Source organism: Xenopus laevis, chromosome 9_10L, assembly GCF_017654675.1.
Source record: "Xenopus laevis strain J_2021 chromosome 9_10L, Xenopus_laevis_v10.1, whole genome shotgun sequence".
Taxonomy (NCBI): Eukaryota; Metazoa; Chordata; class Amphibia; order Anura; family Pipidae; genus Xenopus; species Xenopus laevis.
This window is the reverse complement of record NC_054387.1, coordinates 126,942,181-127,003,843: the sequence shown is the minus strand read 5'-3', so window position 1 is coordinate 127,003,843 and position 61,663 is coordinate 126,942,181. Positions and strand designations below refer to the sequence as shown.

General features: G+C 40.2%; 1 protein-coding gene across 1 annotated transcript; it reads right to left on the bottom strand.

Moving 5' to 3' along the window:
- Positions 1-972: 972 nt before the first annotated feature.
- On the bottom strand, positions 973-37,714 carry LOC108701957. The gene is made up of 7 exons (XM_041577016.1): positions 37,503-37,714; positions 34,521-34,819; positions 33,290-33,565; positions 7,947-8,222; positions 4,149-4,174; positions 2,637-2,705; positions 973-2,220 (listed from the first exon to the last, which is right to left on the bottom strand). The coding sequence occupies exons 2-7, from the start codon at positions 34,795-34,797 to the stop codon at positions 2,143-2,145; spliced, it is 1,002 nt and encodes a 333-aa protein (XP_041432950.1). The 5' UTR covers positions 34,798-34,819; positions 37,503-37,714; the 3' UTR covers positions 973-2,142.
- Between the last annotated feature and the right edge of the window lie 23,949 nt (positions 37,715-61,663).

The following is a 61,663-nucleotide window of genomic DNA, read 5'->3' as shown; positions in this document are numbered from 1 at the left end:
AACATCATTCTATTTGTCATTTAGACAGAAAAACCATATGACAGATGTGTTTCCATCTAATGCAAGGGCCATTATAGCCTTTATTCTTTTCTCCGGCAATATTTGCCATTTGTTCTCAACCCCTATCGGGGTAAGCTAGATAAGGAATATGTCATTTGAACTTGAACTTAAAATTAAACGTTGCAATATGAAAATGTAAGTCGGGTACCCAGATGTAAGTTTCAAAATTTCAATGTCGGATATACACAAATTTCACAAACACATTTTTAGGGGCCAATTCACTAACTTCGAGTGAAGGATTCGAAGGTAAAAAACTTCTAATTTCGACGTTTTTTTTGGGCTACTTTGACCATCGAATGGGCTACTTCGTCTACGACTACGACTTCGAATCGAAGGATTCAACGTAAAAATCGTTCGACTATTCGACCATTCGATAGTCGAAGTACTGTCTCTTTAAAAAAAACTTCGACCCCCTAGTTCGCCATCTAAAAGCTACCGAACTCAATGTTAGCCTATGGGGAAGGTCCCCATAGGCTTGGCTAACTTTTTTTGATCGAAGAATATTCCTTCGATCGTTGGATTAAAATCCTTCGAAACGTTCGATTCGAAGGATTTTATTGTTCGATCGAAGGAATTATCCTTTGATCGTTAGATCGAACTATCTGCGCTAAATCCTTCGACTTCGATATTCGAAGGATTTTAATTCCTAGTCGAATATCGAGGGTTAATTAACCCTCGATATTCGACCCATAGTGAATCGGCCCCTAAATATAGTTACTTAATTCACAATTTTTTCGTAATTAAGGGGTAAATTTATTAAGTCAAGTTCTGCCACTAGAGTGAAATTCCGCAGCTCACAATTCATTTCTATGGGATTTTGAAAGGCAAATTTATCAATGGGTGTAAGTGAAAGTTCACCCTTTGATAAATACGCCTTTAAAAATCCCATAGAAATGAATGGAAGTGGCGGAATTTCACTCTAGTGGCGGAACTTCACTATTAACTTCACTCTTTGATAAATATACCCCTAAGTCTAAAAATCATACAATCTACTAATACAAAAGTACAGCAAGTAAAAGCTGTTGAGGTCATGTAGGAGTCAATGGAAGTTCCCCTTCTTTTCTTGCAAAGATCATCCTTTCGTTCATGTTTTTGGAGATCAAAACATTCATTTTCGTTTGATTTTTTTTGTTTAATCACAAAAAAATGTGTGGTTAACAAATTTTGACAGCTATGTTTGTTCATACTATTTGTATCTTTTAATAAATTACAAGGCAATCATGATTTTAGAGAAGTAAATTTTAAATGCGATTTCGAAAACCTCGAATACCACTAGAATTTGACCTAAGAAATGGGCCTCTACATAAACTTAATTGAGATTTTTTTTTTTTACCAATTTTTTCCATAGATCATGAACACATTTACAAAAAAATAATGTTAGGTCATGTACGATAGAACTCAATTGCAAAAAATCTCATTGTGTCATTCAACTTTAAGGGAGTTAATTACTAAAAACCCGAATTTATCTCATATTTTATTAAAAAAACACAACCAAACTCTAATGCCCAACTTTAGCTTATTTATTAATAAAAAAAACTTGATTTAATCGAGAATAAAATCATTTAAAAGCTGAAAATACATCTCCTTTTGACTCGTTAGCTCGTTACTTTTTTTTGTTAATTTCTTTCATATTTACATTTTTGAGAACTGTTTAATTTGAAAATTTGAGTTTGAAAAATCAAAGTGGCAAAAAATGTTGAGATTGTATTTTTTATTTTCTTGAATTGTGAGGAAGAAGGGTTGATCTCAAATTTATATAAATTAGTCCTAATAGATTCAGAGATCATTTTCGACTATAAAAGGTTGGGTTTCCATGTTTGATTATAGTAAAAGTCATATCTCCATAGATATGGGCATAAGGAACCTACTCAGCCCTCTATGCTTCTGGGCAGCAGCCTCTGGACTTGTTTTCCCCTTTTATTTACACCCCACTAAGTCAAATACAGTATCCTGATACTTCAATCCTATTTATCATAGAGAAAGTCTTGCGTTGGTTCTTGTAGCTGTAAATATATTTTCTTAAGTAAACAAGAAAGTCTGGTGGGTACCAGAGGATGGTCCAATATCGTGTCTCTTCTGGTCTTAGACACTGGTGGCAATGACTGTGATGAGGGCAATTATCAGACAGACAATGAGCACAATTACAAATATTAAGACTCCCTGGAATGAAAAAAACCCATATTAGTGACAGTTATTCAATTTTTTATTTTTATTCCATGTCCTCACACATTCCCTTTGTTGTCCTATACCTCTCATAAATAATCCTACTGATACCTGGATACTGTAGAAATGATAAGAAGCTAAGGACTCGTCTACTGAAATGAGGGCAAGATGCAATGTGCAAAAATATAGGTGCCAAGCATCAGAAAATGGTTTGGCCAAGTGTGCCAGGTATATTGAGAAGTGTTTATTAAACTTAGAATACTATCTCTTACTGGATATATTTTATGTTAGCTGAGCAGTTAGATCACCATTGATGTATTATGTGATAGAATTTGGCTCCCAGATTTTATGTTGGCTTTTATTGCTCTTTAATATGTATTTCCTTTAGGACCTAAATTTTTTCATTATCTTACCTTAGAATCCAAGTTACAGGGCATTTTTCTCTTTGGTGCTTTTTCTTTATTTGGGTCCATTAGTTGATGCTAGAAAGAAACAATGTATTAAAGAAGAAATATAGTATATTATATTAATATAGGCAATCATGATTTATATATTATGCTGGTTTCACTGGTTAAATTTCATTAAAGGAGAACTAAACCCAAAACAGAAATGGCTAAATGGCTAAAAAGTGAACTTTTTGCACCAGCCTAAAGTTTCAGCAATGATCCAGGACTTCAAACTTGTCACAGGTGCTCACCATCTTGGAAAGTATCTGTGGCACTCTCAGCCAATCACTGCCCTGCAGTCACACAAGCAAAGACATGCTTCAGTTCCCTATCAGGTGAGTCTAGTTCCTGTCCTACAGTGCAGTGTGCCGAGTGCTACCAGCTCCCTGCACAGCCTGGGAAAGGAGGAAGCAGGAAGTGGAACAGATGAATGGGACTAGCAATATATTTGCAAAAATTTTCAAAAAAATCATGCGGAGACACTACTTTTTTTAGTATAATGCACTGGCACATTCTTGTTTCACACTCAATATTTCTCCTTTAACAAATGTGTTACCCAAACTCTATATGTCTGTGCAACTCATATCCTATACTACGTTAATTTATACTGTACATCATATATTATTTATCCATGTTGCATTTACATAACAGTTATACCATATAAAAGCACAAGTCAAAGGTGACCTCTAATACCCTATATTTTACAGCAGCAAGTACATTATTTTTTATTATAAACATGATGTCATTATGTACAACATATAAGGATATCAATTACAATGTAATTGCAAAAAAGAAAAACTTACACTCGCACACCCTGGCCGTCCAAAATCAAACGAATCCCAGGTGCTCGATGACAGAGGAATTGGGCAACCTCAAAAACAGCGTAGACACAGAACACACCGGCACAACATGGGTAATTCTAGCAGGTTTAACCTTGCTCGTTTATTGCAGATGCCTCCGCAATAAACGAGCAAGGTTAAACCTGCTAGAATTACCCATGTTGTGCCGGTGTGTTCTGTGTCTATCAATTACAATGTATCATATAGCCATGACTCTGTATTATAATAAGCTACTGGTTTCTATGTCCCTATACACAGAGCTCTTTGTCATATTGAGTTATATGTCATAAGAAAACTAACTTTGGAATTGATAAATGACTAAATGTTTTTTGGTGCTGACACTTTCCACTATGACATTAGCCCTTCCATGCCATATTTTTTTCCAGACATCGGATTGCTTCATGGAAAGTGGTTTTCAGTATGTAAACTTAGATATAGAATGACTGTATCAACATCAGACTGTTGCCTTCCTTGCTGATTATGTTTTAACTAGTTTGTTGGCAGGCAAAGGGTTAAACTGCTATCCGGTTTCCAGCTCGACTGACCCTAGCAATCCAATACATGGGCAAAGTAGTGTGCCTAAAATCCAAATTTAAAAACACGACTTCTGAATTTAGAAATGAAATATTAGTCTCCTTACCTCTTCTGTGGGTACCACCACGGGATCTGAGAAAGAAAGACAAAATAAATCATTGCAAGGGTGTTTTTATTGAAAAGAAAAGTATTTTTTTGCTTAGAGTATTGATCTTATGTTACACAAAGCAAGCAGCATTTACATCTACAATAAATAAAGAAACGTGGGGGTCATTTACAGAGACCCTAATGCAAGAGCACTCATTTGGTAACCAAGTGCAGCCCTGTATTTAATAAATTCCCATTTGCTCCTATTTTCACTGGGCATTGACCTGACTTCACTTTCAGGAAACTTGGTAAGGAAAGTTGGAGACTTTGTAGGGCAAGATGGAATGAGTAGGGTATGAGTGTTTTGTAAGCTGATGACAGAAGCAAAAAAAGGAGATAACAGCAGCGATGGGCAAATTTGTCCTGCTTCGCTTTGCCGTAATGGTGAAAAATTTGAGAAACAAAAATTTTGCCGCCTGCGTCAGTTCGGTACAATTTTGGCGCTCATGTCAATTTAGATGCCCGAGTTAAAGTCAATGGATGTTCAAATAATGTTGACGTGTGACAATTTTGACACAAGCGACTATTCCGACACGCATTCAGATTTTTTTGACACCAGCAAATTTTCACAGCAGTTTCGAGAATTTATTCTCCGGCGGCGAAACTTGTTAATTTGCTGCGAATACGTGCCTGGCAAATTTATTCACCCGAATTTATTTGGCGAATTTTTACTAGCGAAGGCCACTTCGCCCTTTAATAAATCTGCCCCAATGAATTAAGGAGGGGTGATGATGCGAAGGAGGGGGCGGAATGGGGGGGTGGGACTGTTATGCTAACACTGGAGATCAGGCAGAGAGCAAGTCTAGGAAGGGTTAGCAAGATGTGTACGGGGATAGAGGAGGAGTGGGTAGAGAGAGATTAGCATGAAATTGAGGGGGGGGGGCCTGGGAGAAAAATTACTGAGATAATAAATTTTCTGACCGTTACATTGCCTCTGCCTTAGTTGGTATTTTACTGTCTAGACTGGTGCAATAACAGATAGGTGCCAACTGTAGTGGGACTGCAAGTCACAGGTCTCATATTAGCTGTTATATACTTTTATTTTACTATATTTTTAATCCTCAAAACATTTTGCCCTGTTTTTTTTCTGGTGATGTCACTTCCACTTTACAGCAATGCCACATTCATTTTAATAGTGTGCATGTTGTTGTGGATAAGGCAGTTGCAGGTAGGGTTATCACTAGGGTTGTCACCTGTTTGGTTTTGACCTCGAGTTTTTGGTCTCAAGTTTCTGTTCGGTTTTGAGCCTTGTAAAAACTGAGCACTAATCTGGACAAAAAATTATTATTAGGTTAAGTTAATTTCTTATTACAGAAACAACAAAGAAAAGAGCAAATCAATCAAAAATAAAAAAAACTGTTTTTCTAAATTATTATTGCTGTATTTCACAGCTTTCTAGATAACTGATTTCTGTATAATAGATCCCATACCTATAATTAAAGGAGTGAGCTTACTCATAGGGATGTAGCGAACCGCCGATAATGTGTTCGCGAACGCCGTTCACGAACACCGGCAAAAAATGCGAACAGTTCGCGAACAGTTCGCGAACTTCGAACATCCGAAAATCGTTCGATTCGACCGATCGAAGGATTTTAATCGTTCGATTTTAGCGACCGAATGGTCGAATGGTCGAACGATTTTGACGCGAACGCCTATTGGCGAACGTCGCGCGACGTTCGCGAACTTGCGGCGGACGCGAACAGCCGATGTTCGCGCGAACAAGTTCGCCGCAGAACAGTCCGCGACATCCCTACTTACTCATCGAGCAGAATATAGATAAGTGATAGGGTTCCACCAGTGTAGTTTTTAACTGGACATCAAAACTTTCTGTCCAGTTTACAACATTGAGAAAACTGGAGGGAAATCCAGCCAGTTGTGTCTAAAGCTGGCCATAGATGCAAAGATCCGATTGTTCAAAGAAACAATCAGACTTCCCCATCTCCCGACTTGCCACTAACAATTCTGATCAATTAAAGTAGTAAAAGAACAGATCAGCCAATGTTCTGCCCCTGACTAGGGATGGGCGAATTTGACCCGTTTCGTTTCGCCAAAAATTCGCTGCCGGCGAAATGTTGCTGACGCCCATTAAAGTCTATGGGCGACAAACAAATTTTGTCGCGCGGCGAAATTTTTTTGATGCGCGTCTTTTTATTTTGACGCACAACGCCATACAAGTCTATGGGCGTAATTTTTTGGTGAAACAAGGCGAAAAAATTCGCCCATCCCTACCCCTGACAACAATCGTATGAACGTTATGTTCTACAAAGCTGGTGACAGTCTCCCACTGAAAATCGGCCGATCGGCAATTCATGCAGAGAAATTATCGGCAGCCGACAGAAATCTTTGAACCTCGCCGATGGACCAAACGACCGATCTCCGTGGGAAGAAAATCGTACGTCTAGTTGCCACCTGGCCAGTATTTTACCAGCCTAGCCAGTAAAACACCTGCCAAGGCAGGGGCTAGTATTTAGTAATTTACCGGCAATGTAGTTGTAAATTTGAAATATCCCTACAGGGTCTTTGACAAAGTTTAAAAGGGGTTGTGTGGTGAAAGATCCAGCCAGAACCAAGTCTTGTGAAACTGTCCAAGCTGTTAAATCTGTGGGAATACAGAAAGAGCCCATCCTGTTCCCTGTCAAGCTGCTAGAGACTCAGAATGAGAAAGGTGCCACTGGTGAGATTGATCCTGCTGCAGAGCTGCCTGTAATCTCCAGTGTAACTGCCTCTGATAACACCCCAGTGAGTGAGCCACTCAAGGGAGGATACTAATCATGGATACAAGCGTGGGGACCCAACTTGAAGACAGGTCTTGTGCATTTACCTGCTACCTGGGATCGACTGCTAAGTTCCAAAGGGAGAGGTACTTTTGGGAAAGGTGGGGTATAAGAGCTCTGGGGAAGGGCCATTCTATTTGAACTGAACTATGTGGTTATTAACCCGTTCCGAGGGTGGTGTACATGTGTGAGGCAGCCAGCACTGGGCCCCCGGTAAAATTGGGGGTTGTGGGTCTGGGTCACAATTCAAAACTTGGACTGTAAATTATAGGGCAAAATGGAAACTGCATGGCACAATGGAGAGAGGAAAAACAGTGGTACACAAATTACAGCTCTCTACAGCTCTCATGACTCGGCATATCAGCTGATATTAGTCAAAATGGCCATTATCCCAGAAAGATGCCAAATATAATGTCATACTAGTGTTATCTAACCTGCAGTAAGGATTGCTCAGAGTGGTATATCAGAGAGTCATCAGGATTCTGAGTGGTTGGGGCAAACAAATGCTTGAGCTTCAGGGTTACTAATTCCATAGACAACAATTGGATGTGATCTCTAGCATGCTATATTTGAATGCAGCGCAAAACTAGCAAAACAAATATTCCTAATATCACTTTTACATAACAGCCAGATGCAGGGTCAGACTGGGGGGCTTGGGGCCCACTGGGGCTACTGGCCCAGGGCCCCCCTCTGGCCCCCCCTGCCTATCCGGAGCGCTGCGTCTCAGTTATCCATATGCGCGCGGTCCTGGGTTTGTACATATGTGTGCAGCGTAAAAAAAGCATGCCATTTTCACAAATATAAGTACTTTGTACATAAAACTTGTATGAAATTATTCCCTGCTGCCACTTAATGGCATCTTGATGGAAAATATCTAAAACCATCCCAAATGGTGTCATCTACCATCTATAGAACCCTAGATGATATTCATCATGGTACATTGCTGCATTTTGGTAGTTCATAATGAAAAATAATAATTATACCTTTGTTCTGTGAGGAGGGGCCAGCCAAGATCTTCTTCATCTGGTTACGTTTGTCTGTGATGGAGTTGTGCTCCTTTTGAAGTGAATCCTCTATGGCACTCTCACTCCACTTTGCCTCAGAACCTTCTATAATACATGATTTCTTCTCCTTCTCACTGATAAGGAAGAGTTTACAAGCGTAACGTTCAATGCTCGGTTGAGAACGTATGATTTCTCTCATCTGAGCGTCACTGCTGTCCGTCAGGTCATCTATCACTACAATGACATTTTCTTTGCCTACAGACAGAGAACAAGAAGTGAATAATGGAGTGACTGTGATACTAACTTTCACTTTACAATAATAGAGTCAAAAGATTGCAAGGGACTGAAACACAGATGGAGCACACTTTGAAATATTGTGCTGTGGTGCTCAGTATAAGACATGTGATGTTAAAACTTAGATTGCTCCATTTGTGTATAAGCATTGGTTTAAGGCTATGTACTCATTCATTACTAATGCTACAGGTTTGATTGAAGCATAACAGTGAATGATCATATGATGCAACAGCACAAAGTAGAGCACCAAACATTTCTACTGGTACAACATTTATAGATGGAGCAATTTCTACTTTAATATTTCACTCAGATGGTTCCCCACGCACAACATCATCATTTGACTCCAATTAAACAGATCTTTATCACACCTCTTTTCTTGAGATTGCAGAGCTGAGTTGCATTGTCATGTCAAAACAAGGTTTGCTCCATCTGTATGTAGAGTCTGTAATATGTTACTATGCTGTCGTTCTCCAACAGCCATGGGAATGCTGGTTTGAATCATTCATAATTCAATTTTCACAACATAACAAAAAGGAACCCTGGCCTGGCCAAGTAAAAAAGTCATACCTATTGAGATGATTGGCAGCTTGTCCCACCACTTTCATATTAGGGTGACCGGTTCTCTGTCAATGTAAACAATCCAGTATATTTAAGATAGAAGCTTCTAGAGATATTACCTATGGAGCAAGCCATAGATGTTCCACCAGCCTAAAAGTATCTCTTGATATTTTTGGTGTCTTAGTTGGTCTACAGATCTAATACCTACCAACATTTCTAGCCTTTCAGCTGTTGAAAAATCTGCACCCCAATATCAGAAGTATTTTATTTGTCATATTTCTTAATGTGATGGGACAGCACGTGATTAGCACATTTAGCAGCTGAAAACAGTTTATGTAATGGATTCTTCTCACCAAGTATTTGACATAAATATTCCAGCTCTTCATCATATAATGAGTCAGTCACATCTGTAATGTTCAACCTTCCTCTCTTCAGAGTGTGGTACAGGATGGCGAACGAGCACTCGGACACATTCTCCTCGAAGTCCATGAAGCTGTTGCTGACGTACTTGGGGAGGACATTTTTCACTACACTGGAACGATGTATGGTGTAACAGACTTATCAGCCAATTATAATTTTTGATGCCATCTCTTGTGAAGATCCCAACAGTGTGGCTAGTTTTGGCCATTTTCCAGAACGTTCCACTTCACCTGAAGAAGCAACAACAAGCGTTTACTATGGGCAAATACCAATGATGGAATTGTGTTATGGTACGTCCCTGTAAAGGCTATAAACATATTTATGGTGTACAGGCTGTACAGAGAGGTACAATAAGGAAGGTTCCTCAAATCAAGTCTTTTCCCCAGTTCTCTAGGGCCAGCAGCCCACTTAGATCATACAATGAGATTATTGGCCAAGGTCCACCACAGTGCTCTGATGCACCAAATACAAAACCCAGTAAAGAGCAATATCATTGTACCTTCATTTGCTTACAGTTTAAAGCATGTTTGAAATGTAGTCAGACAACATCAGGAGCTAAGTTCTTCAGATGATTGAAACCAGAAAGCCAACATTCCACAGTTATTTCCCTATGTCATTTCTCTTCCTTATGAAAAGTTTCAGCTTATGCTGAAGAAAAAATATGTACAGAGGAGTCATGCAGTTCTTATTGGGTTTTAAATAGTACCTTTTATATATGAGATTGTCATTAATACATCAGGTCTTTCCTCTCTTGTGAGCCAATAGAAAGATGAACCTGTGGACAGTACTGCTGTTTTTCTTCACTGGGGTCCTGCATTTGACTCCCACCTTCTTTCCTTGTTTCTCCTTTAACCAAATCAACTGTCGCCCCAGTAGAGATTGTAAGTGTTACGACCGGCACCCAATACCAGAACAAGTGCCAAGCACCCTGGTCTCGGCTCGGCTTCACCAGTAGTGTGACCACCGTTTGGCTTCGGGAGCCCTCAGCTTACTTGGGTGCCACCTGGACTTAACGAGAGGTGCAAGGCGAGATGTTCTGGCTGGCAAAGGGCTGTTAGCAGAGTCTTTTAGGCCGAAGGTCACGGGACAAATGGAGCAGGCAAGAGAATCGGCAGACAGGCAGGGTCAAGGCAGGCAGATATCAAGAATCGTCAGGCAGGCTAGGGTCAAACCGGGTTGTCAATAAAGGGGTTAAGCAGGAAGAGTTGTCGTAGGCAGGCGAGGGTCAGGATACAGAATGCAGAATAGTCAGGAACAGGCTGGGTCAAACACGGGTAATCAAACAGAAAAGATACAGAACAGATCGGATGCACAAGGCTCAGGAACCACTAGAAACAAGTTCTATCACGGGCATCAGTCAGCAGTCAGAATGGGCCTTTTATAGGGGAAGAATTCCACGCCCAAGAACGTGCGTTTTTGCGCCAAAGCGTGCTGGCGCAATCACGCCAGCACGCCTGCGCCTTTAAGAGGCGCGCAGGCCTGAGAACTCTAATGGCGCCAGGAGGAGGAAGGAGAAGGAGCGCGGCGGCCGTCCACGCCGCCGTACCACTAGACCACCAGGTATTTTTATTACAGTAAGGTCCCTATAATACAACACAGAACATTGGCGGCCATTTAGCCTGCCTGTATAATGTGTGGGAGGAAATTTATGCAGGGATGAGAAGTTCTAATCTAGCTAATCTAATTGATAACTTCTCTGTAAATGATCAACCTAAGTGTTACTTCATCTTCTCTTCTTTACTGTATAAATGCAGGCCAGCCATAGAGCTCATTAAATATTACTAGGTATAAACACAATGCACACTAAGGATAATGGCAAATTTTAAAGGAGGTCCCCGGCTTTCCCATGATCTGCGGTGCTAAGGAACTCCTGGGAATTTTGTTTCCTATATGAGAGGTGATTTTACATGGACCCCACGTGCTATTGACACTCAGGCCACTAAATTGCAGCAACAAGGCCACAATGCATATAGTACTTACAGTGGGTAGTGTTACTGTGTTGTGTGTCATTGTGCTCATTGTACATTTGCTATTGTATCCACTGGAAGGTGCAGAATGTATTGCTTTATTTATGACGTGTAGGTAAGGGGCCTCCAAAGGGATACCCACATACAGCCCACATTCTGCTCCTTACATGACAGTCAGTGAATTCTCAGGGGCAATTAATCAGATTTTTATTCTATGTGCCATGAAAGTGCATTGACAACTGCCTCATTTACCTCTTTAGCCTGACCTGACACCATCCTGTTCTACTGTATCTGCTCTACCCCTTTTAGAACCCATAAAGTTGAAGGAAAGGTCTTTTAAACTGGGATGCCAAAAGCTAGGCACCCCTAAGTGATTGCATGTACGCACCTGAAACCCTGGGCCGGTGCACTTATAAGGAGAAAACTCTTCCAGTGAGCACCACAGACAGGGCCGGCCTTAGGCCTATTGGACCAATTGGGCCCAATAGGGCCCCGCACCTCTGGGGGGCCCCGCACCACAGGCAGCACAGATAATATTTCCCTCAGCACATGATGCTGCCTGGCCTGCCCCCAACTTTGAGAGTCCAGCCCATCCCCAAATCCATAGGTCTAGCCTGCCTCCAACTCTCATAGGCCCAGCTTTCCTCCAACCTTGATAGGTCTTGCCTGCCCCCAATCCAACCAAGCCTGCTCCCAAGCTGAATCGGCCCAAACTAATTGGCCCAGTCCACTCTCTTATTTCCTCCCTCTCTCTCTTACCCTGTGTGCCCCTATTATGTGCCCCTATTTCATCCCTCTCACTCTCTTACCTTGTCTGCCCCTTTCCTTTCTATTTTGTGCCTGTATGCCCTTATTTTCCTAAATACTTGGTGTGTCAGTAGCCAGCAACACTTTGTCTAGGGGCCCCGCCAACATGGTCCCAATTGGGCCCCACATTTGATAGGACCAGCCCTGACCACAGATCAATCCTCTTCTGGTTTTTTCTATCTTCAAATTTCCCGGGGCAGAAGCATGTGCAGTAGAACGAAATAGCCGACTTCTTCGTTCTTCTAAAGTTCAGCTTTTAGCGATACTGCACACGCGCACCTGTGCCAAGAAAGAAGAAGAATTAAGCCGATCGATCCGTGGTGCTCGCTGGAAGACTCCCGGGGCAGGTGCAGTTTTCTGCTGATAGAAGCACTGGCCCAGGGTCACTTGGGGAAACACTGGGGAGTTTTGGCACCCCCCCAGTTAAAAGACCTTTCCTTCTCCTATAAAGATAGCTTATGGGACCTTACCAATACTAAGAACAAATCAGTTGATTACATTTTCACTTAAAGTACAGAAAATTACACTCTCTGGCTAATTCTATGATGCTCTGTACCTGCTGGGCAAGCTCTCTACTGAAACCAAGAGCACATGGAGCACATAACATAACCTCAGGGACACAGTGGAGCTGGAATTTTTCATGCAATGATACTGTTGACAGATACTGCCATTATACTCTTTTATGCCTTTATACTCTTTATAGCCCTATTTTTACACAGTCCCTTCCAGGATCCTGCAAGGATGGGTGGACTGTGCTCAGATCAAGCTGATTGGGTTATAATATACCATGTGCTTATCTCCAATTGGGTTTTCCAGCTGCAATCTTATATAAGTGTAGGGACCCTGAGATTTGGGTTAATTTACTCAGGCAGTTCTCCTTTAGTATTTAGTATTTGGACACCTAGGTGGTCCTTTAGTATACCCAAGCAGCTAGGTCTCCCTTGCTGTGTCCACTGGGATTACTGTAGGCAGAGTTTGTCCACTAGGTGGCACTGTTTAACAATATAAAGGGGGTTAGCCCCATGTGCGCAACTGTCTAATAAGTATTAGACAGCTGTAGCAGTAACACTGTGATAGTCACTCTAGGAGTGAAAGGAATTTCAGGGTAGCTAGAGAGCAGACGTGGCTCCAACAAGGAGAAGTAGTGGAGTTAGGACCCGTGGTGTGTGAACCACTAGATCAGGGACACCAGTGGGTGAGTTGAGGACCAGATAGGGAACCAAGACCCAAGACCCCAGGCTGAATACAGTGGGTGAGGACCAAATCGGGTTCCAAGAAACAAGACCCCAGGCTGGGAAACCCAGGACCTAGTGCTACCCCTCAAAGGGGGTATATTACCTAGTGAGAGGGAAACTATCATTTGAAGTTGTGAATCTTTGCTGCTGGCTATCTGTATTGCCTATTGTTTGTCTTGGAGCATACGCTATCCTACTGGAGGGATTATCGTAGTATTCTACTATTCTATTCAGTTCAATAAAACAATTGAAGTTTGCAGCAAAGAACTGTGTCTGACTGATTATCCTGCTGCATTGACCTACACCAGGTACAGGTAGTTGCAGGGAGTTGCACATGTACACTGTGGTCCAAGTGATATTACAAGCAGTTTTAGCCTGGTCACACACAGCCTTAATACACAGCAAAAGTACACTCAAGGGTATGCTACATAAGAGAAATACATCAAATATATATATATATATATATATATATATATATATATATATATATATATATATATATATATATATATATATATATATATAGCTTCAGAAAGGTCTGACACTTGGGGGGTTATTTACTAAACTACAGTCTGGCTTTTTGGGGCAAATCTCAAATATTACGTTTTTTTTTGTTTTTTTTAAAAATAGAATTTTTCAAGATGTATTAAGGCCTGATGAAGCAAAAAGCCTGAATCTGAAAATCCGCCATCCCAGACCTTCCAAGGTTTTGTATAAGTTAATGGCAGAGGTCTCTATACAACTTTAAAGTTTCTGTGGTGTGAAAATCTAATCATTCTGCAAATATCGGGCAAAAATATAAAAAATTCAGGCTCTTCTGGAAAAAAATCTAACGATTCGGGGAAAAAAGTTTGAAAAAATAATACGATTCAGGGGAATTACATTCTATAATGTCCTAAAAGATAAACTGAAGGTGAGCCACCCCTTTTAATCTGCTAACAGGCATTTGTTCAGTGACAGGTAGAAATACACTGCAGTGCTGAGTGGCATTAAATGACTGAGCTCAGCTCACACCCTTCTCTCTCCCATGAGAGTTTCCCAACGGGCCCAGGGCTTGTGTATGACAATGGCACCCACCCATGAGAGTCACTTACCTGCTGGATCCCCGTGTGTCAGTGCAGAGACTCTCCCACCCACACCTTGCAGGAAGCTCAATCCCTGGAGGAGAAAATAAAGAAAAAATATGTTTCTTCCTCTTCCCTTCTCTGCTGTGAATCCCAGAGAGTGAATGTGACAACACTGAGAACTGGGACTATCACTTTCTTTTCTACTGACATCTGATCCCTTTCTCTGATCCATAAAATAAATTGCAGTCTCTCCCCAGCCAACAATTCCTTCCCAAGTTTGCTCATTACTGATACCAGTGATATATCAGATTCATCACTCAGGATTATACTGACCTTTTCTAAAGGAAATATTTAGTGAATAAAGTAAATGATAAGGATATTATAAGTTACCAAGGAGTTTTACGACCATATAAAAGGACGAGGCCAAAGTCCGAGTGTGACTTCTGATATCCTCATATTTTACAACAGGCGGTACTTTATTTATTATAATTTATCAGTGAGTCATGTGACAAAAATTACATCAATACTCACCGTTTATAACTGATGACACCAGTGCTCACCATTTATAAGGATATATTTTACAAGATATTCATGGCTTTTGTACATACCTCCCAACTGTTCCGTTTTTAGAGGGACAGTCCTTTTGACAGCTCAACCCGCCAACCCGCAGTCGATCATTTGTCCTGGAAAGTCCCGTTTTTCTCAGTACTGAACAGCCAGAAAAAGAAACAAAGTTTCTAACTTAATTGGCTTTTGGCAGAGAGCCCGGAACAGCCGCCAGTTGCACTTGGAAACTTTTGTAACAATTTCTAGATAAGAATTGTAATTGTAACAATATAAGATAACAGGTCCCTTGGGAAAATCTAGACTCACAGCTTAAAGGGCAATTCACCTTGATTAGCAAAACTGTAATAACTGAAAAAAAATCCCAGACATGTGTTCAAACTTTCATAACCTGCCAAATTTTGTAAAATGAACATGGTAATTAGGGGGTGTGGCCACAAAAACGGGAGCTCCGCTGTACCCTCATTGGTTGTTTAAGTTTATTTCCCAGTAAAGCTGTACAGGGATTGGATGGGTGAAGTAGAAAATTCCCCTCCAGCCTATCCAATCCCATTATCTTCACCGGGACTTATCTTAATCGACCAATGAGGGTACAGAGAACTGAATAGGAGAAACATAATGCTGGCACCGGAGCTCCCAACACTTCTTCTAAACTTTGCAGCAAACTGACAGCGGGGGGGGGGGGGGGGGGTTCGGGGGCCCGGCTAATCAAGTAAGTGAAGCATGGCTGGGCCCCCATTGTAAGAGCCAAACTTATGGGGGACCCTGGCAAGAATTTTTTTTTAAATTTTGTGTGGTCCATGTTTTTTTTTTTTATAACTTAAAGGAGGGCCCTGATCACCAGTGGCTTTTTATAACTTATGGGGCGGGGGCAGGCCATCAATATTTTTTTTTTTACTTGCAGGTAGGGTTGCCACCTGTTTGGTTTTGACCCGGACAGTTCGGTTTTTGTAAGGCCTGTTCAGGTCTGAACTTTCTGTTCGGTTTTCAGCCTTATGAAACCTGAACAATAATCTGGCCAATACATGAAAAGCATTTAAATACTGAGATACTCACCTCAACATGGCTTAGTTACTATCAAGTGCAGTTACTTTCTTATTATTACAGGTACAAAAAAAAAGCAAATCAATCAAAAATAATAATGTTTTTTTCTAAATTAGCATTGTTGTATTTCAGAGCTTTCTGGATAATTGATTTCTGTATAATAGATCTCATACCTGTAAATAAAGGATTGGGCTTAAAGGAAAACTATACCCCCAAAATGAACACTTAAGCAACAGATAGTTTACATCATATAAAGTGGCATATTAAAGAATCTTACCAAACTGGTATATTTAAGTAAATATTGGCCTTTTACGTCTCTTGCCTTGAACCACCATTTTATAATGGTCTGTGTGCTGCCTCAGAGATCACCTGACCAGAAATACTGCAGCTCTAACTGTAACAGGAAGAGATCACCTGACCAGAAATACTGCAGCTCTAACTGTAACAGGAAGAAGTGTGGAAGCAAAAGACAGAACTCTGTTTGTTAATTGGCTCATGTGACCTAACATGTATGGTTTGTTGGTATGTTTGTGTGCACTGTGAATCCTACGATCCCAGGGGTCCGCCTTTATTTTTTAAAATGGCAATTTTCTATTTATGATTACCCAATGGCACATACTACTAGAAAAGTATATTATTATGAAAATGGTTCATTTACATGAAGCAGAGTTTTACATATGAGCTGTTTTATGTGATATCTTTTTATAGAGACCTACATTGTTTGGGGGGTATAGTTTTCCTTTAATCATCAAGCAGAATATAGCTAGAGATAGGGGTTCCACCTGTGTGGTTGTGAACTGGGCATCAACACATTAAAACACTGAGAATATTGGATAGAAATCCAGCCATTTGCGTCTAAGTGATGTAATAACCTTGCTCTGGTGTCATAACTTCACCAACATCATTGTTTCCCATCAGCAAAGGTGGCAACCCTACTTGCAGGGGGGGCCTGATCAATGACTTTTTGTAACTTAGGAGGTTACTCTTTTAATTCTTATGTCTGTTTGGCTTTTTTACTGTGGGGTGGGCGAGATATGTGGTGGGGTTTGGGGGTGAACGGGGACCAGGGGGCCCAAAAAATGTTGCCGTACAGGGCTCTGTGATTTCTAAAGATGCCTCTGGAGCTAGGGTCAACACCAATTTTCTTTCTTTATAAGAGCCTCCAGGTCAGACGTGGACTGTGATGTCACTTGAGGGCAGGGCTATGATTTCTGGGGTGGGAAAATGGGCTGGGAGGAAAAAGGTGAATGGGGCTGAAAATGGGTGGGGAAATGAGCAGACTGGGCCGGGAAATAGGTGGAGTCAGGCCTGTGGTTTTAGTTAGTGATGTTCAGGCCCTGCCAGTGGCGGAACTACTGGGGGAGCAGGGGGTGCGAGCGGGCCAGGGCCTAGTAGAAACATCAAAGTTGTCTAACATACCCAACCAGATCTATTCCATATGCATGTTATTTTTATCTCACTTTGGAGTCCCCAACCCTAGACTTCTTAGCCCCCTTCCACCAACCATTTCTGCACTTTCTGCACTAAAAGAGTCAAATTTTAGCTCGTAAAGTCACCATGGGTAACCTGGAGCACACTGACGCCTGCAAGGTTCTCTCTTTTGCCTCAAGGGAGACTCGTCAACGGTGCCCCCAGTACTCAAGCAACAACTTTTTTTGAACAAATAACATTTCAATTTCATTTGGCAATTTAGCATCAATAAGGATTAAGTTTCCCCAAAATGTCAATAAGATTTCTACCTGAATCAAAAACCAGCCACTTTGAGCTTCCCACTTTCCAATTCAGATAGTGATACATTGCCCATTTATAGTGTTTCCGGCCCTTGTTGATCTGATATAGAGATTCTACATTCTAATCTCGTATTTCTTAATCCTTTGCCTAGACAATAATGAACATTTCTCACAGCAAATCTACTATATCCCTGCTTTTAAATCTTAATAGCTATGGCAACAAATATCTGTACACCTGCCCAACTATTGTCTCATTCTCAATCCAATGGTATCAATGTGAAGCTATAACATTCTCTAGAAAGGTCTCCGCTAGATGTTGTAACATTGTTTGTGGGATTTGCTTCCATTTAGCCACAAGCGTGAGGGTGAGCCTTGAAGTTGGACAGTTGGGCCAGACTTGCATCAGGATTTCATATCAACCCCCAGGTGATCAGTCAGGCTGAAGTGAGGGCTCTGGCCAGTCATGTTCTTCTACTTCCATCTCAGCAGAGCCATTCTGAATGGACCTCACTTTATGCATGGGGATATTAGCACTTTTGTGCCCCCAAAGTGGGAAGCACATCATTTTCTAGTATGTCATTATATGATACTATATATTATTTGATGTAGAAGCACATGTGTCAGCATTGATGGTTGTGGCCATATTCTATTTAAAGAAACTAGATGTGTCATTCTCACTAGAAATACCCTGTATATACTATAGTCTCCAATTTCTTTATTTTCCATAAATTTTACCAAAAAATGATGTTACCACCACTGGAAGCCATTCAGTTACTGAGTCAGTCACAGTCACCTTTCAGCGTCTTGATGTCATGGGGTGGAACTGGTGACTGCAGAACTCTTCTTCACCCCATCAAAATGGGACTGCTGAGACAAATTGGAGAACACTATTTGAGATGGAAAGGTGTATGTTACTTGAGAGTTAATTGCCAAAAGAGTTCAGAACGTATGCAGTAATGACTGCTGCTATGATTCGCAATGGGTGTTTTTAAAAATCGTTTAAAGCAAACTCCATACTACATGCTAACTGGGAGAATTCCTAATCTATCAAGGATGGAAACTTTTTTTGTAGGATATGACAAAAATAGTCCATCATACCTGGTGTATTACCCAAGCACTGGAAAGGTATTTACACACAGCCTGTGACTGAGAGACAAACTCAAACTGATGTGTTGGATGCTCATGATAATATTTATAGGGAAAGGTATGTACGCCCTATATTAAACCCAAATCCAGGGGAGGTGCCAGTATCTGAAGTTGAGAGTGCAGAGGGCAATGTTAATGGCCAAATACAGGACAGCCATTTTACGAGATACCCCAAAAGAGACCGAAAGGCCCCTCAGTACTTAGATGACTATGTATTAAAGTCAGATTGTAATTGTAACATTGACTACCGTTTCATTCAACAATTTTTATTGACTTCACTAAAAGATAATGATACGTTCACACTGACCAGAAGGTAAAAATGCAGTGGGGGGGGTAGATGGGTCTATGCAATAAATAGCAATGCAGGTGGGTGTAAGGAAAATGAGTGATTCACAGAGCAGAAGATAGAGAGAGTAGAACAACACCTTAAGGGATGGCGTCTAGAGCTTTTGGCAATTCAAGGAATGTGACACTGGTTAATGCTTGATTTTCACCATATATAGTATGCTAAGTGTAGTTTTTACCATATATAGTATGCTAGCTGCTAAACTGTATAAATCTTCTTATATCCTGTGTGGGGGAAACATATATAAAGCTTCATTTGGGCGGAGGCTCTTTGACTTCTGCCTGGACTTCAGAGTGCCTGGTTATGTTGGAATTGCTGCTGAGCCATTTTATGGAGGGGTCCCTCAGCTAAGTATCAATAAATCTCTTATGTTTGTTTTACTTGTGTGTGTGTCAGTTTAATCACTCTACAGACTGAACAAGAGCCCTTCTCAATACAGTGGGTCTGAAAACTACAAAGCTAAACATGTGATGAGATAGTTGGAAGGTACTATTGATTTTGAGTTAAGCTACAGAAAATGTAAGGAGAACTTAAAACTTGAGGCATAGAGTGATGCTAACAGGGTCGGACTGGACATGGGGGGACCCACCGGGTTACTAACCTCGGGGGAGGGGGCCTGGGCCCAGTCTGACGCTGGATACTAGTTGGGCCTCAGATCTCAATGACAGAAGAAGGACTATTCGTCTATCCACGAATAGTGCACTGATTTTGTCAGGGGGCCTAGCGGCTCCCAAAGGGAGTAATCTGGACCAAGGAGGAAGCCAGGGACAAGAGTCCAATATCATGGTATCCAAGGGGTTAAACAAGAGAATAGTAAAAGTCCAGGCAAAGTTTCAGGAGGCAGGCAGATCAGGTTCAAAGTCAGAGTTTCAGGCAGGAGTCAGGATCAGGATAGCAATAGCGAAACACACAGGTTCTATAGCACAAGAAACCTATAATTGGGCAGGGTTTCAGTGTCCAGGGCGCCCTTTTATGACAAAATCCCGGCACCAGTGATGACGTCATCATGCAGCGACGCTGCACCCATGTGTTCAACATGGGCACCGCCCTCTTGGATTTTCATTGTGACCACCGGGAAGGTGAGCAGCGCCGTCGGGTGATCTGGCAGTCCTGACAGATTTCTTGGAAGTGAAAGAAACAACCCACGCTTGTAATCTCTTCCTGTGAGGAACCCCCAGACCAGTGCACTTTTCTGCTGATAGGAGAGTAAAGAGCCTTTTCTTCTCCTTTAATGCTCGTTGCCAGTGTTGGTCTCAGAAGCAGTATTTTCCGGCGGAAATATATTTTTCCAATAGAAGTTTTTGAAAATCAAATTCACTAACCTCCATTAATTCGCCAGTGACGGCTTCGCTCACATCGCAACACTTCGCCAGGCGTAGATTCGCCAGGACAACGCTAATTCACTAAAATCCAAAGTTGTGTCCAGAGCGCCGACGCTGGCGAAGTTGCATTAGCGTTGGCTAATTTACATAAGGCGGGAAGTTAAAGTTGAATGAACGTATATGTTGGAGCAAATACATTACACTACACAAGCCCAGGGAACCTTAATAAAATAAAATAAAGTTGTTATATTGCCCTACACATGAGCCCACTGTATAGTTTATGTGCATATGTTAGGAAATGTAGGGGGGAAGGAGGGAACACCAAAAAAAATTACGATCTTTTGCAGCCTATCACCCTGTAAAAACGAAAAGACGCTAGTGTTTTTTTTGGGAAGAAGCTAAAATTGAAACTAAAATTGAAGTATCCCTAAACATTCCATTGAACTTGGCCTGGTCAGAGCTGGCGAAGGCAAGTCTGGCGGAACAGGTAACGTTCAGTAAAATGAGCATCTTAGTGAATTTGTGTAACAAAACTTCGCCTGGCGTAAGAGTGCGAAGTAGCGATAGAGTCTAGCGATGCAATTCATTTCAGAAAAACTTATATCACGGTTTATCAAGAGAAAACTGTATTGAAGTCTAGGGGAAAAAACTGGAACTGAATTTGGAGAAAAGAATCTCTTCCTTTAATTGAATCTTGTCCATGTTTTCATGTGATAAACCATGAGATAACTTGTTGCTCAAAATGCATTCAGTAAATAGGGCTTGTGCCTGCAATTTACCTGTTGTTTTAATAGACAGATATTTATGGTGATTCTAAAACATCCTGTATTATCAGAGCAGTTTCAGGAGGAAGAGAAGGGAGTTAATCAATGTACAAACCAAAAACAATGTTAGTATTCCCAAAACAATAACAAAAAGGTTAAAAGTACAAAAGCATTTATCAGGACATAAGAACCCAAAGCCTAACGCATTTAGTGCCTACTGGGACACTTACTCATAGGCTTCAATGTACTCCTTACATTTAAACTCTTGTATGGCAAACTCCTCCTTATCTGTAAAACTATGGCACAGAAAAGAGACTGGCTTGTTTATACAGAGCTTCTACATATTGCTCTCTATTTCACCCTATTTGAGGTTATCTCCAACAGTCTCACAGAAGGTGCTCACCTTTTCAGTGACCACGGGATAAAGGAGGACATTATTTTGCTTGAAAACACATGTACAGCAACTCAAAGGCTTCAATACCACATGACCTTGAGAACAGCCAATCAGAGCACTGATTCATCAACCCATGGGAAGGTCTTTTTAATATATGCAAGAATTGTCTGACATGCCGAAAGATTTTTTGTGTTCAATATGTCTCTCCAACACAGGGAGGCCAGTTTTCAAATTTAAGAACCGAATAGTGATGGGCAAATTTCTCCCGTTTCAATTCGACGAAGAATTCGCAAAAAAAATCTTGAAATCAAAGAGTTCACGAAAAAATCGTGAAATTCAAACATTTTAAGAAAAATCCTGAAAATCAGAAATTGACGCAAGCGAATCTTCATCGGCAAATTTTTACTGGAGATTTGCAAATTTATTCACCGGTGTCGAAACACGGAAATATGTTGCAAATTGCTGCCAGGCGAATTTAAATTCGCTCGTCACTACTGAATTCTGAAAAAAATTCTGAACTCGATCTCCAAAAAAAACAAATTTTTTCCCTCTCACTAAAACATTTACAAAAAAAATACTTGAATCACAAAAATACAATCAGGTTAGGTCACATAAAGTTTAATCACAACAAAAATTCTAATTTTTAAAAAAAATTCAACTGCAAACAGAATGTTGATAATCCATCTCCCATTGACGTCTGTAGAAACTTCTCTGGTTTTATTTGCTGAATTTTTTCAAGGTGTTTTTTGTTTACTGAAAACTCAAAATTCGAGTTTTGAAAACACAAATTCTAACAATTTTGGGATCTTTTTGTTAAAAGATAAGTAAACCTTAAAAATAAGTGAATGTAAAATTGATGAGAGTGGTATTCTAAGCACTTTTGTAATGTACATTCATTATTTATATATTTTAAATTCCAAGATATTAAGGGATACATGTACTGTTAATATGAATGAATTTTGTTACAACAGCACCACCTGCTGGTCAGTTTCCCACCAGTCTGACCACCAAGTAGTCAAGGAAGTTGTCAGGAGAAAGAAAGAGGCTGCTCTGATGTTCTTCTGCTTAGGGATAAAATTAGAAACCTTTCTCGCATTTTTCCTAAGCAGAAGAACATCAGACTCTTTCTCCTGACAACTTCCCTGACTACTTGGTTTTACATTCACTTATTTTTAAGGTTTACTTATCCTTTAAGAACGCTCTTCATTTGTTGCTGCAAAAAAAAAAACCCAAACAAAAAGCGATCTCACGTTTTAATAAATTTACCTAAATTTACCTAAATCAGGGGCAGATTTTACAAGGGTCGAATTTCGAAGTGGTAAAAAGTTCAAAATTCGACCATCGAATTGAAATACTTCGACTTCGAATATCAAGTGGATGCACAGTGAACTTTAATTACACTATATAAATTATTTTAATCTTGTTTGCTTCAGTCTGGGAATTCATAATTATAGCAAGTAGGCCGCAGCCATTTCCAAATTCGATTCAAATTTGAAAAAAAATCAAAAATACGAATATCGAAATGTACCGTCTCTTTAAAAATTCAACCATCTAAAACCTGCCGAATTGCTGTTTTGACCTATGGTGAATCTCCTATTTGGAGTCAATTGGTGGACTTTGAAAAATCGCAGGTTTTTTTGGGAAAAACATTGAATCGAATCGAATTCAATCAATTGCCCTATTCCTTTGATTCGTACGATTCGAATTCAGACGAATATGGACCTACTCGATCAAAAACGGACCTATTCGACCAAAGAAAACCTTTGACTTAATTTGACTTAATTTCGTTTGGTCTTTTTGAATTCAAATTTCGAAGTTTTTTCGATTTGAAATTCGACCCTTGATAAATATGCCCCTTAATGTTACATTATAACTGGTATGATTTGAGAATCCCCTTGGTTTATGAATTTGGTTTATGTATTTCACATTTATGGCAATGGCATTAGCATTAGAATTCCTGCTAGTAAAACAAATGACTTGCAGATCTGTTTTAATATAGGGAAATAGGACAGATTGCCATGTGTTATACTTGTGGTTGTCCTAATGTTATGCAACAAATTTATTGTCTGCTGTAGGGCAACTTTAACAGCAGGTGACTAATCTTATCGTGTGCCATTGCTCTTGAGATTTAACTATTAACATTATTACCCAGCAGGAACAGCAATATGATTCCTATTACAGTCCAACTGGTATAGAAATGTATGAAGAAGAAAATGTTCTCAGTTCTCTAATTGCTTCAGTTTAGTTGAATGTAAGAAAACATCTGTAATATAAGCAGATGCTACAGGGCTGATTATTGAATTCTGATGCTAATTGCACTGGTTTCTGTGCTGCCATGTAGTAATTATCTGTATTAATTACTAATCAGCCTTATATTGTGACATTTCTATTCTATGTGTACTGTATATTGTGAGTGGGTCCCTAAGCTCAGTAATTGACAGCAGCACAGAGCATGTGCAGTGAATCAGCAGAAAAGAAGATGGGGAGCTACTGGGGCATCTTTGAAGACACAGCCCTTTACTGCTAAAGGGCTGTGGTTGCCTTGGGCTGGTACAGAAGCACAAAACATAGGGGCACATTTACTAAGCTCGAGTGAAGGATTCGAAGTTAAAAAAAAAGTTTTTTTGGGGGTACTTCGACCATCGAATAGGCTATTACGACCTTCGACTACGACTTCGACTTTGATTCGTTCGATTCAAACTAAAAATCATTCGACTATTCGACCATTTGATAGTCGAAGTACTGTCTGTTTAAAAAAAAACTTTGACTACCTACTACGCCACTTTAAACCTACCGAGCTACAATGTTAGCCTATGGGTACCTTCCCCATCAGTTTTCTAAGGTTTTTTTTCTAAGGATTTTATCGTTCGATCAAACGATTTTTCCATCGGTCGAACGATTGTAGGATTTGCACTAAATCCTTCTAATTCGATATTTGAATTCGTAGGACTTTACCTCAAGGGTCGAATTTGAGGGTTTATTAACCCTTGATATTCGACCCTTAGTAAATGTACGACATTTCTAGCCTACTTCTTTAGTTAAGCTTTAGTTTTCCTTTAAAGTACATGCATTAAATTAAAAGACAGTCCACGTTCTCACCAAGGAGTTTAACTAAACTCAAGCTGTAACAGTACTAGCAGTAAAATTGCCTATATGAATTCAAATTGAATGCTAATTAGGTTGAATCTGTAACAGCAGTGGTGCACTTTAATGCCTATTTTAGTAAATCATCACCAATATCTCTTTCATATTATTATTAGACTGAATCTGAATCACAAAATACTAAGAAGCCGATTTATGAAAGTTCATAGAACATTTGTTTATCCAAATCATCCTTTTTAGTGCAAGCAATTGACATTTTTCAAAGTTTTACATACATGTTTCAACATCATTCTATTTGTCATTTAGACAGAAAAACCATATGACAGATGTGTTTCCATCTAATGCAAGGGCCATTATAGCCTTTATTCTTTTCTCCGGCAATATTTGCCATTTGTTCTCAACCCCTATCGGGGTAAGCTAGATAAGGAATATGTTGTTTAAACTTGAACTTGAAATTAGAAGTTGCAATATGAAAATGTCGGGTACCCAGATTAAAGTTTCAAAATTTCAATGTCGGATATACACAAATTTCACAAACACATTTTTAATATTGTTACTTAATTCAATATTTTTTCGTAATTAAAGGGGACTCGTCACCCAAAAAAATTATTCAAAATCCTATTTTATCACATTAGTCAAGCAAAATGAACTTTAATTAGACTATATAAATTATTTGTAACTTGTTTCCTTCAGTCTGGGAATTCATAATTATAACAAGTAGGCAGCAGCCATTTTGTGGACACTGTTATTAAGACAAGCCTTGCATCATCTCAGAATCTTGTTTGTGCACCAGAATGGGGGACCTGATGTCCATCCCCATGCACTGGCTACACAATTAAATGTTAAAGAGAACGGGGATATGTGGGGAGAGCAGTGACATCTAGAAAGTGCTGAATGGAAAGTGAAAGTAATTGCCTGCCCTGCCTCTATGCCCATGGCATAGAGGAGGGGCAGACAATATTTGATTGACAGCTGAGATGTTTAAATGAGCTTACAACAGCTATGAATGCTTTAATAAAAAATAGAAATTGGATTTCATGTTTAATTTGAAAAGGACTTTTATTATACAGATTTTTGTGTCTGGTTGACAGGTCCACTTTAAGTGTAAAAACCATACAACCTACTAATACAAAAGTAAAGCAAGTAAAAGCTGTTGAGGTCATGTAGGAGTCAATGGAAGTTCCCCTTCTTTTCTTGCAAAGATCATCCTTTCGTTCATGTTTATGGAGTTCAAAACATTCAATTTTGTTTGATTTTTTTTGTTTAATCACAAAAAAATATGTGGTTAACAAATTTTGACAGCTATGTTTGTTCATACTGTTTGTATCTTTTAATAAATTATAAGACAATCATGATTTTAGAGAAGTACATTTTAAATGCAGTTTCAAAAACCTCTAATACCACTTGAATTTGACCTTTAATAAATGGGCCTCTACATAAACTTAATTGAGATTTTTTTTTTTACCAATTTTTCCCCAGAAAAAATCATGTTAGGTCGCATACGATAAAACTCAATTGCAAAAAATCTCATTGTGTCATTCAACTTTAAGGGAGTTATTTATTAAAAACCCAAATTTATCTCATATTTTATTAAAAAAAACACAACCAAACTCTCATGCCCAATTTTAGCTTATTTATTAATAAAAAAAACTTGATTTAAACGATAATAAAATAATTTAAAAGCTGAAAATACATCTCCTTTTGACTCGTTAGCTCGTTACTTTTATTTTGTCAATTTCTTGAGTTCAAATTTGAGTTTGAAAAATCAAAGTGGCAAAAAATGTTGAGATTGCATTTTTTATTTTCTTGAATTGTGAGGAAGAAGCGTTGATCTCAAATTTATATAAATTAGTCCTAATAGATTCAGAGATCATTTTCGACTATAAAAGGTTGGGTTTCCATGTTTGATTACAGTAAAAGTCATATCTCCATAGATTTGGGCATAAGGAACCTACTGAGCCCTCTTTGCTTCTGGGCAGCAGCCTCTGGACTTGTTTTCCCCTTTTATTTACACCCCACTAAGTCAAATATAGTATCCTGATACTTCAATCCCATTTATCATAGAGAAAGTGTTGCGTTGGTTCTTGTAGCTGTAAATATATTTTCTTAAGTAAACAAGAAATTCTGGTGGGTACCAGAGGATGGTCCAATATCGTGTCTCTTTTGGTCTTAGACACTGGTGGCAATGACTGTGATGAGGGCAATTATCAGACAGACAATGAGCACAATTACAAATATTAAGACTCCCTGGAATGAAAAAAAACCATATTAGTGACGGTTATTCAATTTTTTATTTTTATTCCATGTCCTCACACGTTCCCTTTGTTGTCCTATACCTCTCATAAATAATCCTACTGATACCTGGATACTGTAGAAATGATAAGAAGCTAAGGACTTGTCTACTGAAATCAGGGCAAAATACAATGTGCAAAAATATAGGTGCCAAGCATCAGAAAATGGTTTGGCCAAGTGTGCCAGGTATATTGAGAAGGGTTTATTAAACTCGGAATACTATCTCTTACTGGATATATTTTATGTTAGCTGAGCATTTAGATCACCATTGATGTATTATGTGATAGAATTTGGCTCCCGGATAATGATTTTATGTTGGCTTATATTGCTGTATTTCCTTATATTTCATTATCTTACCTTAGTATCCAAGTTACAGGGCATTTTTCTCTTTGGTGCTTTTTCTTTATTTGGGTCCATAAAATGATGCTAGAAAGAAACAATGTATTAAAGAAGAAATATAGTATATTATATTAATATAGGCAATCATGATTAAATATGGTGCTGGTTTCACTGTTTAAATTTCATTAAAGGAGAACTAAACCCAAAACATGAATATGGCTAAAAAGCTCATATTTTATATACAGAACTTATTGCACCAGCCTAAAGTGTCAGCTTGTCAATAGCAGCAATGATCCAGGACTTCAAACTTGTCACAGGGGGTCACCATCTTGGAAAGAGTCTGTGGTGCTCACAGCCAATCACTGCCCTGCAGTCACACAAGCAAAGACATGCTTCAGTTCCCTATCAGGTGAGTCTAGCTCCTGTCCTACAGTGCAGTGTGCCGAGTGCTACCAGCTCCCTGCACAGCCTGGGAAAGGAGGAAGCAGGAAGTGGAACAGACTAGCAATATTTTTGCAAAAATTTTCAAAAAATCATTCGGGGACACTACTCTTTTTAGTATAATGCACTGGCACATTCTTGTTTCTCACTCAATATTTCTCCTTTAACAAATGTGTTACCCAAATTCTATGGGGCAAATTCACTATGCGCCGAAAAGCCTAGCGCTAGCGTTGGGCATTTTCGTTACTTCGCAAATTCACTAACGGACGCTGACGTTACTTCGCTAGTGTAACTTCGCACCCTTACGCCTGGCGAATTTGCGCAACGGACGTAACTACGCAAATTCACTAACGCGCGCACCTTTTACGCTAGACTTCCTTTGCCATCTCAGACCAGGCGAAGCGCAATAGAGTAGAAACGCTGGCGTTTTTTCTATATTATGGGTGATAGGCTGAAAAAGATCAACATTTTTTTTGGGGCTCCCCTCCTTCCCCCCTCCATTTCCTAACTCATGGCAACTTAACTATACAGTGGGCACATGTGTAGGGCAAAATACAATTTTATTTGCTGTTTTGAAGGTTTCCCAGGCATTTGTAGTGCTGCCACATATTCCTCCATTGAAATTTGAATTTTGCGCCATATGCAAATTAACCATCGCTAGCGTAACTTCGCTTCGCTTAGCGAATCAATGCTAGCGCAACTTCGCAACCTTACGTTACCCATGAGCGCAACTTCGGATTTTAGTGAATTTGCAGAGCGATGGCGAAACTACGCCTGGTGAAGTGTGGCGAAGTGCAGCAAAGTTACACCTGGGGCAACTACGAATCTTAGTGAATGTCCCACTATTATTTTTTATTATAAACAAAATGATGTCATTATGTAACACATATAAGGATGTCAATTACAATGTACCATATAGCCATGACTCTGTATTATAATAAGCTACTGGTTTCTATGTTCCTATACACAGAGCTCTTTGTCATATTGAGTTATATGTCATAAGAAAACTAACTTTGGAATTGATAAATAACTAAATTTTTTTTGGTGCTGACACTTTCCACTATGACATTAGCCCTTCCATGCCATATTTTTTTCCAGACATCGGATTGCTTCATGGAAAGTGGTTTTCAATAAGTAAACTTAGATATAGAATGACTGTTTCAACATCAGACTGTTGCCTTCCTTGCTGATTTTAACTAGTTTGTTGGCAGGCAAAATGGTTAAACTGCTATCCGGTTTCCAGTGTGACTGACCCTAGCAATCCAATACATGGGCAGACTTACAAATGTCAAAGTAGTGTGCCTAAAATCCAAATTTAAAAACACGACTTCTGAATTTAGAAATTAAATATTAGTCTCCTTACCCCTTCTGTGATTGCCATTGCCTCCATGCAATCTGAGAAAAAAAGACAATAGAAATCATTGCAAAGGTGTTTTTATTAAAAAGAAAGGAAAAGTATATTTTGCTTAGAGTATTGATCTTATGTTACACAAAGCAAGCAGCATTTACATCTACAATATATAAAGAAACGTGGGGGTCATTTACAGAGACCCAAATGCAAGAGCACTCATTTGGTAACTAAGTGCCGCCCTTTATTTAATAAAATCCCATTTGCTCCTATTTTCACTGGGCATTGACCTGACTTCACTTTCAGAAAACTTGGTAAGGAAAATTGGAGACTTTGTAGGGCAAGATGGAATGAGTAGGGTATGAGTGTGACAGTTTTGTAAGCTGATGACAGAAGCAAAAAAAGGAGACAACAGCAGTGATGGGCAAATTTGTCCTGCTTCGCTTTGCTGTAATGGCGAAAAATTTGAGAAACAAAAATTTCGCCGCCTGCGATAGTTCGGTACAATTTTGACGCTCATGTCAATTTAGATGCCCGAGTTAAAGTCAACGGACGTTCAAATAATGTTGACGTGTGACAGTTTTGACACAAGCGACTATTCCGACACACATTCAGATTTTTTTGACTCAGGCAAATTTTCACAGCAGTTTCGAGAATTTATTCTCCGGCGGCGAAACTTGTTAATTTGCTGCGAATACGTGCCTGGCAAATATTCGCCCATCAATTGACAACAGGGCTCGATGGATAGAACATAGAGCAGAGCAAGGTGATGAGTAGAAAAAAATGTAGACAGTATGACAGTAGGTCAATACTAAGACAGAAGGACATAAAGTATTTGTGATAATATAGTATAACTGAGACAGTAGGGCAAGATGGTGACAGTAGGGCTAGAAAGAGTAGGGTAGAGTTATGAAGTGGGTCAGGTACTCTCAGGTTTCCAACAAAATCGTAGGGTTAGATTAGCCACTATTGGCATAGGGAAAACCTCACTACCTCTACACTAATTCACTAAAATGTGAAGAACGATGGTGAAGCATTTCATAGGAACTGACATTCAATTCTGCCTAAAGAAACTTTGTTTCTACTCTTAGGCTTAGGTCCATTTGAATAGGGCGGGTACATATAGGTCGTATATATGTCTTTATTAGAGATGTTGGTGCAAATGCTTGAAGTGGCCACTTTTTATTACACATGTCCAAGGACGCAAAATAAAGACAAAATAGATCCTCTAATGTCCTAGACATGAGCCCACCCTAAAACAAATGTGACATGCCCCTCAAATGGAAACAATAAATATTTTTGTTTTACTTTTAAAGACAATCCTGCTTTGAAATATGAAAAAACACCAGCGTTTTTTAACATTTTAATAACTTTCAGGCATACAGGAAATTATGTCACTGACATAAGATTGAGGCGGTAGCTTCATCTTATCAGTTTTCCATGTCTAAGCTGGCAAAGGAAACTCTGGCAAAAGAGATAACGTAAAATTTGTGAAATAGTAAATTTGTGGAGTAACGATCATTCACATGAACAAAAATCCACCTGGCTATAGGATGTGGAACTAGTCTAGCGACAGTCACTTTCACTAGTGAGTTGTCCTCTGCTCCTGTTAGTAAATTGCAGATGTCTTTGCGGATGGGATTTTTGGTGAATTTTTACTAGCGAAGGCCACTTTGCCCTTTAATAAATCTGCCCCAATGAATTAAGGAGGGGTGATGATGCGAAGGAGGGGCTGGAATGGGGGTGGGACTGTTATGCTAACACTGGAGATCAGGCAGAGAACAAGACTAGGTTAGAATAGAAGGGTTAGGGGATAGAGGAGGAGGGGGTAGAGAAAGATTGGCATGAAATTGGGGTGGGCTGGGAGAACAATTACTGAGATTAGCTGTTATATACTTTTATTCTACTATACTTTTAATCCTCAAAACATTTTGCCCTGATTTTTTCCCCTTTGGCTACTTCTGGTGATGTCACTGCCACATTCATTTTAATAGTGTGCATGTTGTTGTGGATAAGGCAGTTGCAGGTAGGGTTATCACTAGGGTTGTCACCTGTTTGGTTTTGACTTCGAGTTTTTGGTCTCAAGTTTCTGTTTGGTTTTGAGCCTTGTAAAAACTGAGCACTAATCTGGCCAAAAAATTATTATTAGGTAAGGTTAATTTCTTATTACAGAAACAAAAAAAAAAGAGCAAATCAATCAAAAATAAAAAAAACTGTTTTTCTAAATTCAATTCAATTATCATTGCTGTATTTCACAGCTTTGTAGATAACTGATTTCTGTATAATAGATCCCATACCTATAATTAAAGGAGTGAGCTTACTCATCGAGCAGAATATACTGTAGATAAGTGATAGGGTTCCACCAGTGTGGTTTTTAACTGGACATCAAAACTTTCTGTCCAGTTTACAACATTGAGAAAACTGGAGGGAAATCCAGCCAGTTGTGTCTAAAGCTGGCTATAGATGCAAAGATCCGATCGTTCAAAGAAACAATCAGACTTCCCCATCTCCTGACCTGCCACTAACAACTCTGATCAATTAAAGTAGTGAAAGAACAGATCAGCCAATGTTCTGCCCCTGACAACAATCGTATGAACGTTATGTTCTACAAAGCTGTAGACTCCCACTGAAAATCGCCCGATCGGCAATTCATGCAGAGAAATTATCGGCAGCCGACAGAAATGTTTGAACCTGGCCGATGGACCAAACGACCGTTCTCCGTGGGACGAAAAATGTCGGGACTCCCCACACACGGTCTGAAAATCGTATGTCTAGTTGCCACCTGGCCAGTATTTTACCACCCTAGCCAGTAAAACACCTGCCAAGGCAGGGGCTAGTATTTAGTAACTTACCGGCAATGTAGTTGTAAATTTGAAATACCCCTACAGGGTCTTTGTCAAAGTTTAAAAGGGGTTGTGTGGTGAAAGATCCAGCCAGAACCAAGTCTTGTGAAACTGTCAAGCTGTTGAATCTGTGGGAATACAGAAAGAGCCCATCCTGTTCCCTGTCAAGCTGCTAGAGACTCAGAATGAGAAAGGTGCCACTGGTGAGATTTATCCTGCTGCAGAGCTGCCTGTAATCTCCAGTGTGACTGCCTCTGATAGCACCCCAGTGAGTGAGCCACCCAAGGGAGGATACTAGCACGGATACAAGCGTGGGGACCCAACTTGAAGACAGGTCTTGTGCATTTACCTGCTACCTGGGATCGACTGCTAAGTTCCAAAGGGAGAGGTACTTTTGGGAAAGGTGGGGTATAAGAGCTCTGGGGAAGGGCCATTCTATTTGAACTGAACTATGTGGTTATTAACCCCTTCCGAGGGTGGTGTACATGTGTGAGGCAGCCAGCACTGGGCCCATGCGTCGATTCGTAAAAATCTGGCAGGTAAAAATGGGGGTTGTGGGTCTGGGTCACAATTCAAAACTTGGACTGTAAATTATAGGGCAAAATGGAAACTGCATGGCACAATGGAGAGAGGAAAAACAGTGGTACACAAATTACAGCTCTCACGACTCGGCATATCAGCTGATATTAGTCAAAATGGCCATTATCCCAGAAAGATGCCAAATATAATGTCATACCAGTGTTATCTAACCTGCAGTAAGGATTGCTCGGAGTAGTATATCAGAGAGTCATCAGGATTCTGAGTGGTTGGGGCAAACAAATGCTTGAGCTTCAGGGTTACTGATTCCATAGACAACAATTGGATGTGATCTCTAGCATGCTATATTTGAATGCAGCGTAAAATTAGCAAAACAAATATTCCTAATATCACTTTTACATAACAGCCAGATGCAGGGTCAGACTGGGGGGTTTGGGGCCCACTGGGGCTACTGGCCCAGGGCCCCCCTCTGCCCCCCCCTGCCTCTCCGGAGCGCTGCGTCTCAGTTATCCATATGTGCGCGGTCCTGGGTTTGTACATATGTGTGCAGCGTAAAAAGAGCATGCCATTTTCACAAATATGAGTATTTTGTACATAAAACTTGTATGAAATTATTCCCTGCTGCCACTTAATGGCATCTTGATGGAAAATATCTAAAACCATCCCAAATGGTTTCATCTACCATCTATAGAACCCTAGATGATATTCATCATGGTACATTGCTGCATTTTGGTAGTTCATAATGAAAAATAATAATTATACCTTTGTTCTGTGAGGAGGGGCAAGCCAAGATCTCCTTCATCTGGTTACGTTTGTCTGTGATGGAGTTGTGCTCCTTTTGAAGTGAGTCCTCTATGGCAATCTCACTCCACTTTGCCTCAGAACCTTCTATAATGCATGATTTCTTCTCCTTCTCACTGATAAGGAAGAGTTTACAAGCGTAACGTTCAATGCTCGGTTGAGAATTTATGATTTCTCTCATCTGAGCGTCACTGCTGTCCGTCAGGTCATCTATCACTACAATGACATTTTCTTTGCCTACAGACAGAGAACAAGAAGTGAATAATGGAGTGACTGTGATACTAACTACCACTTTACAATAATAGAGCCAAAAGATTGCAAGGGACTGAAACACAGATGGAGCACACTTTGAAATATTGTGCTGTGGTGCTCAGTATAAGACATGTCATGTTAAAACATAGATTGCTCCATTTGTGTATAAGGATTGGTTTAAAGCTATGCACTCATTCATTACTAAGGCTACAGGTTTGATTGAAGCATAACAGTGAATGATCATATGATGCAACAGCACAAAGTAGAGCTCCAGACATTTCTACTGGAACAACATTTATAGATGGAGCAATTTCTACTTTAATATTTCACTCAGATGGTTCCCCATGCCCAACATCATCATTTGACTCCAATTAACAGATCTTTATCACACCTCTTTTCTTGAGATTGCAGAGCTGAGTTGCATTGTCATGTCAAAACAAGGTTAGCTTCATCTGTATGTAGAGTCTGCAATATGTTACTATGCTGTCGTTCTCCAACAGCCATGGGAATGCTGGTTTGACTCATTCATAATTCAATTTTCACAACATAACAAAAAGGAACCCTGGCCTGGCCAAGTAAAAAATTCATACCCATTGAGATGATTGGCAGCTTGTCCCACCACTTTCATATTAGGGTGACCGGTTCTCTGTCAATGTAAACAATCCAGTATATTTAGGCTAGAAGCTTCTAGCTCCAAAAAGAGATATTACCTAGGGAGCAAGCCATTAGATGTTCCACCAGCCTAAAAGTATCTCTTGATATTTTTGGTGTCTTTGTTGGTCTACAGATCTAATACCTCCCAACATTTCTAGCCTTTCAGCTGTTGAAAAATCTGCACCCCAATATCAGGAGTATTTCATTTGTCATATTTCTAAATGGGGCAGCACATGAATAGCACATTTAGCAGCTGAAAACAGTTTATGTAATGGATTCTTCTCACCAAGTATTTGAAATAAATATTCCAGCTCTTCATCATATAATGAGTCAGTCACATCTGTAATGTTCAGCCTCCCTCTCTTCAGAGTGTGGTACAGGATGGCGAACGAGCACTCGGACACATTCTCCTCGAAGTCCATGAAGCTGTTGGTGACGTACTTGGGGAGGACATTTTTCACTACACTGTGGAACAATGTATGGTGTAACAGACTTATCAGCCAATTATAATATTTGATGCCATCTCTTGTGAAGATCCCAACAGTGTGGCTAGTTTTGGCCATTTTCCAGAACGTTCCACTTCACCTGAAGAAGCAACAACAAGCGTTTACTATGTGTAAATACCAATGATGGCATTATGGTATCTCCCTGTAAAGGCTATAAACATATTTATGGCGTACAGGCTGTACAGAAAGGTACAATAAGGAAGGTTCCTCAAATCAAGTCTTTTCCCCCGTTCTCCAGGGCCAGCAGCCCACTTAGATCATACAATGAGATTATTGGCCAAGGTCCACCACAGTGCTCTGAAGGCACCAAATAAACCCGGTAAAGAGCAATATCATTGTACCTTCATTTGCTTACAGTTTAAAGCATGAATGTAGTCAGACAACATCAGGAGATAAGTTCTTCAGAAACATCTCTTGTTTGATAACAGATGATTGAAACCAGAAAGCCAACATTCCACAGTTATTTCCCTATGTTATTTCTCTTCCTTATGAAAAGTTTCAGCTTATGCTGAAGAAACAATATGTACAGAGGAGTCATGCAGTTCTTATTGGGTTTTAAATAGTACTTTTTATATATGAGATTGTCATTAATACATCAGGTCTTTTCTCTCTTGTGAGACAATAGAAAGATGGACCTGTGGATAGTAACTGTCTTTCATCACTGGGGTCCTGAATTTGACTCCCACCTTCTTTCCTTGTTTCTCCTTTATCCAAATCAACTGCTGCCCCAGGAGAGATTGTAAGGTAGTAGTGCTCGCTGGAAGAATCGCAGGGCAGGTGCAGTTTTCTGCTGATAGAAGCATTGGACCGGGGTCCCTTGGGGAAACACTGGGGAGTTTTGGCACCCCCCCAGTTAAAAGACCTTTCCTTCTCCTATAAAGATAGCTTTTGGGACCTTACCAATACTAAGAACAAATCAGGTGATTGCATTTTCACTTTAAGTACAGAAAATTACACTCTCTGTCTAATTCATGGATGCTCTGTACCTGCTGGGCAAGCTCTCTACTGAAACCAAGAGCACATAGAGCACATAACATAACCTCAGGGACACAGTGGAGCTGGAATTTTTCATGCAATGATACTGTTGACAGATACTGCTGTTATACTCTTTTATGCCGTTATACTCTTTATAGCCCTATTTTTACACAGTCCCTTCCAGGATCCTGCAAGGATGGGTGGACTGTGCCCAGATCAAGCTGATTGGGTAATAAAATACCATGCGCTTATCTCCAATTGGGTTTTCCAGCTGCAATCTTATATAAATGTAGGGACCCTGAGATTTGGGTTAATTTACTCAGGCAGTTCTCCTTTAGTAATTGGACACCTAGGTGGTCCTTTAGTATACCCAAGTAGCTAGGTCTCCTTTGCTGTGTCCACTGGGATTACTCTAGGCAGAGTTTGTCCACTATGTGGCACTGTTTAACAATATAAAGGGGGTTAGTCCCATGTGTGCAACTGTCTAATAAGTATTAGACAGTTGTAGCAGTAACACTGTGATAGTCACTCTAGGAGTGAAAGGAATTTCAGGGTAGCTAGAGAGCAGACGTGGCTCCAACAAGGAGAAGTAGTGGGGTTAGATCAGTGAACCACTAGATCAGGGACACCAGTGGGTGAGTTGAGGACCAGATAGGGTACCAAGACACAAGACCCCAGGCTGAATACAGTGGGTGAGGACCAAATCGGGTTCCAAGAAACAAGACCCCAGGCTGGGAAACCCAGGACCTAGTGCTATCCCTCAAAGGGGGTATATTACCTAGTGAGAGGGAAACTATCCTTTGAAGTTGTGAATCTTTGCTGCTGGCTATCTGTATTGCCTATTGTTTGTCTTGGAGCATACGCTATCCCACTGGAGGGATTATCGTAGTATTCTACTATTCTATTCAGTTCAATAAAACAGTTGAAGTTTGCTGCAAAGAACTGTGTCTGACTGATTATCCTGCTGCATTGACCTACACCAACTACACCAGGTACCGGGAGTTGCAGGGGACATTACAAGCAGTTTTAGCCTGGTCACACACAGCCTTAATACACAGCAAAAGTACACTACATAAGAGAAATACATCAATTATATATATATATATATATATATATATATATATATATATATATATATATATATATATATATATATCTATATATATATATATATATATATATATATACACACACACATATATATATAGCTTCAGAAAGGTCTTGCGGGGGTTATTTACTAAACTACAGTCTGGCTTTTTGGGGCAAATCTCAAATATCACGTTTTTTGTTTTTTTTAAAAAAATAGAATTTTTCAAGATTTATTAAGGCCTGATGAAGCAAAAAGCCTCAATCTGAAAATCCGCCATCTCAGACCTGCCAAGGTTTTGTATAAGTTAATTGCAGAGGTCTCTATACAATTTTAAAGTTTCTGTGGTGTGCACTGGAATTAGCCTAAAAATCTAACAATTTCGCATATATCGGGCAAAAATATAAAAAAAATTCAGGCTCTTCAGGAAAAAATCTAACGATTCGGGGAAAAAACGTTGAAAAAATAATACGATTCAGGGGAATTACATTCTATAATGTCCTAAAAGATAAACTGAAGGTGAGCCACCCCTTTTAATCTGCTAACAGGCATTTGTTCAGTGACAGGTAGAAATACACTGCAGTGCTGAGTGGCATTAAATGACTGAGCTCAGCTCACACCCTTCTCTCTCCCATGAGAGTTTCCCAACGGGCCCAGGGCTTGTGTATGACAATGGCACCCACCCATGAGAGTCACTTACCTGCTGGATCCCCGTGTGTCAGTGCAGAGACTCTGCCACCCACACCTTGCAGGAAGCTCAATCCCTGGAGGAGAAAATAAAGAAAAACTATTTTTCTTCCTCTTCCCTTCTCTGCTATGAATCCCAGAGAGTGAATGTGACACCACTGAGAACTGGGACTATCACTTTCTTTTCTACTGACATCTGATCCTTTTCTCTGATCCATAAAATAAATTGCAGTCTCTCCCCAGCCAACAATTCCCTCCCAAGTTTGCTCATTACTGATACCTGTGATACAGATGCAGCCACTTTGGTTTGTCTGTTTGACACAGAATAACTAAACACAGATATCCCATTTATCTCATTTAACACAGAAAACTGTGTCACAACAACCCATCTAATTAAAGCATTCACCATTGTGAACAATGGAGCTTTGGTATGCTAATGAAAAGGTTAAATGCATTAAATGAGTTAAGATGACTTAAGATAACACAGTTTCTTCAATTACCCCTGAGTCATGACGCATTTAACTCACAAATCCAAGTGGCTTCATCTGTATATCAGATTCATCACTCAGGATTATACTGACCTCTTCTGAAGGAAATATTTAGTGAATAAAGTAAATGATAAGGATATTATAAGTTACCAAGGAGTTTTACGACCATATAAAAGGACGAGGCCAAAGTCCGAGTGTGACTTCTGATATCCTCATATTTTACAACAGGGGGTACTTTATTATAATTTATCAGTGAATCATGTGACAAAAATTACATCAATACTCACCGTTTATAACTGATGACACCAGTGCTCACCATTTATAAGGATAGAATTTACAAGATATTCATGGCTTTTGTACATACCTCCCAACTGTTCCGTTTTTAGAGGGACAGCCCTTTTGACAGCTCAACCCGCCAACCCGCAGTCGATCATTTGTCCTGGAAAGTCCCATTTTTCTCAGTACTGAACAGCCAGAAAAAGAAACAAAGTTTCTAACTTAATTGGCTTTTGGCAGAGAGCCCGGAACAGCCGCCAGTTGCACTTGGAAACTTTTGTAACAATTTCTAGATAAGAATTGTAATTGTAACAATATAAGATAACAGGTCCCTTGGGAAAATTTAGACTCACAGCTTAAAGGGCAATTCACCTTCATTAGCAAAACTGTAATAACTGAAAAAAAATCCCAGACATGTGTTCAAACTTTCATAACCTGCCAAATTTGGTAAAATGAACATGGTAATTAGGGGGTGTGGCCACAAAAATGGGAGCTCCGCTGTACCCTCATTGGTTGTTTAAGTTTATTTCCCAGTAAAGCTGTACAGGGATTGGATGGGTGAAGTAGAAAATTCCCCTCCAGCCTATCCAATCCCATTATCTTCACCGGGACTTATCTTAATCGACCAATGAGAGTACAGAGAACTGAATAGGAGAAACATAATGCTGGCACCGGAGCTCCCAACAATTCTTCTAAACTTTGCAGCAAACTGACAGCGGGGGGGGGGGGTTCGGGGGCCCGGCTAATCAAGTAAGTGAAGCATGGCTGGGTCCCCATTGTAAGAGCCAAACTTATGGAGGAACCTGGCAAGAATTTTTTTTACATTTTGTGTGGTCCATGTTTTTTTTTTTTTATAACTTAAAGGAGGGCCCTGGTCACCAGTGGCTTTTTATAACTTGTGGGGCGGGGGCAGGCCATCAATATTTTTTTTTTTACTTGCAGGTAGGGTTGCCACCTGTTTGGTTTTGACCCGGACAGTTCGGTTTTTGTAAGGCCTGTTCAGGTCTGAACTTTCTGTTTGGTTTTCAGCCTTATGAAACCCGAACAATAATCTGGTCAGTACATGAAAAGCATTTAAATACTAAGATACTCACCTAAACATGGTTTAGTTACTATCAAGTGCAGTTACTTTCTTATTATTACAGGTACAAAAAAAAAGCAAATCAATCAAAAATAATAATGTTTTTTTCTAAATTAGCATTGTTGTATTTCAGAGCTTTCTGGATAATTGATTTCTGTATAATAGATCTCATACCTGTAAATAAAGGATTGGGCTTAAAGGAAAACTATACCCCCAAAATGAACACTTAAGCAACAGATAGTTTACATCATATAAAGTGGCATATTAAAGAATCTTACCAAACTGGTATATTTAAGTAAATATTGGCCTTTTACGTCTCTTGCCTTGAACCACCATTTTATAATGGTCTGTGTGCTGCCTCAGAGATCACCTGACCAGAAATACTGCAGCTCTAACTGTAACAGGAAGAGATCACCTGACCAGAAATACTGCAGCTCTAACTGTAACAGGAAGAAGTGTGGAAGCAAAAGACAGAACTCTGTTTGTTAATTGGCTCATGTGACCTAACATGTATGGTTTGTTGGTATGTTTGTGTGCACTGTGAATCCTACGATCCCAGGGGTCAGCCTTTATTTTTTAAAATGGCAATTTTCTATTTATGATTACCCAATGGCACATACTACTAGAAAAGTATATTATTATGAAAATGGTTCATTTACATGAAGCAGAGTTTTACATATGAGCTGTTTTATGTGATATCTTTTTATAGAGACCTACATTGTTTGGGGGGGTATAGTTTTCCTTTAATCATCAAGCAGAATATAGCTAGAGATAGGGGTTCCACCTGTGTGGTTGTGAACTGGGCATCAACACATTAAAACACTGAGAATATTGGATAGAAATCCAGCCATTTGCGTCTAAGTGATGTAATAACCTTGCTCTGGTGTCATAACGCCACCAACATCATTGTTTCCCATCAGCAAAGGTGGCAACCCTACTTGCAGGGGGGGCCTGATCAATGACTTTTTGTAACTTAGGAGGTTACTCTTTTAATTCTTATGTCTGTTTGGCTTTTTTACTGTGGGGTGGGCGAGATATGTGGTGGGGTTTGGGGGTGAACGGGGACCAGGGGGCCCAAAAAATGTTGCCGTACAGGGCTCTGTGATTTCTAAAGATGCCTCTGGAGCTAGGGTCAACACCAATTTTCTTTCTTTATAAGAGCCTCCAGGTCAGACGTGGACTGTGATGTCACTTGAGGGCAGGGCTATGATTTCTGGGGTGGGAAAATGGGCTGGGAGGAAAAAGGTGAATGGGGCTGAAAATGGGTGGGGAAATGAGCAGACTGGGCCGGGAAATAGGTGGAGTCAGGCCTGTGGTTTTAGTTAGTGATGTTCAGGCCCTGCCAGTGGCGGAACTACTGGGGGAGCAGGGGGTGCGAGCGGGCCAGGGCCTAGTAGAAACATCAAAGTTGTCTAACATACCCAACCAGATCTATTCCATATGCATGTTATTTTTATCTCACTTTGGAGTCCCCAACCCTAGACTTCTTAGCCCCCTTCCACCAACCATTTCTGCACTTTCTGCACTAAAAGAGTCAAATTTTAGCTCGTAAAGTCACCATGGGTAACCTGGAGCACACTGACGCCTGCAAGGTTCTCTCTTTTGCCTCAAGGGAGACTCGTCACAAATTAATCACAACGGTGCCCCCAGTACTCAAGCAACAACTTTTTTTGAACAAATAACATTTCAATTTCATTTGGCAATTTAGCATCAATAAGGATTAAGTTTCCCCAAAATGTCAATAAGATTTCTACCTGAATCAAAAACCAGCCACTTTGAGCTTCCCACTTTCCAATTCAGATAGTGATACATTGCCCATTTATAGTGTTTCCGGCCCTTGTTGATCTGATATAGAGATTCTACATTCTAATCTCGTATTTCTTAATCCTTTGCCTAGACAATAATGAACATTTCTCACAGCAAATCTACTATATCCCTGCTTTTAAATCTTAATAGCTATGGCAACAAATATCTGTACACCTGCCCAACTATTGTCTCATTCTCAATCCAATGGTATCAATGTGAAGCTATAACATTCTCTAGAAAGGTCTCCGCTAGATGTTGTAACATTGTTTGTGGGATTTGCTTCCATTTAGCCACAAGCGTGAGGGTGAGCCTTGAAGTTGGACAGTTGGGCTAGACTAGCATCAGGATTTCATATCAACCCCCAGGTGATCAGTCAGGCTGAAGTGAGGGCTCTGGCCAGTCATGTTCTTCTACTTCCATCTCAGCAGAGCCATTCTGAATGGACCTCACTTTATGCATGGGGATATTAGCACTTTTGTGCCCCCAAAGTGGGAAGCACATCATTTTCTAGTATGTCATTATATGATACTATATATTATTTGATGTAGAAGCACATGTGTCAGCATTGATGGTTGTGGCCATATTCTATTTAAAGAAACTAGATGTGTCATTCTCACTAGAAATACCCTGTATATACTATAGTCTCCAATTTCTTTATTTTCCATAAATTTTACCAAAAAATGATGTTACCACCACTGGAAGCCATTCAGTTACTGAGTCAGTCACAGTCACCTTTCAGCGTCTTGATGTCACGGGGTGGAACTAGTGACTGCAGAACTCTTCCTCACCCCATCAAAATGGGACTGCTGAGACAAATTGGAGAACACTATTTGAGATGGAAAGGTGTATGTTACTTGAGAGTTAATTGCCAAAAGAGTTCAGAACGTATGCAGTAATGACTGCTGCTATGATTCGCAATGGGTGTTTTTAAAAATCGTTTAAAGCAAACTCCATACTACATGCTAACTGGGAGAATTCCTAATCTATCAAAGATGGAAACTTTTTTTGTAGGATATGACAAAAATAGTCCATCATACCTGGTGTATTACCCAAGCACTGGAAAGGTATTTACACACAGCCTAGTAAAGTTCATTACAAAGAATGTGACTGAGAGACAAACTCAAACTGATGTGTTGGATGCTCATGACAATATTTATAGGGAAAGGTGTATACTCCCTATATTAAACCCAAATCCAGGGGAGGTGCCAGTATCTGAAGTTGAGAGTGCAGAGGGCAATGATAATGATAATAGTTGGGCCTCAGATCTCAATGACAGAAGAAGGACTATTCGTCTATCCACGAATAGTGCACTGATTTTGTCAGGGGGCCTAGCGGCTCCCAAAGGGAGTAGTCCGGACCAAGGAGGAAGCCAGGGACAAGAGTCCAAGATCGTGGTATCCAAGGGGTTAAACAAGAGAATAGTAAAAGTCCAGGCAAAGTTTCAGGAGGCAGGCAGATCAGGTTCAAAGTCAGAGTTTCAGGCAGGAGTCAGGATCAGGATAGCAATAGCGAAACACACAGGTTCTATAGCACAAGAAACCTATAATTGGGCAGGGTTTCAGTGTCCAGGGCGCCCTTTTATGACAAAATCCCGGCACCAGTGATGACGTCATCATGCAGCGACACTGCACCCATGTGTTCAACATGGGCACCGCCCTCTTGGATTTTCATTGTGACCACCGGGAAGGTGAGCAGCGCCGTCGGGTGATCTGGCAGTCCTGACAGATTTCTTGGAAGTGAAAGAAACAACCCACGCTTGTAATCTCTTCCTGTGAGGAACCCCCAGACCAGTGCACTTTTCTGCTGATAGGAGAGTAAAGAGCCTTTTCTTCTCCTTTAATGCTCGTTGCCAGTGTTGGTCTCAGAAGCAGTATTTTCCGGCGGAAATATATTTTTCCAATAGAAGTTTTTGAAAATCAAATTCACTAACCTCCATTAATTCGCCAGTGACGGCTTCGCTCACATCGCAACACTTCGCCAGGCGTAGATTCGCCAGGACAACGCTAATTCACTAAAATCCAAAGTTGTGTCCAGAGCGCCGACGCTGGCGAAGTTGCATTAGCGTTGGCTAATTTACATAAGGCGGGAAGTTAAAGTTGAATGGACGTATAGGTTGCAGCAAATACATTACACTACACAAGCCCAGGGAACCTTAATAAATAAAATAAAGTTGTTATATTGCCCTACACATGAGCCCAGTGTATAGTTTATGTGCCATATGTTAGGAAATGTAGGGGGGAAGGAGGGAACCCCAAAAAAATGTACGATCTTTTGCAGCCTATCACCCTGTAAAAACGAAAAGACGCTAGTGTTTTTTTTGGGAAGAAGCTAAAATTGAAACTAAAATTAAAGAATCCCTATACATTCCATTGAACTTGGCCTGGTCAGAGCTGGCGAAGGCAAGTCTGCCGGAACAGGTAACGTTCAGTAAAATGCGCATCTTAGTGAATTTGTGTAACAAAACTTCGCCTGGCGTAAGAGTGCGAAGTAGCGATAGAGTCTAGCGATGCAATTCATTTCAGAAAAACTTATATCAAGGTTTATAAAGAGAAAACTGTATTGAAGTCTAGGGGAAAAAATTGGAACTGAATTTGGAGAAAAGAATCTCTTCCTTTAATTGAATCTTGTCCATGTTTTCATGTGATAAACCATGAGATAACTTGTTGTTCAAAATGCATTCAGTAAATAGGGCTTGTGCCTGCAATTTACCTGTTGTTTTAATAGACAGATATTTGTGGTTATGTCTTGCTCTGAAAAGTACAAGTGATTCTAAAACATCCTGTATCATCAGAGCAGTTTCAGGAGGAAGAGAAGGGAGTTAATCAAAGTACAAACCAAAAGGAATGTGAGTATCCCCAAACAATAACAAAAAGGTTAAAAGTACAAAAGCATTTATCAGGACATAAGAACCCAAAGCCTAACGCATTTAGTGCCTACTGGGACACTTACTCATAGGCTTCAATGTACTCCTTACATTTAAACTCTTGTATGGCAAACTCCTCCTTATCTGTAAAACTATGGCACAGAAAAGAGACTGGCTTGTTTATACAGAGCTTCTACATATTGCTCTCTATTTCACCCTATTTGAGGTTATCTCCAACAGTCTCACAGATGGTGCTCACCTTTTCAGTGCCCACGGGATAAAGGAGGACATTATTTTGCTTGAAAACACATATACAGCAACTCAAAGGCTTCAATACCACATGACTTTGAGAAAAGCCAATCAGAGCACTGATTCATCAACCCATGGGAAGGTCTTTTTAATATACTTTTTAATATATGCAAGAATTGTCTGACATGCCAAAACATTTTAGTTTTCAATATGTCTCTCCAACATAGGGAGGCCCGTTTTCAAATTCAAGAACTGAATAGTGATGGGCAAATTTCTCCCATTTCGATTCGATGAAAAATTCGAAAAAATCATGAAATTCAAACATTTTCTCAAAAAAATTGTGACATTTGAACGTTTTCACAAAAAAATTGTGAAATTCGAACGTTTTCACGAAAAATCCTGAAAATCGGAAATTGACGCAATCTAATCTTCATCAGCAAATTTTCCCGGGAAATTTGCGAATTTATTCACCGGTGGCGAAACACGGAAAAATGCCTCAAATTGGTGCCAGGAGAATTTAAATTTAAATTCGCCCATCACTGAACAAATTCTGAACTCCATCTCCAAAAAAAAACAAAAAAAAAAAGACTTTTTTTCAAGAGAGCATTTTTTGCCTCCCACTAAGACATTTACAAAAAAAATACTTGAATCACAAAAACACAATCAGGTTAGGTCACATAAAGTTTAATCACAACAAAAATTATAATTTTTTTAAAAAAAAAAATCAACTGGAAACAGAATGTTGATAATCCATCTCCCATTGTCGTCTATAGAAACTTCTCTGGTTTTATTTGCTGAATTTTTTCAAGGGGTTTTTTGTTTACTGAAAACTCAAAATTCGAGTTTTGAAAACACAAATTCTAACAATTTTGGGAACTTTTTGAGAAGAACGCTCTTCTTTTGTTGCTGCAAAAAAAAAAAAACCCCAAAGAAACTGCAATCTCACATTTTAATAAATTTGCCGAAATAGTTTCAGGGGCAGATTTATCAAGGGTCGAATTTCAAAGTGGTAAATACTTCGAAATTCAACCATCGAATTGAAATACTGCAACTTCGAATATCGAATTCGAAGGATTTTTCCCAGAATTTGGCTATCCTGGGGTCGAAGTAAAATCGTTCGATCGAACGATTAGAAGGATTTCAGCGATCGATCGAAAGATTTTACTTCAACTTTACAAAACTTCGAAAAATGCTCTAGAAGGTCCCCATAGGCTAACATAGCACTTTGGCAGGTTTAATTTGGCAAAGTATGGAAGTCAACGTTTTTTTTAAAGAGACAGTACTTCGATTATCGAATGGTCGAATAGTCGAACGATTTTACTTTGAATCAAATTCAAAGTCGAAGTCGTAGTTGCCTATTCGATGATTGAAGTATCCAAAAAAATGACTTTGAAATTAGAACTTTTTGAACTTCGAAGATTCCCTTGAATCCACTTCGACCCTTAATAAATCTGCCCCTCAGTGTTGAGGCTATGGAAGGCTGGGGAGTCATGTTTGATTGCAGTGTCATCTCAGCAAATCTTATATTAGACTGAATTTGGGCATCAGTAAGGAACCCATCGAGCCCTCCATACACCTGGGCCACTGGTTTCATTTCCCCTCTTTTTACAGCCCAAATCAAATACAATATCCTGATACTTCAAGCCCATATTATCATACAGAGAATGTTGCGTTGGTTCTTGTCGCAGTAAATCTTTTGAAGTCTTGTGAGAAAGGAAGGTGGAGACCCGCTGAGCTCCCAGACAATGGTCCACTATCATATCTGAACCGATTTACTCATGGATGGCAAAGAATGTGATCATCAGAATGACAAAGAGTACACCGACAATTATTAAGTATACCTGGAATGGAAAAAAAAACATATTAACAACAATTTTTCAATTATTTTGCTCCATGCCATTACCCCAAAAATTCTCTTCTGTTTCCTTATTCTTCTTATCCATAATCAAGTCTACTAATGCCTGGAAACTGCACAAGTGATACACAGACGTATGTACAGAAAAGGGGCAAGATGCAATGTGCATAAATATAGGTGCAAAGTAAATCATTTTTGTAAATCCGAAAATAGTTTGGCCATGTGTGTCAGGCGCTCAGTAAACCTTGTTCTGTCTGCACAAGGCTGCAGGCTGAATTATACAGGGAACTCTGAGTATCACTCATGTATTATAAGGGATAATGTACCCCCTACTGTAAATGATAAGGATATTAGAAGTCACTGAGGGGTTGTTCTGTGACCATATAAAGACACAAGGCTGCAGGCTGAATTATACAGGGAACTCTGAGTATCACTCATGTATTATAAGGGATAATGTACCCCCTACTGTAAATGATAAGGATATTAGAAGTCACTGAGGGGTTGTTCTGTGACCATATAAAGGCACAAGGCTGCAGGCTGAGTTATACAGGGAACTCTGAGTATCACTCATGTATTATAAGGGATAATGTACCCCCTACTGTTAATGATAAGGATATTAGAAGTCACTGAGGGGTCCTGTGACCATATAAAGGCACAAGGCTGCAGGCTGAGTTATACAGTGAACTCTGAGTGACTTCTAATATCCTTCTAATAAGGATATTAGAAGTCACTGAGGGGTTGTTCTGTGACCATATAAAGGCACAAGGCTGCAGGCTGAGTTATACAGGGAACTCTGAGTATCACTCATTTATTATAAGGGATAATGTACCCCCTACTGTTAATGATAAGGATATTAGAAGTCACTGAGGGGTCCTGTGACCATATAAAGGCACAAGGCTGCAGGCTGAGTTAAACAGGGAACTCTCGGTATCACTCATGTATTATAAGGGATAATGTACCCCCTACTGTAAATTATAAGGATATTAGAAGTCACTGAGGGGTTGTTCTGTGACCATATAAAGGCACAAGGCTGCAGGCTGAGTTATACAGGGAACTCTGAGTATCACTCATTTATTATAAAGGATAATATACCCCCTACTGTAAATTATAAGGATATTAGAAGTCACTGAGGGGTTGTTCTGTGACCATATAAAGGCACAAGGCTGCAGGCTGAGTTATACAGGGAACTCTGAATATCACTCATGTATTATAAGGGATAATGTACCCCCTACTGTAAATGATAAGGATATTAGAAGTCACTGAGGGGTTGTTCTGTGACCATATAAAGGCACAAGGCTGCAGGCTGAGTTATACAGGGAACTCTGAATATCACTCATGTATTATAAGGGATAATGTACCCCCCCTACTGTAAATGATAAGGATATTAGAAGTCACCGAGGGGTTGTTATGTGACCATATAAAGGCACAAGGCTGCAGGCTGAGTTATACAGGGAACTCTGAATATCACTCATGTATTATAAGGGATAATGTACCCCCCCTACTGTAAATGATAAGGATATTAGACGTCACTGGGGGGTAACTTATATAAGATAAAAGCACTAAGCCACAGTTCATCAAATCTAAAGGTGACTTCTAATTTCATATACAGCACATTTTTTTAGTCATGTTACACAAATGACTTCACTAAGGGGCCGATTCATCAAGGGTCCAATATGGAGGGTTAATTAACCCTCGATATTCGACTAGGAACTAAAATCCTTCGACTTCGAATATCAAAGTCGAAGGATTTAGCGCAAATGCTACGATCGAACGATCGAAGGATTATTCCTTCGATCCAACGATTAAATCCTTCGAATCGAACGATTCGAAGGATTTAAATCCAACGATCGAAGGAATATCCTTCGATCAAAAAAACTTAGGCAAGCCTATGGGGACCTTCCCCATAGGCTAACATTGACTTCGGTAGCTTTTAGCTGCCGAAGTAGGGGGTCGAAGTTTTTTTTAAAGAGGCAGTACTTCGACTATCGAATGGTCGAATAGTCGAACGATTTTTAGTTCGAATCCTTCGATTCGAAGTCGTAGTCGTAGTCAAAGGTCGAAGTAGCCCATTCGATGGTCGAAGTAGCCCAAAAAACACTTTGAAATTCGAAGTTTTTTTACTTCGAATCCTTCACTCGAGCTTGATGAATCGGCCCCTAAGTGCCAGTTATAATGTTTGACATCACTATGCACCATTTATAAGGTTAAACATTACAGTAATATCAGGACTCTGCATTATAAGCATATGTGTTACAGGTACTTCTGGATTTTGTTTATTATATGTTCCCACAGAGCTCTTTCTCACCATAATGCTAATCCTAATAATCTCAGTGATTTTTCAGCCATGAGAAACTATTTATTTGTTAACAGAGGCGTAACTATAGAGGAAGCAGACCCTGCGGCTGCAGGGGGGCCCAGAAGGTATAGGGGCCCCATGAGGCCCTAATTCATATAAAATTTCAATAAATATTGGAGAAACAAGTCAACCTTAAAACATTTTGGGGGCCTGAAAAATAATTTGCTGTGGGGCCCAGTAATATCTAGTTATGCCACTGTTTGTTAATGTTCTGTTTTGCCTCTTTCAACTGTGACATTCACCCTTCCAGACTTTAAGTCGTTTTATAAGTGCTTTTCCCATAGGTTAAAAGTATATAGTGAAACATGGCTTCTACATCAGGCTGTTAACTTCCTTGCTGACTATGAAGAATCTGCTTTGTTGGCAGGGAAAAGGTTAAAATGTTATCAGTTTTCCAGTTTCACTGACCCACATGGGTATCGTCCCACAGCGCCCTCTAGTGTTCCATAGAAGTTTCAGAGAAACATAATTATAGTTTATTCACCAATGAGAATTCTGCTGATCAACAACTTCATTATAAATGCAAAAGAAGTGACCAATGAGAATGCTGATTCCCAGCACTATGTCAGACATCTTGCTGTTATCTTAAATATAGAGATAATGATGTCACTTTATTCTTCATTATATGACAATGGATTCTCATTGGAGGATTTTTTTGCATTTTAATGCAAAAAAGAGGAACGTGTTTATTGTGCAATATTATTTTAATAACAGACTCCTGATGCTGCTGGACTACAGCTCCCACTCCCAGCATGCCTCAACCTTCATTATATGTTGTTAAATGATTATACGATTTGTAGTCCAGCGATTACAGTGCAGTGCCGCAGGGTTTACATCTCCTTTAAGAACCCGACTTGTGAATTTACAGACAAAGTGTTGGCCTCCTTACCTTTTCTGCGTAGTTTAACTTATCTGTTAAAAAAAAGACAGCAAATGTCACTACAAGTTTATTTTATTAAAAATAAAGAACATTTATATTTGCTTAGTATATTTATCTTATGTCAAGCCTGGCAGTCAGAATTTATATCTGCAATATGGGGGTCATTTAGAGAAATCCCAGAAACTGAGAGCACTGACTAGCACTTCCCCACCCGGCCCTCGTGAATACAGTGTTGTCAAACACACCTGCTCTTGAATTGCCCCTGTGCCACCCTACTATGAATTCTGGGGGTATTTATACATGGAATTGCCCCTGTGCCACCCTACTATGAATTCTGGGGGTATTTATACATGGAATTGCCCCTGTGCCACCCTACTATGAATACTGGGGGAATTTATACAGAGAATTGCCCCTGTGCCATACTACTAAGAATTATGCGGATATTTATAGATGGAATTGCCCCTGTGCCATCCTACTATTAATTCTGAGGGTATTCATACCTGAAATTGCCCCTGAGCTGCCCTACTATGAATTCTGGGGGATATTTATACATGGAATTGCCCCTGTGCCATCCTACTATTAATTCTGGGGATATTTATACATCGATTTGTCCCTGTACCATCCTACTATGAATACTGAGGGTATTCATACCTGAAATTGCCCCTGAGCTGCCCTACTATGAATTCTGTGGGGTATTTATACATGAAATTGCCCCTGTGTCATCCTACTATTAATTCTGTGGGGTATTTATACATGGAATTGCCCCTGTGCCATCCTACTATTAATTCTGGGGGGTATTTATACATGGAATTGCCCCTGTGTCATCCTACTACGAATTCTGGGGTGTATTTATAGATGGAATTGCCCCTGTGCCATCCTACTATGAATTTTGGGGGTGTTTATACGTGGAATTGCACCTGTGCAACTACTATGAATTATGGGGGTATTTATACATGGCATTTTCCCTATATTGCCAAATATTTATTAATGCTGTATTTATTAATGTTAATTAATCCACAGTGGAGCTGTATTTAAGGTGATTAAACAGGGACAACTGCCATTGGTCTATGGTCTATGGTAGCAGTAGCTGTGTGTAGGAGACATATATTTAAATGGAGATAACAGCACAAGATTTAAACAAGGAGAGGAGTCAGTAGGGAATGATGGAGCTGGCAGAGCAAGATGGTGACAATGACAGGAGACTGAGACAGTTTTCCAAGATCATGACTAGTTAAAACCTGGAGACAGAAGGGCAATATGGATAGAGTAGAAAAATATGGAGACAGTAGGTCAATACTGAGACAGAAGGACATGTCTGTGATAGTACAGAATGATGGAAACAGTAGAGCAAGACAGTGACTTTAGTGCAAGATGGAGTGGGTGGGGTTTCTGTTTCTGATAGTACAGCATGACGGAGACAGTAGGGTAATGTCCTGCAGCAGCTCAGGTACCCACAGTTTACACAACAAAAAGCAGATGAACCCCTGGTTGAATTTTGGATGCAGGTATTGGTGTGGGCAAGCAGATCTGTAGGTTGTAGGTCTCATATATACAGTATGTCTATGGAGATTTGTATTCATCCCGGTCATAATATACAGTATCTAGTAGAGTCAAGTCCTTCAGTTTACTTCAGTGGACTTTATTCATGTGCTTTAAATTTAAACTGAAGAAGCCACAGATGAGTGGCAAGTAAAGCAAGTTCAGTTGCTTAAGACTTAACTCTATTAGATACTGGTCTGAAATATAGATTTTATATGTATATATATTTGTACTCCTGCTTCTAGTTTAAATCAACAGAACTTCCAGATTAATGGTGGTTAGTGGTTAGCAGGTCTGGTTGAGTAGCGTCTCCACTTGGGAAGAAAATGTGAGTCTCAAATTATGGACCTGCACAGGACTCTAGCGTAGGGAAAGATTAAGAAATCAGGGCAAGGTTTATACAGTAGGGCACAATGGAGGGGGGAACATATATATATCTATATATATCAATAATACAGGGCTGCCCAGCTCAAAAATTTTACACAGTTACTGAAAACCGGGCAGAAATCCACCCCATTGTGTCCCAAGGACATATAAAGTTCCTGATGTTATACCTCCACCCAGATGTCATCACTCCCACCATGAAGCATCGTAACTCTGTCCCTGATCTCATCAACCCACCCTTCTTTACTCACTGGCAAAGGAGTCAATCTAGTAAGGTGAGGAGATTTCTTACCAGGGGACCTTCTTGGATTTGAACCTTGGTCAAATAGTCTGGTGAAATTGAAAGAATCCCCGAAGGAAGATATGTGGGAGAAGGATCCTAGTTTTATAACAATAGAACAACATGAATATGCAGCATCAACTGGTGTTTAGTATAATTATGACATTTTTCAATTCAGTTGTTTTCAGATTTTTCTACTTCAATATTTGAAAAACAGCCACAAATAGAAAACAGATTCTGGTCAACTACTTAAAAAACATCTGAAATGAAAAAGTGATGAAGGTGAACAACCCCTTTACGGTGATACATTGTATCAAGACACAGAGCACCTAATATGTGCAGGTAGCTTAGTGAAACCACTTGGAGGTAAACATAATTAATGTAAAAAAAGCTAACTACCACAACTACCAAATCTTGCTCAAGATGGTACTTTGGACATAAGACTAACAAGACTGGCTTACCTGCTCCAGAATTAACATTCATTTTCATTCCTCACTTTTTCGCAACTGATTTAAGAAGAGATTCACACCACAGAGACTATTATCCACTGTTACTATAGACACCATCTCTCCCTACTATACCTGTTATCCCACAGTCACACTCCCTTCCCAGAGACTATTATCCACTGTTACTATAGGCACCATCTCTCCCTACTATACCTGTTATCCCACAGTCACACTCCCTTCCCAGAGACTATTATCCACTGTTACTATAGGCACCATCTCTCCCTACTATACCTGCTATCCCACAGTCACACTCCCTTCCCATAGACTATTATCCACTGTTACTATAGACACCATCTCTCCCTACTATACCTGCTATCCCACAGTCACACTCCCTTCCCAGAGACTATTATCCCACTGTTAATATAGGCACCATCTCTCCCTACTATACCTGCTATCCCACAGTCACACTCCCTTCCCAGAGACTATTATCCACTGTTACTATAGACACCATCTTTCCCTACTATACCTGCTATCCCACAGTTACACTCCCTTCCCAGAGACTATTATCCACTTTTACTATAGGCAACATCTCTCCCTACTATACCTGCCATTCCACAGTAACAGTCCCTTCCCAGAGACTATTATCCACTGTTACTATAGACACCATCTCTCCCTACTATACCGGCTCTCCCACAGTCACACTCCCTTCCCAGAGACTATTACCCACTGTTACTATAGACACCATCTCTCCCTACTATACCTGATATCCCACAGTCACAGTCCCTTCCCAGAGACTATTATCCCACTGTTACTATAGACACCATCTCTCCCTACTATACCTGCTATCCCACAGTCACACTCCCTTCCCAGAGACTATTATCCACTGTTACTATAGGCACCATCTCTCCCTACTATACCTGCTATCCCACAGTCACACTCCCTTCCCAGAGACTATTATCCACTGTTACTATAGGCACCATCTCTCCCTACTATACCTGCTATCCCACAGTCACACTCCCTTCCCAGAGACTATTATCCACTGTTACTATAGGCACCATCTCTCCCTACTATACCTGATATCCCACAGTCACAGTCCCTTCCCAGAGACTATTATCCCACTGTTACTATAGACACCATCTCTCCCTACTATACCTGTTATCCCACAGTCACACTCCCTTCCCAGAGACTATTATCCACTGTTACTATAGGCACCATCTCTCCCTACTATACCTGCTATTCCACAGTCACACTTCCTTCCCAGAGACTATTATCCACTGTTACTATAGACACCATCTCTCCCTACTATACCTGCTATCCCACAGTCACACTCCCTTCCCAGAGACTATTATCCACTGTTACTATAGGCACCATCTCTCCCTACTATACCTGCTATCCCACAGTCACACTCCCTTCCCAGAGACTATTATCACACTGTTACTATAGACACCATCTCTCCCTACTATACCTGCTATCCCACAGTCACACTCCCTTCCCAGAGACTATTATCCACTGTTACTATAGGCACCATCTCTCCCTACTATACCTGCTATCCCACAGTCACACTCCCTTCCCAGAGACTATTATCACACTGTTACTATAGACACCATCTCTCCCTACTATACCTGCTATCCCACAGTCACACTCCCTTCCCAGAGTTTTTTTAATCCATTGTTTCTATAGACACCATCTCTCCCTACTTTTCCCGGTTTCCACAACCACAGTTCGTATTATTCCAACTCCTTTATTTTCACACTTCGTTCACTCTAACATATTAACAGCTTTGTTACCTGGTATTGGATTGTCAGGGTATTGGACACCGAAAAAGTTAGAAAATGAATAAAGATACAGGTCTGTAACATAATTTTCCAATTATCAATTAAGGAACATGCACTTGTATCACAAACTGCTGAATAGTTCCAGATGCTTATCTTACAACGCAATCCCTTTATATGCTATATCATGTTTATTTTACTATGCTACTGGTCACATTATTGCTTATGACAATTAAGGTCTATAAAATTGACAGACTAATTTAGTTCTGTATGGTGCAAAAACACTATTCACAAAGGTGGAAAGCTCAGGGTGCAGAGATGCACTCTACATGTGGCACCTCCAAATTTCCAGCCCTTTGTTCTTCCAGAATACGCCTTTGTTCTTCCAGAATACGTCTCTCTAAATAAAGAGCACTGTGAGATGCATTCAGTTCAACCACCCTAAAGCTTCTATGTCACTACAGATGTGTAGTCTAAAGATCACATGGGCTCACAAGGTGCAGGAGCGTCCTGTACTTAGACAGATGTTATGCATTGCACTATGTACCTCACTTTTTTATCCAGCATTAAGTACAAAGAGCAAGCCATTTTCCCAAATATAAGTACTTTGTACAAGAACATTAAGGGGCCCAATTTTGCATTGGCATCTGGAGCAATAATACATGAGACACTATTTGTCTAAATTTACTAGTGATCCATTCCATCTATCTTCCCAGACCTATTTACCAATTTCTTTCTTACACATTGCTCTTGTCTAATCTACTGATCATTTCCTACTGGAGCAATAAACCTACTTCATTCAACTCCAGACCATGTCAAGCCTTTCTCTGGCCATGATACTTCTATGAAATGATTCCCTGCTGCCACTTAATGGCATCTTGATAGAAAACACCTAAAACCATCCCAAATGGTGACATCTACCAGCTATAGAACCCTAGATGATATTCTACTTGGTACATTGTACGGCTGCATTTTGGTAGTTCATAGTGAAAAATAATAATTATACCTGTTTTCTGTGAGGAGGGGCCAGCCAAGATCTCCTTCATCTGGTTACGTTTGTCTCTGATGGAGTTGTGCTCCTTTTCAAGTGAGTCCTCTATGGCAATATCGCTCCACTTTGCCTCAGAACCTTCTATAATACATGATTTCTTCTCCTTCTCACTGATAAGGAAGAGTTTACAAGCGTAACGTTCAATGCTCGGTTGAGAATGTATGATTTCTCTCATCTGAGCGTCACTGCTGTCCGTCAGGTCATCTATCACTACAATGACATTTTCTTTGCCTACAGACAGAGAACAAGAAGTGATTAATGGAGTGACTGTGATACTAACTTTGACAATAATAGAGCCAAAAGATTGCAAGGGACTCCACTTCAACAGATCATTATCACACCATTTTTCTTGAGATTGCAGAGCTGAGTTGCATTGTCATGTCAAAACAAGGTTAGCTCCATCTGTAGGTAGAGTCTGCAATATGTTACTATGCTGTCGTTCTCCAACAGCCATGGGAATGCTGGTTTAAATCATTCATAATTCAATTTTCACAACATAACAAAAAGGAACCCTGGCCTGGCCAAGTAAAAAAGTCATACCCATTGAGATGATTGGCAGCTTGTCCCACCACTTTCATGTAAGGGTGACCGGTTCTCTGTCAATGTAAACAATCCAGTATATTTAAGCTAGAAGCTTCTAGCTCCAAAAAGAGATATTACCTAGTGAGCAAGCCATTAGATGTTCCACCAGCCTAAAAGTATCTCTTGATATTTTGTTGGTCTACAGATCTAATACCTCCCAACATTTCTAGCCTTTCAGATGTTGAAAAATCTGCACCCCAATATCAGGAGTATTTCATTTGTCATATTTCTAAATGTGATGGGGCAGCACATGAATAGCACATTTAGCAGCTGAAAACATTTTATGTAATGGATTCATCTCACCAAGTATTTGAAATAAATATTCCAGCTCTTCATCATATAATGAGTCAGTCACATCTGTAATGTTCAGCCTCCCTCTCTTCAGAGTGTGGTAAAGGATGGCGAACGAACACTTGGACACATTCTCCTCGAAGTCCGTGAAGTTGTTGCTGACGTACTTGGGGAGGACATTTTTCACTACACTGTGGAACAATGTATGGTGTAACAGACTTATCAGCCAATTATAATTTTCGATGCCATCTCTTGTGAAGATCCCAACAGTGTGGCTAGTTTTGGCCATTTTCCAGAACGTTCCACTTCACCTGAAGAAGCAACAACAAGCGTTTACTATGGGTAAATACCAATGATGGCATTGTTTTATGGTATCTCCCTGTAAAGGCTATAAACATATTTATGGCATACAGGCTGTACAGAAAGGTACAATAAGGAAGGTTCCTCAAATCAAGTCTTTTCCCCCGTTCTCCAGGGCCAGGAGCCCACTTAGATCATACAATGAGATTATTGGCCAAGGTCCACCACAGTGCTCTGAAGGCACCAAATACAAAACCCGGTAAAGAGCAATATCATTGTACCTTCATTTGCTTACAGTTTAAAGCATGAATGTAGTCAGACAACATCAGGAGATAAGTTCTTCAGAAACATCTCTTGTTTGATAACAGATGATTGAAACCAGAAAGCCAACATTCCACAGTTATTTCCCTATGTTATTTCTCTTCCTTATGAAAAGTTTCAGCTTATGCTGAAGAAACAATATGTACAGCGGAGTCATGCAGTTCTTATTGGGTTTTAAATAGTACTTTTTATATATGAGATTGTCATTAATACATCAGGTCTTTTCTCTCTTGTGAGACAATAGAAAGATGGACCTGTGGATAGTAACTGTCTTTCATCACTGGGGTCCTGAATTTGACTCCCACCTTCTTTCCTTGTTTCTCCTTTATCCAAATCAACTGCTGCCCCAGTAGAGATTGTAAGGTAGTAGTGCTCGCTGGAAGAATCGCAGGGCAGGTGCAGTTTTCTGCTGATAGAAGCATTGGACCGGGGTCACTTGGGGAAACACTGGGGAGTTTTGGCACCCCCCCAGTTAAAAGACCTTTCCTTCTCCTATAAAGATAGCTTTTGGGACCTTACCAATACTAAGAACAAATCAGGTGATTGCATTTTCACTTTAAGTACAGAAAATTACACTCTCTGTCTAATTCATGGATGCTCTGTACCTGCTGGGCAAGCTCTCTACTGAAACCAAGAGCACATGGAACACATAACATAACCTCAGGGACACAGTGGAGCTGGAATTTTTCATGCAATGATACTGTTGACAGATACTGCCGTTATACTCTTTTATGCCTTTATACTCTTTATAGCCCTATTTTTACACAATCCCTTCCAGGATCCTGCAAGGATGGGTGGACTGTGCCCAGATCAAGCTGATTGGGTAATAAAATACCATGTGCTTATCTCCAATTGGGTTTTCCAGCTGCAATCTTATATAAATGTAGGGACCCTGAGATTTGGGTTAATTTACTCAGGCAGTTCTCCTTTAGTAATTGGACACCTAGGTGGTCCTTTAGTATACCCAAGTAGCTAGGTCTCCTTTGCTGTGTCCACTGGGCTTACTCTAGGCAGAGTTTGTCCACTAAGTGGCACTGTTTAACAATATAAAGGGGGTTAGCCCCATGTGCGCAACTGTCTAATAAGTATTAGACAGTTGTAGCAGTAACACTGTGATAGTCACTCTAGGAGTGAAAGGAATTTCAGGGTAGCTAGAGAGCAGACGTGGCTCCAACACGGAGAAGTAGTGGGGTTAGATCAGTGAACCACTAGATCATGGACACCAGTGGGTGAGTTGAGGACCAGATAGGGTACCAAGACCCAAGACCCCAGGCTGAATACAGTGGGTGAGGACCAAATCGGGTTCCAAGAAACAAGACCCCAGGCCGGGAAACCCAGGACCTAGTGCTATCCCTCAAAGGGGGTATATTACCTAGTGAGAGGGAAACTATCCTTTGAAGTTGTGAATCTTTGCTGCTGGCTATCTGTATTGCCTATTGTTTGTCTTGGAGCATACGCTATCCCACTGGAGGGATTATCGTAGTATTCTACTATTCTATTCAGTTCAATAAAACAGTTGAAGTTTGCTGCAAAGAACTGTGTCTGACTGATTATCCTGCTGCATTGACCTACACCAACTACACCAGGTACCGGGAGTTGCAGGGGACATTACAAGCAGTTTTAGCCTGGTCACACACAGCCTTAATACACAGCAAAAGTACACTACATAAGAGAAATACATCAATTATATATATATATATATATATATATATATATATATATATATACACACACATATATATATAGCTTCAGAAAGGTCTTGGGGGGGTTATTTACTAAACTACAGTCTGGCTTTTTGGGGCAAATCTCAAATATCACGTTTTTGTTTTTTTTAAAAAAATAGAATTTTTCAAGATTTATTAAGGCCTGATGAAGCAAAAAGCCTCAATCTGAAAATCCGCCATCTCAGACCTGCCAAGGTTTTGTATTAGTTAATGGCAGAGGTCCCTATCCAATTTTGAAGTTTCTGTGGTGTGCACTGGAATTAGCCTGAAAATCTAACAATTTCGCAAATATCGGGCAAAAATATAAAAAAAATTCAGGCTCTTCAGGAAAAAATCTAACGATTCGGGGAAAAAACGTTGAAAAAATAATACGATTCAGGGGAATTACATTCTATAATGTCCTAAAAGATAAACTGAAGGTGAGCCACCCCTTTTAATCTGCTAACAGGCATTTGTTCAGTGACAGGTAGAAATACACTGCAGTACTGAGTGGCATTAAATGACTGAGCTCAGCTCACACCCTTCTCTCTCCCATGAGAGTTTCCCAACGGGCCCAGGGCTTGTGTATGACAATGGCACCCACCCATGAGAGTCACTTACCTACTGGATCCCCGTGTGTCAGTGCAGAGACTCTCCCACCCACACCTTGCAGGAAGCTCAATCCCTGGAGGAGAAAATAAAGGAAAACTATTTTTCGTCCTCTTCCCTTCTCTGCTGTGAATCCCAGGGAGTGAATGTGACACCACTGAGAACTGGGACTTTCACTTTCTTTTCTACTGACATCTGATCCCTTTCTCTGATCCATAAAATAAACTGCAGTCTCTCCCCAGCCAACAATTCCCTCCCAAGGTTGCTCATTACTGATACCAGTGATATATCAGATTCATCACTCAGGATTATACTGACCTTTTCTAAAGGAAATATATAGTGAATAAAGTACCCCCGCTTGTAAATGATAAGGATATTATAAGTTACCAAGGAGTTTCATGACCATATAAAAGGACGAGGCCAAAGTCCGAGTGTGACTTCTGATATCCTCATATTTTACAACAGGGGGTACTTTATTATAATTTATCAGTGAATCATGTGACAAAAATTACATCAATACTCACCGTTTATAACTGATGACACCAGTGCTCACCATTTATAAGGATAGAATTTACAAGATATTCATGGCTTTTGTACATACCTCCGAACTGTTCCGTTTTTAGAGGGACAGTCCTTCTTTTGACAGCTCAACCCGACAACCCGCAGTCGATCATTTGTCCTGGAAAGTCCCGTTTTTCTCAGTACTGAACAGCCAGAAAAAGAAACAAAGTTTCTAACTTAATTGGCTTTTGGCAGAGAGCCCGGAACAGCCGCCAGTTGCACTTGGAAACTTTTGTAACAATTTCTAGATAAGAATTGTAACAATATAAGATAACAGGTCCCTTGGGAAAATCTAGACTCACAGCTTAAAGGGCAATTCACCTTGATTAGCAAAACTGTAATAACTGAAAAAAATCCCAGACATGTGTTCAAACTTTCAAAATCTGCCAAATTTTGTAAAATGAACATGTAATTAGGGGGTGTGGCCACAAAACGGGAGCTCCGGTGTACCCTCATTGGTTGTTTAAGTTTATTTCCCAGTAAAGCTGTACAGGGATTGGATGGGTGAAGTAGGAACTTCCCCTCCAGCCTATCCAATCCCATTATCTTTACCGGGACTTAACTTAATCGACCAATGAGGGTACAGAGAACTGAATAGGAGAAACATAATGCTGGCACAGAAGCTCCCATCACTTCTTCTAAACTTTGCAGCAAACTGACAGCGGGGGGGGGGGTCCGGGCCCCGAATAATCAAGTAAGTGAAGCATGGCTTGGTCCCCATTGTAAGAGCCAAACTTATGGGGGACCCTGGCAAGAATTTTTTTTAAATTTTGGATGGCCCATGTTTTTTTTTTTTTAACTTAAAGGAGGGCCCTGGTCACCAGTGGCTTTTTATAACTTATGGGGCGGGGGCAGGCCATCAATATTTTTTTTTTTACTTGCAGGTAGGGTTGCCACCTGTTTGGTTTTGACCCGGACAGTTCGGTTTTTGTAAGGCCTGTTCAGGTCTGAACTTTCTGTTCGGTTTTCAGCCTTATGAAACCTGAACAATAATCTGGTCAGTACATGAAAAGCATTTAAATACTAAGATACTCACCTAAACATGCATTGTCGGACTGGCCCGGCGGGACACCGGGAAAAAAAACGGTGGGTCCGACCCTCGTGGGCCCCCGCCGGGCCAGACCCCCTCTCCCGATAATTCTATTTTGGGAAAAAAGTCTTCGCCGATGCGCAGTGCCTTCTGTGCATGCGCGGCGAGCGCCGCCACTCGCGCATGCGCAGTGAGCGCCGCCACTCGCGCATGCTCATATATGCTCACTGAGCGCTGAGCTCGGCGCGGCGCAGTAGAGGAACATGGGGTCGAAGGGGGGCCCTGGAACAACAGCCCCGGTGGGCCCCGGCCCTCCCAGTCCGACCCTGTAAACATGGCTTAGTTACTGTCAAGTGCAGTTAATTTCTTATTATTACAGATACAAAAAAAAGCAAATCAATCAAAAATAATAATGTTTTTTTCTAACTTAGCATTGTTGTATTTCAGAGCTTTATGGATAATTGATTTCTGTATAATAGATCTCATACCTGTAAATAAAGGATTGAGCTTAAAGGAAAATTATACCCCCAAAATGAATACTTAAGAAACAGATAGTTAACATCATATAAAGTGGCATATTAAAGAATCTAGACTGGTCTATATATTTAAGTAAATATTGCCCTTTTACATCTCTTGCCTTGAACCACCATTTTATAATGGTCTGTGTGCTGCCTCAGAGATCACCTGACCAGAAATACTGCAGCTCTGACTGTAACAGGAAGGAAAAAATCTAACGATTCGGGGAAAAAACGTTGAAAAAATAATACGATTCAGGGGAATTACATTCTATAATGTCCTAAAAGATAAACTGAAGGTGAGCCACCCCTTTTAATCTGCTAACAGGCATTTGTTCAGTGACAGGTAGAAATACACTGCAGTACTGAGTGGCATTAAATGACTGAGCTCAGCTCACACCCTTCTCTCTCCCATGAGAGTTTCCCAACGGGCCCAGGGCTTGTGTATGACAATGGCACCCACCCATGAGAGTCACTTACCTACTGGATCCCCGTGTGTCAGTGCAGAGACTCTCCCACCCACACCTTGCAGGAAGCTCAGTCCCTGGAGGAGAAAATAAAGAAAAACTATTTTTCGTCCTCTTCCCTTCTCTGCTGTGAATCCCAGAGAGTGAATGTGACACCACTGAGAACTGGGACTTTCACTTTCTTTTCTACTGACATCTGATCCTTTTCTCCGATCCATAAAATAAATTGCAGTCTCTCCCCAGCCAACAATTCCCTCCCAAGGTTGCTCATTACTGATTCCAGTGATATATCAGATTCATCCCTCAGGATTATACTGACCTTTTCTAAAGGAAATATTTAGTGAATAAAGTACCCCCGCTTGTAAATGATAAGGATATTATAAGTTACCAAGGAGTTTCATGACCATATAAAAGGACGAGGCCAAAGGCCGAGTGTGACTTCTGATATCCTCATATTTTACAACAGGGG

Bases quoted from the DNA above. Each gene is read 5' to 3' on its own strand.
- LOC108701957 (XM_041577016.1), bottom strand. From the start codon at position 34,797: ATGGCCAAAACTAGCCACACTGTTGGGATCTTCACAAGAGATGGCATC. The intron at 8,223-33,289 runs GTATAATTATTA...CTCTGTCTGTAG, and splicing joins CCCCTCCTCACAGAACAAAG to GCAAAGAAAATGTCATTGTA. The intron at 4,175-7,946 runs GTATAATTATTA...TTTCTTTCTCAG, and splicing joins CCCCTCCTCACAGAACAAAG to ATCCCGTGGTGGTACCCACA.